The sequence below is a fragment of the Protopterus annectens genome, chromosome 1.part1, assembly GCF_019279795.1.
Source record: "Protopterus annectens isolate FY-2018-M chromosome 1.part1, PAN1.0, whole genome shotgun sequence".
Taxonomy (NCBI): domain Eukaryota; kingdom Metazoa; phylum Chordata; order Ceratodontiformes; family Protopteridae; genus Protopterus; species Protopterus annectens.
The window spans coordinates 367,113,401-367,185,489 of NC_056726.1; positions in this window are offsets into that span (position 1 = coordinate 367,113,401).

Consider the following 72,089-nt stretch of genomic DNA (forward strand, 5'->3'; position numbering starts at 1 on the left):
GACTGTTTAAACTGTAGTGTTATAGTCTGATAGTGGAGCTTTTCTCCTCGGGCCTCTGCTGAAAATGGACATGTAACCAGCCAGACTAGCCCGGTTAACAAATGTAAAATAAATAAAAAATAAATAAATAAAATAACAAAAAACAAAACATGAAAAACAAGAAGACTGCTTCTACTACTGTTTGAAACTTGCATCATTCTGATTCTTTCTAAGGAGCAAGCGTCAGTCATGTATAACATTATACCACTTAGCATTCAGAAATCTGCACAAAATAAAATATGAAATGAAATTAACAGAAAACTCTGTTAACTAACATTTTTAGCTTTGCATTGCTCATGTGCTTTCCTGCAAGGTAGCAGCAAGTGAGGTCATAACATTTCTGAAAGGCTATTATTCTCTGAGGATAAAAAGCATAGGTGAAACTAATGAATGACTCCGTGAGAGCTGTTGTTAAGTACAACTGCAATTTGAGATGGAATTTGACTAAGACCATTGAAACTTCCTGTAAGTACCCCTCCGCAACCCCACAGCCAAAGCTGGGACACGGTCAGAAAGCCAGACTGAAAATGTAAACAAAGACGAGAATCAAAACAAGAAATCTCTGACTGTCCCTTTAAAGTCCTATATTTGTACAAGATAATCAGGTTTTCCTTCTCATGAAAAGGCATTTAAGCACAGCCATAAACCTACTGAACACTCTTTCATCTAAAATTCTTATACAAGGTGCCCACCACTAAAAAGGTTACTTCAGATCAGAGATAAAAACTACTTTGTGAGGAACAGCCAGGAAAACAGAATCACTTTGAACAGACCTATGCTCAAACTTGCCATAGCTGAAAACCCCTAGCCAGAACAGAACCAGCTGTATAGAATTAGTTAAAATTGACATAAAAATCATCAAAACCATTCAGTCATTCAAAAAAATCTTAAAACAGCATTTACAAGATTAACCTATGCTCGGCATACAAGGAATCCTTGGATACAGTCTGAAAGACCTTTTGCACATCCGCAAAACAAACAGCATCAGAACCATTAGATTCAAGGATTTTAATTTTACTTGTGATATAATTAGGACATATTGGTGAGACAGATGCATCTCATTGGATCCCCATAATCTGGAACAGACTCCCCATCCATGTGAAGCAGAGTCCATCTCTTATCCCTATTTAAGTACAACCTTGAACAATTAATTGAAAATTGGAAACTCACCCTGGGTCTGTTCCCAATGTTTCTGGTAGACAGACAGACTGAGTTAGACAGTGACTATATCCAGGCTAGCATATTGCCCTACATAATCTTTAGAGACTTCCTGACTAGCATACCCCCTGCTAATAACTGCCCATAATACCTAGGGGCAGATTTGGGTTGGGTTGCATGGTCAGGCTTATAAAGGAACCTATAGTCATTAGCCTAGTATTTACCTATGAAACTATGAGCCTATGAATCTAAGTGCAACTATTTTCATTACACTGGATAACTGTGGTATACCTGTAATAAATGTGCAATCTGAAAATGTCATACATTTTTTACCTTCTAAATTAAATTATGCTACTGTAAATATCTTTTGTGTTCCCGACTGTTTAACTGCATGTAATTTAAACTGTGCTATTGCTACACTTTTAACTCTAATTACTGTGGACTGATTATACCGTACAACAGTAAATGGTTTGCGGCTGAAATGGGTCAGTAGCCCACCTACCTGGTTATCAGATCATAAGTAAATAATTACATATAACACAAACCATGCTACCATTTTCATGCTCCCATTTAGCCGACAGCAACTCCTTACCTGCTTGTCTACTCATTTGATTGGTTGGTTTGATCTCTTCTCTTATATAAAGGACAGTGCATTCCTGTATTTCTATTCTGTTATATTCTCTCCTAGTCATTTTATTTATTAATTTTTGGCTTTTGCTTTGTTTTTCTAACCCATCTTCCTCTTATTTTATCCTTCCAGCTTCTCTCCATCATCCCGTCCTCCTTGGTTTCTCATACTTAATGGTAACACCCCAACTTAATCTTTTACCAAAAGTACCATCTTTAGATAGGAAGCTTTTATGTGCAGCATGGAGGTATGGATCATCACCACAGTGAGAAGGGAATGTGGGGAGATTGTGACAGCTGGACTAATACACTGCTGGCTGGCAAAGGGATCTAAGGTGTACTCCTTTCATTTCCCTTACTTGTTTAGAACATGTTTATAAGTGGAGGTGCACAGGCCAGCAAAGCAATGGTCCCCACCTATGCAATTATGTCACTTCAAGGCCTGACTCCCCCTCAGAGGTGAGCATCTTGTAGTGGCTACAAAACTCCATTAAGATGAGAGGCTTTCAGTATCTGTGAACATTTAATACTTATCTCATCCACAAAATAGTCAGACAAACAGGCTTAGTCACTTATTTCCCCCATCTCCCCAGTTGGTTAGCTGTTTCTTTCTGCACATGGCTGCTAGTTAGACCTGTGTCATCTTGTTGTAGTCAGGGCTTTGCACCCTCTATGGTATGGAGACAACACTTCTTGCATTTTATTTATTTATTTATTTTTTTGGATAGCACATTAATCCTCATGCAACATTTTGGGCTCGGCACAGGGCAACACAATAGACAGAATATGACATAGCTGACTTATTGAAATGGATTCATGCGTACTGATGAATAGTTAGGAATAGTGTACAATCCAGCTATTGACACTATAAGTAAACATATAACTATAACTAAGAAAATATGTATTATATATATAAAACTAGAAAGACAGCTGCCATCATTTAAACTGTCAGACAAGTTAAATAACTAATTTTACTATATAAAATACAGACAGGTGTATAGGGGATGGCGGATAGAAGAAAACAGGGAGCTTCTGTGTGGAGAGCAGCAAATCAGAAGAGACAGAAGATACAGCAGAAAAAGAGAGATGTCACTACTGAAAAATTGTAATAGACTGCAGGACTAATGGGACATTAGTGGAGGACAGACATCTGAATTCATCAGCTCAGGAGATGCATCACGTCAAAGGGGTACAGGAAGAGAGGAGCTGTGAGAGAGTGGGGAGTGGATCTCATCCACTGGAGGAACCAGGAAAATGTCAAATTTCAGGGCAGACTTTTGCTTGTGGTCAGTAAGATCACTAGTAAATGGAAAGCCATGACAGAGGAAACAGAAGAATCAATTGATATGGTTAAAAGGTTGTATGAGTATGTTGAAGCTGAACTCAGGACGAGGTCAGAATTATTTTTATGATGTTAATTATTAGGTGACAGGCATAGATGCACGCAGCACACAAAAGACATGATATGGAAGTCTAGCCTGTGGAAAATTGACTAAAAAGACACAGAAGTGTTAAGGAGCCAGAGAAGGGAAAGAAGAATGGGAGAAGGATGACAGCATGGAAGGAAGGTTGGGTTGTAGTTCAAGAGGTGTAACAAAGTAGTGCATGGAAGGTCTATGATAGGATATAGGGCATCCCATTAAAAGAAGTGGGATTTTCAGGAGGGTACATAAGTAAGCAATAATAAAGTAATGCTGCAAGAAACCATGTTCAAGGTGAGAGAGGCCACTTGGTTAGCAGGTCAAGGATTTAATAAGTTTGTGAGGATTGTATGTAGAAGGGGGAGCAGCAATTTTGGTAACAGGCTGAGGTGCTAGTAGAAAAGGATGGTATATGATACAAGAATTTAAGATGAGGGAAAAGATATAGAAAGCATGGAATTTAATTGGGCCAGAGAATGGCAGGGTGATTTTAGCTTTTTTTCAGGAGATGGGGGAAGTAGAGGAAAAATGAAGACTAAGCAGACTATAGGAAGGAGAAAATTAAAGCTGCAGCAGAGTTTGTGATGGGCAAGATAGGAAGGAGAGAGAAAGATATATAGAAGTTGGTGTGGGGTGTGAAGATAAGCTTATAACTTAGACAAGGGGATAAGAAGAAGTATGTATTTAACTGGGATGGAAATAGGGAGGATAACAGACCAGATATGCTTCTTGTAATTAGAAAAATAGACTTAGAAAGAGAATTAAAATAGGTGAAAGATGTAATGCATTTATGATAGAATACCTGTACAGCTGTTAACACTGTACCTCACAATGCTTGGTTCTCCAGTTTAGTTCTCAGATAAGATGCATTGTGGGTGGACTCTACATATCCTCTATATGTATGTGTGAGTTCTTTCCAGGTGTCTTGAACTTCTCTTTCATCTCAAAGACATGCTGTATGTAAATGACAGTACTCTGTATTACCTGTAGACGTAAACGAAATGTGTGTGAGTGATAGTGAGTCTGTGTGTGTGTGTGTGTGTGTGTGTGTGTGTGTGTGTGTGTGTGTGTGTGTGTGTGTGTGTGTGTGTGTGTGTGTGTGTGTGCATATACCTACACTCATTTGTGCATCCTGCAGTAGACTCACATACAATCCAGAACCAGTTTTTCTTCCTTGCACTCACTGTGTGCTGGGTAGACTCTGGCATTGCAGCGACCCCCAAATGGGTTAAGCAAGCAACTGCATAATGAATGAAAGAATGGAATGCATTTTTGATCTTGCAAATGTATGTGAAGTGGCTGTTAGAGATGTAAAACAAAAATGGATGACGATGGAAATGGAACTATAAGAAGGAGGGACGTGGATTAGGAACATTATAAATTCTATAGCGAATCAACATTCATAGTTCATAGTATAGTACTAAGCTAACTGCCCTTGCAAGCCATTTGAGGCCTAGCCAATTATCCCTTGTGAGACTCAAACCCTGCATCTTGGGTTTGTAAGGCAAACACCTTAGCCATTAAGCCATCCTCCCAACTTGCTGAAAAAGTAGGAGGAAATTAGAAGGTGTGCAGTGGGATGCTGTGAAAGCAGTATAGAGAAACAGACTTGCACAAAAGCTCATACGAAGTAGATGGAGCAAGAACCTGCCTTACATTGTGAGTTAAGAATCTAGAGAGAGATGACAAGGAGAAAAGATTGGTGTTGGAGGAAAGGGAACAAACAGGTAAAGCACAGGAGTGGAAGGAGTGGAGGAAGGACTGTACAGTGTACAAGTGATAGGATGAATCTAACAAGAAGATAAGGGAGGTTACTGCAATCATTTATGGGAAAGTTTACAGGTGTATGTGATGCCTGTTGAAAATAAAGTCTTTTGATTTGTATGTACTTTTCTGTTAAACCCCTACCACTTTGTGCTGCTGTGTTTTGCCGCTATTTCGTCGGCAGTTATCTCGGTCTTTAGTTTGTCCTCCTTCCTGCTTGCCAACACCCAAGAAATTTGTCTGCATCTTTGGAAGGGCGTATGCTTAAGTGAAAATGCATTTTTTTGGTCAAATAACAGTGTGTGTGTGTGTGTGTGTGTGTGTGTGTGTGTGTGTGTGTGTGTGTGTGTGTGTGTGCGTGTGTGTGTGTAAGCTAAATTAAGACTGGCTGCAGTGCTGTCAGGTTTTAATTATCGTTTGTGTTCAGTGTTTCAGGTATAGTTTTCTAATATGTATGTATTTCCAAATCCCTTGTTATCATCTGCCCTAAAAAACAACATATTGTACTGTACTTGCCTTGGTGCATTAACTCAGTCTTGCAGTATGCATGGGTGAAATTTCAAACAGTATATGCGGTAAAATGTGGTGGCGGAGGCTAAATGCATTACTCTCTTCCCCAAATTTCTGCACGTCATGTCCTGGCAAAAATATAAGGTAAAATCAAATATGTTCTGTAAAATTAGGAACAGTTTAGAGGCATCCTGAATAAACACCACATTTAAGAAATTATGTTTTAGCTGTAACACAAAAAAACAAATTTCCTGTACCCAGATGTGTAGGAACTTCCCTCCTGTGCATTCTTATTGTTTTCTGCTTGGAGAGAGCAAGTGTTTGCTCCGATATTTCATAGTGCACAGTGACACCTACTAGTAAACCATTTCTAACCTATTGCCGATTTATTAACTTTGGAAAAACTAGCATGTTTTGTTTAGTTTTCTTGATTTTTTTTTTTCTTGTTAAGTTTTAGTGGCAAAACACAGCAGCATGAAGTGGTAGGGGTTTAACGGAAAAGTACTGATTTATATTAGGGTTGAACTTATGCTCTTGTTGATTATTTAGTTTTAAATTTTGTTTATACCTTTGCATATATATGAAATCCTAGTGCAACCAGCATGGCAATTAATTAATTAATTACTACTTTTTTTATATTTTATGCTGTTCTTAGAATTATATTGTATGATATGGTTATATGTGATCTATTAATTAAGCTTCTCAGCACATGGTGGGAGGGGAGGGGTTTATGTGTTCAAAAAGGCATTGGTGAGAGTTGCTTTTATCTTTGATGAAATCCCGCAACAGTTTCAGAGATGAAAGCACTTAGATGATATGAATTTGTGCATTATGTTTTGTGAACATCAAGACAGTTGTCAATAAAGTTGCTATTCTGGTTTGGTGCACTCAGCTCTGAAGTTTCAGCTAAGGTTGACAAGTCTGTCAGTGTTTAAATGGCTTATTATCTTCTGTTACTTCTTGTAATATTTTGGTTCTTGCTAACAGTTCATATTTTTGATCCAAGCATTATTCTTATTTGTGAATTTAGATACATGGATTAGAACACAACAGTGACTTAAATTTTCACTTTTGGGTACAATGCTACCAGACATAGTATATGTAATCTAGTGTATTAAACATTGCATGTCATACCAGTTTGACGTATTCTTGACAGGCTCTGATGATTCAATGTTACTTTATTTAATTTCTTTATTTTTTTCTGTTTTTACTGAATATGTACAGCTTCTGGTCAAATATTATTTACATGTATAACATATAACGCTCTGCTGCCTGTGCTAAATCACTGCACTCCCACTGTTTTAGCTATATTTTAGCATTCTGTTATTGTATGTCTAGGATATTTTTAGAATGCGAGTGTTGCTCTTGGCTCTAGTTAAAAGCTTTCAATAGCTTATATTTAATACGTGTTATTGTTAGCTTTCTATGGCCTCAGTTTAAGACATCTTTATTGTTAGCAGCTACAGCAGCAGTTACATTTGGATCAGTGTCCATTTCCTAGATACTGGGACTGTTACCTGAAAAAGCAAATCCATTCCCCCGGATTCACAAATCCTCCATGTAAGACTTAATAAGTCTTACTCGGAGGCTGCAGTTGAACAGTATGACGTCAGCATGCCATGAATATGCATGAGGGCACGCTGACCCAACCGTAATTCGTACACGGACCGTGTAAGAAAGCAGGGGGCGTGTCCGACTGCCAAGCAGTCTAAATGTCCACGCCCCTGCAAGTGATTGAAAAGTAAAAGCAAATACACAAGAGCGAGTCCGCTCAAATGTCCTTGCACCCAACACCACACTCCCTGACATTGTAAACCCCCATCACAGTTATAAAAAGTAAAAAGTTAATTTTATTTTTTTAAATACCTGAAATAGCTGCCCGTATTTGCGAGTGTGTGTGCGGGTGTGCCCATTGCTTAACTAGAGTTAGCAATTCTGACATGGAAGAGCATAAGAAAGAATGTTTATGTAAATCACACCAAATAGCAATAACATAATTGCAGAGCATTCGCAGAAAGAGGAGGCATTCACGGTTCGAGTCCCACCACTCCCCTTCGTATTTATTTTTAAATCAGTATATGAAATAATACCAGACAAATATGTGTAAATAATAGTAAAACGCAGTGAAATGGCCAATGTATCACTGAACAAAATAAATATTTTAAATGATCCTGATATATAATTGCCTGCAGTTAAGCAGCGCTTCACCCAGTGCAATAGAGTTGCCCATAGTTTAATAACGGTTAACCCAGCGCATTAGAGGTGCCCATAGCGAAATAGTGCTTTAACCAGCGCAATGTGTTTGCGCGGACGTGCGCGCCATGCCAACCAGGGCACCGTAGGGCACCGAGGAGCAATGTAGAGCAAAGTTGCTTAAACGCAGCCACACCCCCTAGCCTGTCTGGACAGTATGAAAATAAAATGAATGACAAGGTTCGAACCCAGGACTCTGCATCACAAGCAAAGTACAGAACTACTAAGCCATGACAACTTAGGGGAAGCAGCCACTGTTAACAGACATATACTTACTAATGGTAGTTTAACCATTACTAAGCAGGTCTCCAGTCAGCCGAGAATTTTAAAAAATGGCCAATCACAAAAAAGTGTGGGAAATGCAGCATATTTAAGCCCCATAGGTGTGAATACACACCATAACTCATTGTAGCTCACATCTGCAGTTAGAATGGCTGGTGTTGGAGAGGGAACATGCTTCCAAGCGCAACATTGGGGCATCAAGGAGTCGAAATACATGGTTTGGCTCCTTGTCCACTGTCATGAGTCAAGACTCCTGCAGGGCCAGTTCCAAGGGATGGAGTACAAGGCAGAGGCTTGGAACCAGTTAGCTCATGACCTCACCAGTGCCACAGGCGTTCCTCGGACTGGTGAGCAGGTCCATCACCACCATGCAGACCTGAAGAGACAAAAGCAGGACTGCCTGAACCAATGGATACAGGAGGCCCGTGGGATGCAGAATGCCCCACAACTGAGTATGTAGCCATGGAATTCAGTATGTAAGAATTGATAATTGAGTATGTATAACGGATAGGTATGTCTCAATATCCCTTCATTTACTTTACAGATGCAGGTGACTGTGCTGCGAATCAGCAAGCCTATGCTGATAGGCTGCTAAGGCTGCACCACCAGGCAGGTTAGTGATTATTCTGCATGTATTGTTATATAAAATATGGGAGACAGCATGAAAGAAAGTGTTGTAGTCCAATAATACAGCCATAAAATTACCTGAATAAGTCCTCTGCATGTACTGCCAGATAAAAACGTCAGAGAGGCAGAAAAAGAGTGCAGTAACCCATTAAGAAAGGTAACATATGTCTGGAATACTATCTCTGCAGGCACTGTCATATAAAATAAAAGAGTGAGCCTGAAAAAAGAGTGTTCTAACCTATTAATAAAGGTATAATATGTCTTGAACATGTCTGCCATATGCACCGTTAAAACAAATAAAGGAGTGAGCTTGTGGAAAAGTGTGTAATGCCATTAATAAAGGTCTAAAACCCGGAGTGTGTCTGTGTCACAGAGTTTGAAATATTGTTGTACCCTTGCATTATACAAATAGTACTGTTTGAAAAAGTGCTGGCAACCCAGAGTTGTGCAGTCCCATATAAAGTGGGTGATGGAAGTGCTAGTAGCTGTGAAGCATATATACAGTCCGCAATAGTCAGTTACTAGCTGGCATGCATAAGTAAATCTGGCACATGTGTAGCATGTTAGTTTATCCCCAGAAATGTGAGTGTGTGTCAAGAAATGCAGGGTTCTGTACAAATCGAAGTGAAAATGTCATGTGAAAACATCACAGATATGTAGACAAAGAAATAGAAATGCAATCAAGAAATATGTAGCAGTAACATCTGCATCCTGGACAGTTAGTATATCAGATATAGGTCAGGCATATATTGAACTAGCTAAACCCATTACACAACCTAATATATGGTGGCAAGTGTAATAATACATGTAGGGGAATAGACACCTGCAGTCACTAGGAATGTAGTGTAGACTAAAAGGTAATTATAAGATGTTAACCAAGGTTTTTTTCTACACCCTACTGTACGTGCATAAACCATGCAATTCCACACCTCAGTGGGTATGTGTAATCTTAAATATTTGTTGGGACATATGTCCTATTGTTCTATAAATATTTGCATTCACGTTGATGCATGTGCCCTGTTTAAACATCACAATCATGGTGGCCTGTTGCTACCAAACATCCCTGCATGCTGTTGGAATATCCACTGTGGTTCAATATATGCATGTGTTATGCTTGCTGTTCAACTGTTGGAACCTTGGTGTGTTGGGTTAATGGGAATATTACTGCATGCTGTTACAACTAATCTGGAATGCTGTTGTTTATGTTGTAATTAAACACACTTAATCACAGAACGTATGGGAAGGCCGGTCCCAGCGGACCCACCTGTCCCTCCTCAGCTGGCGAGTGCACCTGGCACCAGGTCCGGTGCTCAGCCCGGGCTCTTCTCCTCTGTTGGTCCTGTGCCACCTTCGGGTGGAAGTGCTGCAGGGGATGGGTCTCATCCCCCCCGTGCAAGCGCGGGCGGAGAAGGGCCACCTGTCACCCTTCGAAGGGTCCGGGTTGTGGTGCATAGGGAGATCCAGCGTTCATTCGCTGATCCCCTATGCCAGCTCGAGGCGAGAGTGGTGTGTCTCACGGGTGAGCCTGCCCATCCTACGCAGCCCCCAGCACAGCCACCCTTGGGGCTGTGATGGTGCAGTGGTGACTGCCCATGGGTGGGGATCTCAGTTCCACTGTTACCATCTGTGGGCTCATGGGCTTGCGATTTCCAAACATCCGACCCCATCAATTGTGTTCACCCACCCCATGTGTAATACACCACCCCTGTATGTGTCTTGTCTGTTTTGTCTGTTTACCTCCCCAGCCTACCTCCCCAGACATACCTACTTCCTCTACCTCACTTCCCACTCTCACCTGAAAAAAAAAAAATGGGCAATCTGTACCCACAAAAAAATTACGCCCCATACATAGCTGCCCATTTCGCACACATGTCCATTGGACATGTAAACTGATAATTATAATTGGCAGTACAACATACTTTGTTGTCCTCACCCCTCTCCCAGGGGTGGAAGTTTTCAAATATCACTCCAAATTTATTGCATATGCACAGCTGTTGCTGGTAAAGAAATGGGCAGCTATGGACCTTCCCTACACCCGTCCTGCACATCCCAAGCTTGTTTACCTACTGTCTGTCCCTCTTTGTGCCCCCTTTTTTACCACTTTCCTATCTCCCCATTTTCTTTTCTTTAAAAGAAATTAGCGCGGGGGTTAGCGGGAGTAAGCACTTTTAAGCAGTAGTAAGCGGGTCTAAGCGAGTGTGCGCATGTGTGCGCTTATCTAAGCATCGCTAAGCGTCACACAAACCCGCTTACAACTGCTTAAAAGTGCCTTAGTCACTCTATGGCAGTGCCCTTGTTCTGCTGAGCAGCAAAAGAAAAAAACTCTACCAGTCTCGAACCCCAGACAGTTGACACAATAGACTGCATGAATTACCACTAAGCCACAGCAGATACACAAATTACTTGGTTCTGAAATAAATATATCATGCATTACAATGAGGGAATGTAAATGGAAATTAGGAATGGTATAACACAAATCCTGTTCTGTGGGTCTTTACCAGCAGTTGTTGTGGAATTGCATGACATGACTGTGAAAGGAGAACCAGCCATCCTAGCAGGGAATAATGTTATAGTAGCACCTTACAAACACCACATAGTATCAGACCAGGATAAATACTGGCCACAGGAATACAGTGCAATAACCACATTTGTATGGCAGTTAATTGTGTAAGTCAGAAATAAAGTACATACTCCCATGTATCCCGTGTTAGCATTTGGAGGGGTGAGTACATGTCTACACTAAGTGTGTACTGGAAGCAGCAACATTCAGGTTTGAGTACAACATGCATATAACTGGCTACAACCCTAGCTTCAGATAAGAGACATATACCAACCTTCTGACTGACACAACGGTGTCCAGAGCAAACAAGCATGGGCCCCATCTTGGACAGCTGAAAGGGCTACACCTACCTAACCTAGCATTGTATAGCAGTGGGCTGCAATCACAGTGAGTAATGCAATCACCACAGGGCAGGCTGCATGCAATTACTGAATGGTGGGCAGCAATTGGTGCAAAGACTGTCACCTACACAAGTGCAGATACCTAGAAAAGCAGGTTGTACCTGCAGTCCACACATGCAATTCTATCATTGCAGGTGCTGGGAGATAGAGAGAGAGAGAGAGACATAGACACAGACACAGACAGAGACACAGACACAACAGAGAAAGAAACTGAGACATAAACCGAAATAGAGGGGGAAAACCAAAAACAAACAACCAAAAATAAATAAATAAATAAATAAAAACCTACAAAACCATAACACACGGAGCAGGGAAATACAAAGGTAAGGTATGTAACTCACATGTATGTGTTGGCATGTAGTAGATGTTCCTGAAGAGTACTCTACACACTGCAAATCATCCATGTGTGGCAGCAGTACGTATCTATCTGTATCCACACATGTGCATAGGGCAAGGGACATACTGCAACTGTTAGTGAAGGGTGGACAGATATCTGTCATTGAAGGTTGATATGTGCATATATCTATGTAGGTCATAGTGTGTGGCCTAGAAAACAGCATGCAGTGCTGATATATGTCATGTGGTGGTTAAATGCTGTGGGACTGATTTGTCAGATCTGCTGTGTTACAGCCAGTGAGGCCTGCTAATGCTACATGGGCTGAGGACACCCACATGCATTCTGCACAACACTGTGCAATATAATCACATAACTGTACATCCCTCAACTGTCGCATAAGTGATATCCCCACCAAGAAAGGTGAACTGTACATGTGCCTATATGTACATCCATGTGTACAGCAATGGATGTGTACATGTATGTGTATAGATATGCATATATATTTTATATATATATATATATATATATATATATATATATATATATATATATATAGCCATATAGAGAGAGAGGGAGAGACAGAGTGACACGGGGTCATATGTACTGCAACAGGTATGTGGTGACCAAGGCATGGACTGTAGACAAGTGTTGATTACTGCAATGCCATTCCTCCTTTCCAAAACACTGTACCCATTAACTACCACATAGGTAGAGATCTACCTAACAGTGAAGGTGTGATAAGGGAACATGGGACACAGGTGGACAGTAGCTTCCGCTTTGATGAAGACAGTGCCACACTACACCTGTAATCAGTCTGTGTATTATGTGTCATGACAACAGGTGTGTCATCTATAGAAATATAGGGCTGTATTCCCCTCTACTCATCACAATGCCCTGTGTGGTATGTACCTCACATGACAACTACACCAGCTGAAAAGGCCACAGACATACCTCCCAAAGGGTAATACTGGTTGCAAACAGATGCCCTATGCAGACTGACTCACAAAACCACATCTACACTGTATTGCATACTGGCCACACAGAGGTGACCTCTGCTGGACATACATAGGTATGTCACACCCATAGCTGGGTGACAACCACCATGGCAACATATCACAATCCCTCCGGGATATACGCTCTAGGGCCCTAAACCTTGTCAGCTCACTAAACAGCATATGCTGGAGGGATAGTTTGTCATCTCAGATATATGCCATACACTGGAATAGACTACCTAGCAATAGCAAACAAGGCTCCTCATTAGCAGTTGTCATAAATACCCCTGATGATTGTGTGGGAGATTGGTAATACACCCCAGGAAATGACTCTGTGGTTCTGGTTGGCAGGAGCAAGTGAAATCAAAGTACATGTGTGTCAAAGGCCAGGGTAGCATATGGCTAGGCTGCCGTAGGTCCTAGGGTCAACAGTATATTACCTACCTATGACAATGTGCACTCACACATGTACTCAATGCAATACCTGCTATGTGAGGTTGAATAAGTGTAACGCTGAATGTGTGGAAGGTCTGTAAAGGTGTGATAGCTTAGTGTGAAGTTGCATCTGACATGATAGTGTCTATCCTAGCTGTGAGGACAGCAAATGATGTGTAATGTACTGTTAGGCAGATATTGTAGTACGGCATATGATGTGACGTAGTTCCTTGTTGGTGAATGTGGTGTCTCATTGTAGGCTAAAGCAATACATGTATGCTTAGTGAGTGATACTGCTGGTGAATCCAACTCCCATATGAACTGAAGTACTACCAGAAGCTGTAGGCCTAAACAGCACAGTATGGTGTGTGTTCACATTGCTTGGAAACACTGTCATGTGTGTTTCCTGTAGTCTGCACAGAGGACAAAACTCAGGCATAAGGGTGTGTAAGTAGTGGCACACAGTACTGTATGGTACACAGGTAATGCTCATCTGTGTTGGCATATAGTGGTGTGTTGTATGTTTGTCTGATGTGTGTGTAATCATGCCTGTACAATGGCTGTAATCATGTGTGTTACAGGGTATACATGTGTATCCAGTAACATATATACTCTGTTACAGTAGTATGCCACCTATAGTAACAACTGTACACATATGTTAGGCAGGGCTATGGCATCAATGACTAGGGTGGTTGACTGGTACTACTGTACCTGTACTTTACATCCATTGCAATGGATGACATCTCTGTTCGTGCATTGGTGTGATGTACACCCTTGTCTTGAGGTTGTGCAATGTGTCACAAATAGTGTGTCGGGTACTGTTGTATAGTGGTGTGATATATAGAGTGTGCCAGGCACTGTTAGTTAGTTGTGGCCTGAGAACCAATAAGTGGTATTGAACATGTGTAACCTCTGACAGACAATAGGATGGTATATATGTCAGTAAAGTGATATCTGTGGTTAAAGGTGTAAAGTGTGCCACAGGACTCGCTCACACATATTGTTCATATCTTTTTCAGCCAGATGGCACACCAACGTAATCCAGCCTACACAGCGGATGAGGAAGAGGTGATACTACAAAGCCTATTGCAGCAGTTACATGATGCTGTTCTCCAGAAGCAGCCAGCACCAGCAGGAGTGGACTGCACTGTGGCAGGAACTTGTTCGTCAGGTAAATGACATAGGCATGCATAACTGGACATATGAGCAGGTACGCCATTACTGCAGTGATTTAATTAGACATGTCCAGCGGCGTGCATCTGATATCCAAAGACAACAGCATGCCACAGGTGGTGGGGTGGCCATCCATCCCCCCTCTCACCAGAGTGGAGGAGCTACTCCTATGCATGGTGGCTCCTGGACAACAACAACATCAGCCTCAGACATGTGTTGTCATGGAGGCCAGAGCCACCCAGCACGACCACCTGGAGCAAGCCGGTAACATGCCCTATCTGTAGACGACAGTTAACTGTATTGTTAGATTATGTCTTCGTGAGATATGTACTGTGTGTTTAGCAGTTCTGCTGCCTAGTGTTGTGCAATACTGATATTTCGAATAATATCTCTACACCTGTGACTGTTGACTGTTGTTATACTGCAGTTTAGCATACCCACTGTAGCAATGCCACAGTTGTGGCCACTGACTAACTCTCTCATATTCTCGTAGGTCCCTCTGGTGTGACAGCAGGGCAGCCGATCCATGCTGGTGAGTGTGTTATAACTGCAATGTTGGTAATGAAATATGCATGTCATAGGTGAGGTGTAGGCCATGTACACGTAACACACCTATGCATAATGCATGTCATGCATGTTTGCTGTAAGACGTTGCACAGCTCAGTAATGTCAGTAGCTGCCTCACTGACATGCAATACACAGAGCATAAGACACAGTTGTGGCAACCCCATACTGCACATTGGATAGGCATAGTTGCAACACCTGTACACAACATAACACGTTTATCATACGCAGTACACAAAGACATGCTACATATGGTGTAACCACACACCCGCTGTAAGGTCACACCTCAGTATCCCACATGTCATCCACACACACATGATGTACCTCAGGGGTAGAGGCCTATCATGGGGCTGTGCAACATTCTTCAACACATAACACAGTTATGTTAGGCAATGCTCCCTATTGGGCACCTCATACACCCATGTACAAAGTGGCTGTGTAATAGTGAACATACCACAGCACTGCAGTTCAGGTACAGCATGCTAGGCGGTGGTCTGTCACACAGTAGTAGCTGTGAGTGACCACAAGATGCAAAATGATGATGATGATGGCACATGGTAGTACACCCCATCCAGTTACAGTGACCACAGTACTACACATAGCGGTCTTTGCTTTGCACCTCATTGTTGTGTGTGTGCAAACATATGCACCTATACACAATATGCATAGCATGTTGTGTGTGTACGTACATATGCCAGTATACACAATATGCACAGCTGTCACCATCTGTACAAAGAGTTACATATATGTCCTGGAATGCTATTGGGTGTATAGGTCACATGACACACATTGGGTATGTGTGGTGTTTAATGTTGCAGTCGTGTAGCATGCCATGTCATGGCTGGCATTGACAATTCTGCAATATGTCCCACACTCACCATAACCACTGTACAATGGCCATGTCGAGCACTGGGATTCCTTCACATCTACATGCACCACTCATCCCATGTCTGTACATTGCATGCATTTGCTACACCTGTGCCCACTATTATTTGCTATGGACACAGACACTGTAAGCAGACATGGCAATCTATGTGTCACACAGATAACACATGCAGCCATGGTATGTATACAATTCAGTGATGGTGTACAGGACATTGCAGAGCAGATAATACTTGCACAGCAATGTTGTGTCCATGTACACCTTGTGTTCCAGGGTGTAGACAATCACTGAACAACTACACACATGCATCACAGCCATGTATAATGTCATTAAGGTGGGCTGATTCTGGAATTACACTCCCTATTTTTGCCCTTCCCAGCTAACCACCTTCTTGCATACAACTTACACTCATTGTGATAGCCTCTCTAGTATTTTTTTCCACCAAACAGTATAATTATATTACCTGCCCACGTTACAACTCTCATGCTGGGCTGATTGACTACGCACTCTCCTCTAGTTGTTTCTGCCCCGCTTCGCTCCCCTCCCTACCCCCTTATCCCACCCACCCCACGTGCTCCTACTCTTATACCCCACAGACCACACCTCCTCCCATATTACACCTATCCCAGCTAACCACCCTTTTATATTAGTCCTCCCCTCTTTACTTCTCAGTCTATCCTTGATACTCTCTAACTTGTTCTCCTACCAACCCACAAAGCCTTAATATACGCCTTCCAACTCTTACCTTCTCTCACTCCTTATACTATTGGTTACCTCCTGTACTTATATACCTTCCTGCACTAAAAATACCTTTTTTTATCCCCACATTATGTCAATCAAAACTAGTACAAATCTATCCAAGACCCCTAAAACGAAATCTATCTTTGATAAGACATTACTCCTACTTACTCTTTCATTACTTCTCTCTCTACCCTATCTCCTCACATCCTATGAACATAAATCTATTTTTGACATTAATTATTCTTTTAAACAAACAGCCTCAGATCTCTCATCCCATAAACTAACTCATTGAAATATCACATCTACCTCTTCTTACCTCCTAGCTAGATATCATCGACTCACCCACATTAAATGTAATTACCTTGTACTTAGAAGAATAAGATTCCCTTCTAGTTTCTTTTCTAATTCTTCCCTACTATTTATCCTCTCAACCCTGAAGGATGGAGACATACATCCCAACCCAGGACCCTTTAATACCTCTCTTGAATCTAGACCAATTCTTTTAAACTCCTCCCTGCCATCACCAATCTCTGACTCTAACTCTTTACTTATAGGACATCTTAATATCAGAAGTATCAACAACAAGGTTACCCACCTTCATTCTCTTATTGACTATCATTCCTTTGATATCTTATGTCTAACAGAAACCTGGTTAAAACCCTGTACTAAAGACAGTGAATTCATTCCTCCAGGCTATAATATCCTTAGACTTGACCGCAATACACGCAAGGGCAGGGGTGTAGCACTACTATTTAAAACTAAACTTCAGGTATCCTTAGTTCCTTATGTTTCACAAGAAGCCACCAAGGCTGAACTCCTTATTTCTAAATTGCAACTAAACCCTAATAAATCAATCTATATCATTTGTATTTATCTACCACCTGGAAATAACTCTACTATAATAGAAAATATCCTTAACTGGGTATCTTCCATGTACCCACAAGAAACTATCATCCTAGGTGACCTGAATCTTGGCTGGTCCTCTGTTAATTCAAATAACCCATCCACCCATATTAATCTCCATGGCTTTACTCAGACAATAAATACTACAACTAGGATTAATAAACCTAACAATAAAGAAAGTATATTGGACTGGATTCTTATTAACAAACCTCAACAAACAAATCAGGCTGGTACTCTACCTGATGACATTAGTGATCATACCTTAACATACATCATAAGGTATAAGAGTAGTACCTCTAATAACACAATCTTTAGAATCTCAAGAAGTCTGAAACATTTTAGCCCTCTCCTATTTAAAACTGAATTAAATGCCTGTAATTGGCACCCTCTAAAATCTCTCCCACTTGAAGATGCTGTTAAATACTTCAATGCCAAATTTCTTTCAGTCCTTGATAATCATGCACCAAAATGAACCATCAGAGTAAAATCTAAACCTGCCCCCTGGCTATCCAAAGAAACTAGACAAAGAATGTTGCTTAGAAACAAATCCTGGATAAAATGGAGAACTACTAAATCTCCCTCAGATCATCAAACCTTTAGATTCCTGAGAAACAGTACTAAAAAAGCTATACTTTCAGATAAAAGAAACTACTATAGTAATCTTCAGAAAATAAATCATAACAATCCACGTAAATTCTGGTCTTACCTAAACAAACTTCTGCACCCTGGACAGACTACAACCCCCTCCCCCCCCCGGGTCAGACAATAATTCAGCCCATGAAACTGCCAACGCCTTTAATTCCTTCTTTATTGACACTATTAACTCTCTGGCTGCTCACCTTACCATTGATTATTCTAGAATCCCTGATCTCTCATCTTCCAATTGTCCTACCTTTAAACTACAACCCATCCCTACCACTTTTATACAAAAATGTATCCAAAAACTTAAACCTTGCACTCCCTCAGCTGACCAGCTACCATCCGAATTTCTTCAAAAAGCAGCAAATGAAATAGCCTATCCTATATCTATCGTTATAAACAGAACCATTAGTGAAGAAACCATCCCTGATATCTGGAAAATCTCTTATGTTATCCCCTTACACAAGGGAGGTAACTCGACTGAGTACTCTAATTATAGGCCCATCGCACTCTTGTCACCACTAGCAAATATTATAGAAAAATGTGTACACTTTCAGCTAATGAACCACCTAACTAAACATAACATACTAACTAATAGCCAACATGGCTTTAGACCATTTCATAGTACTACCACCGCTCTCCTTTCCTTCACTGACTGCATCAATAAAAATCGTAATAACAACACTTTATCATCAGCTCTATTTTTAGACCTCTCCAAAGCTTTTGATATGGTTAATCATCCCCTACTCATAAAAATACTGAAATCTCTGTCTTTAGAACCCAAGTCTATTCAATGGTTTACTTCCTACCTCAATAACAGAAGACAGGCAGTCCTCTGGGATAACAAACTCTCTTCCCTCTTACCAATCTCTCTTGGTGTCCCCCAAGGCTCTATTCTTGGTCCTTCTTTTCACCCTTTTCATAAATGACCTTCAGGTAGCTATACCCCAGACCACATGTATACAATATGCTGATGATTCCACACTTATTTGTTCTGCTAAAACAATCTCTGAACTACAAACAACTACACAAGATGTATTTAACTCTGTAGAGTCTTGGTTCTTAAACGATGCCTGCTTTTGAATGCGAAAGAAACCAAACTCCTCCTATTTAAGCCGACTACTAAGTCCCCCCCTTTAGAATTTTCTATTTCCTCCAGTAATGGTACCCTTATATCACCTGAATCTACCACCAAGCTGCTAGGTGTCACGATAGATAACTGCCTTACCTTTGATAATCACATTAATAATACTATTAAAACTGTAAACAGAAAGCTGGGCTCCTTATACAGAATCAAAATGTTCCTAACTCCTACAGCCAAAGCTACACTTGCCCACTCTCATCTGACCTCCACTCTTCTCTATGCATCACCCATTTATACTAACCTAAAGAAAAGTAATCTATCTAAACTGTCTAACACTTATAATAGTATAGCTAGATTTGTTACCGGAAATCAATTTAGAACTCATCACTGTCTAAACCAAAAACAACTTCACTGGCTTGAACTTGAAAACTCGTTGCTGCTTTCCCAACTCACATTTGTCCATAGGATTTTCTACCATCCCAATAATACTCCAATACTATCTAACCTCTTTACTCCTTATACCAACCTGAATTCTCTTCGCTCCTCAAATAAACTTCTTGTTTCCTTAACTAAAAACAATAACTCTGCTGGTGCTTCCCTTTTTTCCAACACCATTGGTAAGTACTGGAATCATCTTCCTACTGAACTTACCTCCATTCCATCCCTGGCTCTCTTTAAGCAGAAACTCAAATTACACCTTAATAAACATTGGTTATGCTCTTGCTTTAACCCTGATTAAACTTGCTCTATCTCCTTTCTTTCCCACTCCCTTCCCCTGGTAGCCTACCACCTTTCTCAAAACTTTTTTTTACCATGATAATACTTTCACTATAAAGGATGTCCTGCCTTTCTCTACTCTTTTCTAGTATACAATACAATTTTACGTTTTGAATGTCTTTTTTCTTTGTTTGCCTGCCAATTATCTTTTCTTCTCCAAATTGTTTAATTTAACTTTGTATCATATACACATTATGTATTAAACTCGTAGAGTGTAGTATTTTTAAACTTATTTTCCTCATATTATTCTTTTCTGTATTATGTAACTATTTGTCTCTATGTGGAGCTTTTCTCCCCGGGCCTCTGCTGAAAATGGAAATATATCCAGTTAGACTAGCCCGGTTAACAAATGTAAAATAAATAAATAAATAAAATAAATAAAATTAAATAGGGCCGTCAACACTTGCACTGCATGGTCTTGAGCAACACATATTCTGCATGCTGACATGTGTGAGGTGACTGTTTGCCTTGTGATACTGTCACCCACTTTCACCCACTTTTGTGTATGTGTTGGATTGCTGGTGTGTGTGTGTGTGTGTGTGTGTGTGTGTGTGTGTGTGTGTGTGTGTGTGTGTGTGTGTGTGTGTGCTGTGGTGAGCAGTGTATTTGTGTTCATGTGTGCATGTGTGCATGTCTGCATGTGTGCATGTGTTCATGTGTTCATGTCTGCATGTGTGCATGCGTGCATGTGTTCATGTGTACATGTGTGCATGAGTGCATGTGTGCATGTGTGCATGTGTTCGTGTGCGCATGTGTGCATGTGTGCTAACATCATGTACAGATTATGAAGTGTGTTTCCTGTCTTCCTTCCACAAGTGCTGAGTTAGGGGTGTATGAATGCAGCAGGGAACCTGATGTCACTGCCACTAATAGTGGAGATGATGAGACATGTATTGTAGCACAGGAAGGTTTGCCAGGGTCTGTCGTTGGTCCACCAATAGACAGTACACAGCGTTCAACCCCATTTATGCGCACACTCATACTGCCAATACATCCCTCATCACCAATGGCCTTAGCTGAGGGACAGCATACAGACGGCATTGACCAGGAGAGTGTGGTACCCATGGCACGTGCATCCCCTCACAGCAGCCATAGCTGGATTACTGGAATGGTACCACATAGGCGGATGTCCAGGGGTTCTTGGGGGATCACCACTGGTTGTATTGCCCCTGGCAGACGTGACCCCAGAGGTATTACAACCTCCAGTATGTTCTAGGCTGTAATGCAGGCACAGGCACGTATGGAACGGTACACCTGACAGGAACTAAGGGCGCAGAGGGCCCATTACACTGCTATCAATGACAGCATCCTTGACCTTGCTGGTGCCATCTGGAATTACACCGAGGTCATTGATAGCCATTGGAGGGAGACATTAGATGTCCTCCACAATGTGTTAGCCATGAGCCAGGACCGTGCGGGATGGATGGGAAGCCGACACGGATGCATGCCAGCAACAGCATCAGCTGGCAGTCATCGTGGATGGACCATGGATCACAGCCACTCCCGTAGTGGCAGTGCCAGCCCCAGCCTGTCCATTGACCATCCTACTAGACCACATGCACGTGGCACTGGCCAGTCCCAGCAGGGACATGGGTCCAGTCATCATACCTCTGCCTCTGATGATAGCACCCAGTCAGGGTTGGTACCCGATACTGCCCGTAGCACCCCTGCCAGGCACAGGTACCATGTCCATGGCCAGAGACAGTGATCTGTACAGCCTAGCAGGTACAGTCTGTGGCTGTCCCACAACCATCCGTATATGGCAGCCACATGGTGGAGTTGTGTGCATGCAGACACACACACATTAACCAAACAACTAGGGCTCACACATACACACACACATTACATCAACATTGGCCCATGCTGTACTGTTGCCCCTCACACACACACACACACACACACACACACACACACACACACACACACACACACACACACACACACACACACACACACACACACACACACACACACACACACACACACACACACAGACATGCTGATTGGATGGGTCAATGTCAGGCTCTGGCAAACCAACAACACACCCTTTGCATATGATGACACCTGTGCCGCCTCCTGTCATCTGTCACATTGATGCAGGAATAGGCTAACATGGTTCTGATGCACAGGGTAACATTATAGCAGTGCAATAGTAGCAAGTTGCCAACAGGAAAGTGTACTGATATCCTTGTAGGTATATCTGAGCAGGCATTATGCATCACAGCTCTGATAGTCATGGTAGCATTGTTTACACCAGTGTTAGGTCTGAGTATGTATTGTCCACCCATGTGCCACTTGGCTGAAGTGTACAGTGTTGCCAGTATGTGTTAGTGAGTGGACAGTACGTGTGTTATGCGTGCATTACAAATTAGCAGGTGTACATCTGTGAACATGGTGTGTGCACTGTCTGCATGTACGTGCATAGTGGACATGTGGGATGTGCGACATACCCTGTTGTACACATTGTTAACATCTCATGGTATCTTTCGATGGCCAGTATGCATTCTACTACAGATATGTACTAACATGGGTACACATGTGTGTATGACATGGGTTGACACTATGCTGTGGGTGATACTGTTGATATATGTCAATGATCTGCAGTCTGGTAGTATACACCACCTCAACAGCATGACTATAACCATGACAAATGACACACAGTTGTAGGGAACTCAGTAACAGTTGGATCCTTCCGGTACTATACTATAACAGTAACCAGTGGTATTGACCTCCACACGTTCCTGAGACCACACCTGTGTGGCATATAGCCCTCTTAGGTACATGCAAACACACTAGGGATATGTCCATCCACATCTGGAAATGCATGCATTTTCTTACACTGCATTCCCTAGATGGGACGCATATCCTACACAAGGGTATCATACAGACAGATACCTGTTGTCCAATACATGCTGTATAGTCATAAGCCGACTATGGCATAGTCACCCACATTTTCTAGACATACTATCCCGACAGTACCACATAGGTGTTAGCCCTCAACATGTATGTTGGGTACCGATGTGTACAGACAGACACATGCTATGTCATCTGTCCCTTGGTATCCACATATCCATAGGTATTGTGGGGTCCATCGGTGTTTCACATAACACATTAGGGGCCTGCATGCATATCCACAGGGCTGTTGTACACCTATAATGACTGTCCATTACTGCCAGTCGTTGTTGTGTATGAACATGTGTGACATATACCCCAGGCAATTACCCTCACTCACAGTACTCTATAGTACGTGTCATGGGTGTGTGTGGCACAGATGACCTTGGCCATGGATCACTACAGTGGCCGGTCTTGTCGCATACATACATATGTGACCTATGATCTGAGAAGCAGCGGCACAATCTGTCGAAGGAAACAAATGTATTCATGTAGTATGCAGGCTTCACACCTATGTACTGATTGAGGTCACATGTGCACATATTCATTTGCCATGCAGATACCCAATGTGTGCAATGCACATACTGTTTTAATCATATGTCATACCATAGTAAAAGCAAAACCCACACTGCATTGACCGCCTGTGGCGCACACACACACACACACACTCAGCGTTTGCAGGATTCAAACCCCTACCTATATTATGATATTAAAGAGATACGCATTAACACGGTGCGCTATATATTTCCTGGGTGGTTTTTGTTCTCCTGATGTATTTGTAGGATGCTGACATCATCAGACATTCCAAAGAGGGATGTACCTCTTTTATTGTATTTTCCCAGTCTCCAAAAAGGGAACTCCTCTCAAAGGAAATCGCACAGTCAGCATCTGCAGGATTCAAACCCCTATTTAACTTTGTTATTATACTACAGAGATACACCTTAACGCAGCATGCTATATGCTTTACGGGGAGGGTTTTGTTCTCCTTCAATATTTGTAGGATGCTGACATCATCAGACATTCCAAAGAGGGATGTACCTCTTTTAATGTGTTTTCCCAGTCTCCAAAAAGGCTACTCCTCTCAAAGGAAATCATACACACACACTGTCAGTGCTTGCAGGATTCAAACCCCTACCTAACTATGTTTTGATACTACAGAGATACGCATTAACACAGCGAGCTATATGCTTTACCGACTGGTTGCTATTCTCCTTGAATATTTGTAGGATGCTGATATCATCAGACATTCCAAAGAGGGATGTACCTCTTTTAATGTGTTTTCCCAGTCTCCAAAAAGGCTACTCCTCTCAAAGGAAATCACACCCCCCCCACACACCCACTAACAGCGCTTGCAGGATTCAAACCCCTACCTAACTAGGTTATGATATTAGAGAGATACGCATTAACACAGCACGCTATATGCTTTACTGGGTTGTTTTTGTTCACCTGATATATTTGTAGGATGCTGACATCATCGGACTGGACATGGAAATGTGTGTGCACTTTCTTTTATGCAATCCCAGGAATGATCCATGTGAGTCGGCAGGAATCAACAGCTTGAACAGGACCCTGTGAGTCGCACCTTGTGTGATCTATCTGTGGACACATTGACATCCCTTCATATGTCAATACATATCTATGCACAGATTGTTGGTTTTGTGGATACAGCATGTGTCTGTGATGTTGATGAAGAGCTATGCAAAGTCTATGTGGGACATGTGTAGCTCTGTTCAGTGATGTATGTCCTGGGTGGCTGCCTTGCAAATGGTGTAGCATGTTTGGGAACCATGATCTGCACATGAATATACCACAGTTGGTAGGGCTGTGTGTTTTTCAGCTTCCAATAGCTCTGTTTATGACTTCAGCCATGATGCACTCCATGGCCTTGCAGATCAGACTTTATAGGCTTACTGGACTATACTTCCCATGGTGTGTTGTGCACTCACACTTGTGGGGAGTGCCATATGTTGCTGTAACACATTTGACGGTTCCAAACCCTGTGGAGTGGGTGAGGCTCAACAGACTGTTCAGGTGCAGGGTGCATGCATGACACATATTGGGAAACATTGTAATGCAATTGCTGCCATGCATTTGGCTTTGGGGGGAGCTGGTCAGCCATTCTACACGTGATATTTCCTGGTATGATGTCAGGGACTATCATCAGTGGGAGGTGGGTATGTATATATGGGCCTGTCTGACTGAATGTCGGCATTGTCAGTAAGGTACAGTTGGCCCTGACTCAGGACATATATGAGTATACTTTACTATTTATGACATAGCTGAAGGACATGTCATGATTCTCAGTCTGGACTCCTTCTCAGCTACTCTTTACAAAACACCAACAAACCTGAGCTCTAATCCCGGTTATACTCTTTTACACACTTAACACCCTACTGATCCTTTGTGATCAGGCTACAGAGTATGTCATCATAATATACTGGCAAGTCCAGGGGTCGGTTTTGTGTGTACTCTCCAGTCCAGCTAGCGAATATTGTGGTTATGACACAATGTCACATCTGCCTCATGTACACAGACAACCCTCTCCTCCTTCCAACACACTCAGATATATGTGAGAGATGCAACAATATTATCATACAGGAGGCTGAGCTCTCTCGACTCATGACTGGCATGGTCTATCAGGTGGTGAAGGTGACCACACACACCACATATCAGTCTCACATACACCGATAACGACAGCAATCAAACCACATTATCACACATACACATACTCGGAGGCTCTACATACACTCTGCCTAAGCAGCAGAGACCTCCAAAGCAGACACACAAACAACTGCTACCCCATTACAATACTCACATATCACATAGTTCACAATGTCAGTGTGCCACACAGTCATTGCCCTTCGGGCTAAACAACACACCTGATACACTTGTAATAGGTGACACTTAATGTCAGACACACTGACGTCCCACTCACCAGGCCAAACAAGGGAATAGTCACTTTGAGCTGTCTCTCAGGTGCCAGGATCCGCCACATAACACATGCACTCAGGTCACTCCAAAGCAAGTCCAGGACTGGCTCCATCATTGTCCATGCTGGTGCGTACAACCTCAGACGTTCCTCCCTGGATGACATGACATGATACATAGAGGAACTCTCTGATCATGTAGCCCAGGCCAGTATGACCCTGTCCTTGTCTAGCATCTTACACTCACCAAGTATGATGTCTCATTATACCAACAAACTGATCATGTTTAACAGTTGGCTAACATATTGGTGTTATTCAAAGGGGATACAGTGTCTGTCAGCCTGGGGTGACATGCTCGACATGCCATGTAGCTTCCCTATGGACAGCTTGCACCTGTCACCCTTGGACTTTTGAATACTGGCTAAGGCACTTGCTGCCACCATACTGCCTTATTTAAGCGGGGCTCAAAAGACAGACCCACCTCCATAGACATTACAGAGTACATGACACCGGGGGTAATGCTGCTCAACACCAGATGTATTACCCTCACATTGACCACACTCAGGAATTTCCTCAGTATGGAGAATAGCAATATCTGTGCACTAACAGACACATGGTTCAGGCTCCCACATGCACACCAGCACTACCAGGTTATATTTTGTACCATGCTTTCTGACCACATAACTCGGAATGGCCAACTAAAATAGGGGGAGTATCCATATACATCACAGATACACATACCGCCGGGTTGGTAGCACTGCACAAAGCATCACAGACCATACATATGCACCTAATATTGTGCAAATCTGCCTTTTGGTTTGTTGCCTGCTACAGACCACACTCACAAACTCAGCAACCACACTCGTCTTTCCGGGAAACGCTGGACAATATGACGGTCTTCCCAAACACCATTATATTGGGTGACATCAAATACACACACATTGACTGGGGATAGTACTCAGGCCCCAACACCCCCGCCCAACAGTTGCTACAATTTGTAAACTCATATGCTATGGCACAACCGGTCACCACACCCACAAGAGGGGACAACATATTGGACATGATCATCACCAACATGGGGACTCTATGTTCCACACCTGTGATATACCCCTCATTGGTAAGGACAGAACATACTTTATCTCACTGGACATCCATATCCTGTCCCCAAACCCATCCTGGGTAATCTTGGTGAACTTCCCAAAAGCAAATGTCACACTTCTCCATACCACGGTGGTATCCTTCAGAGACCCTGGGTCAGTGATAAGTATGTCTCAGACTGCTGAATCCTTTACATACACATTCTATGGACACCTAGTGGACTGCATGGATCATGCTATCCAAAATAACACCTGGACTCACTCCTCCAATGGCAGGGGACCTGTCTGGTGGACCCCAGCCATTAATACGCTATACAACAAAAGGAGGAAGCTACTACATGATAGAGCACAATCCCAGACAGGGAAGGCATCTGTGATCTGTACTAGCAGACAGCTACACTCACTCGTGTATTTATGTCAGGCCCGCTTCTAATGGACAATTGCACCAGACACATCGGACACTCACAAGGCCTTCTTCAGTTAATTCAGGTACCTGGCTGGACACTCACTGATATGCTGTGTGTTACTGCATACTGACTGAACATACCCTGAACCCACACACATTGCCAACATCCTGACAAACAGGTTCAATGCAGATGTCTCCCCCCATCCCCCCTAAGGAGGTACTGTCCATCCCAACAGAGTGTAATCTCCCTGACATCACGAATAAACAGGTGAGTGCTGCCCTCCCCACAGCGGACAACACAGCATCAATGGGACCAGACAGTGTCCCGGCCTGTGTCGTACATGGCCTTCATGACAGACGTAACCCTCACGTTACGTCACTGTTCGATATCATGGTTACTGCAGGATTTGTACCCACGGAATGACATACAACGATAGTGGTCTCGCTCCACTGAATACTGCCATAACAGACCACAGACAATATCAGCCTATAAGGCTAACTAGCCTGTTCTGCAAAGCTATGGAGCGTATTGTAATGAGACTCATGCACATAGACATGGGAAACCTACAGACACTGGGTCCTACACATTACAGCATTGTTGTGGGCATATCTTGCCTATTGGACCTGTTTGTATTCTTTAAACAGTTACCAGGTCCATCAGTGTTGGGACGGTTGTCCTCACAGCCTGCCTGGACCTTGCACAACCCTTCAACACAATACCCCACACAGCCATTATGCATAGGCTCACCGGCATCAATATCGACACATATCTCACATGATGGATTGCTACGTGGATCAGGGATAGCACCCACGTGCTCAGTGTTGCAGGTGCCATGTCTGACTATACACCAGTTACACATGGCACCCCACAAGGCTCAGTCCTGGAACCTCTCTTGTTCAGTATATATTTGTGTGATGTACAGGCTATCACAGGAGGGATATGGCTGCCCATGTTCGCAGATGACTGCAAACTGGGTGCCATAATCAACTCTCCAGCTGGCACATGCATACTCATACAGGGTCTCACAGAGATAGGATGACTGGTGCCTGAGCCATGGCCTACGGCTACATGCCATTAGTTGCATAGTCATCCCCTTTGTGAATGACAACATGCCCACACATTACCACATAGGTAGTAATCCATTACATGCAGTAGTAGTTGTTACGGGTTTGGGGACACGACCTGCTCGTACTCTCGCCTTTGACAATCACATTGCCAAAGTGGTTAGACAGTACTTCTACATAGCCCACCATATCCCACATGGTTTCACATGTTGATCACGTGTGGTCATTGTGCCCCTATACTCATCACGACCACGCTTGGTTACTATGCCACATTTGGGTTGTACCTTACCCGACACCTGCAGCAACTGTAATGGCCACAAATGTTACTCATCAAGCAGATGTAGGGACTCACACGGATGCCCTGCACAGTTCAGATACAGTAACTCCAGCTCTACTCATTCACTTACCACCTACACGGATGTGTTGTGTACCTGTAGTTTAAGGCAATATCTGGCCCAGAATTAATGGACATGCTCCACCTCAGGATATCCAACTCCCTTGGAGCTACACACTCCAGGGACATATACCTCAGCACAGATGTTAATAGGACATGCTGGGGGGACAGATTATTATCCGAAAGGCTCCACTCACTGCAGAGTGTAGTCCCAGTTTTGCATAAGCAGAGCCACCCACTGACCACCTACAGGTGACATCTTGACAAGTGGATGGGTGATCGTATGTGTACCCATGGGATATCTTCTGGGTCGCTGCTAGACAGAGGCACAATACACTAAACGTAAATGGGCTATCTTGTGTGACCTACTATTCATGGGCACAGTGTTCTGATTTGACTGGGTCGCAGCAGCCAAACACACTCTGGCTATGCTTGTACATGCGATAGGGCAGATAGCCTAGTATCAACCTCTGAACCTATGAAAATGTTCATGATGCACAATGTTTATTGCTGATACTGTTTGCAGGTTTTTATCATCTTTGCTTTCCCACTTTCTATGAACCGCTTAGGTATCTGAAGAACATATTTGATTATGACAGGGTTCCACTATATTATATACGTGTCTGTTGTCATATAAGTGTGTGCACAGGGCAGATTGCTGGATAGTGAGAAGTTCCTGGGTTAACACATGCAACTGCCCGATATGTGTGGCCCACTGCTATACTCCAACATGGCCTAAGTGTGTGAGCATGCCCAGTTCAGACTGTCAGTGTTCTGTTGCCTGACATTTGTCTCATGTATTCAAGTGTGTGAGCATGCCCAGTGTGACCTTTCAGTATGTTGCTGTCTGAGGTCCACTACATTTGTTGATGTATGTGTACATGTCCAATATTAACATCTCTACTGTGTGTGTTGAAAGTCAGGTTCTATTCTTACTGCAGGACTCACCTTTGTGTCATAACTCGACAGGGATTATGCTGTGCCTGCAGGGTTTCCATGGAATACTTTGCATAGACTTATCAACATTTCTTCATACAGGTTAATCACTGCAATACTGTCATGGTTTAGTGGTTCGGTACTATGACTATAGTGCACAGTATCCTGGGTTCAAGGACCATCGCCACTTATATTTTCATACTGAGCAGACCAGACTGCTTAAGGGCCAGTAGAGCAACTATGAGCATGTTGGCTTTTGTTCAGCTATGCCCTACTTAGACCCAGCTTGTCCAACATTGCTCAATATTAACCATCATTGCTGGACGTTGGCCAATATTACTCAACATTGACCACATTTGTACTAGTTGGTGTGTGCGACTTTGTTTACATATACTACATGGTGGTAAATGCTGTTTAGCACTGCTTTATATTGCTTAGCACATGGCAGTCATGCTTCAGGTGTTGATGCAGGGCTGCCTATGTCGGATGCACATACTACACTCCCTATACATGTTTGAAAGCAGGTAGTGTCAATGTAGGCATCCCTTTTACTATATGTGCAGGTCAGAGAAAGATATAATTTCCAGAGTTCCTACTGAGCCAGTGTATGTGCTATGCGTTGCTTCTTTGCCAAGGCCAAAGCATACTGGGCACGCCTCCTTCTGCCTACTGGGGCAGGCTCAGGTTGTTCCTCCTCCGAATCACGCTCTGCCTGTGATGGCCCTGGCAATGGTGGGGGGCTGCTTGGCCCGGGCCTCTGCTAGTCCTGCTGCAGCTGTTTTTGCAGGATCATATTATGTAGCATAGCACATACCATGACAATTTGGGTACATGTAGTTGATGTGTCCAGGCACCGGAACCGTGTCTTGAGCAGCCCAAGCACACGGTCGATTACATTTCATGTTTGTGCGTGTGCCTCATTATGGAGTTCCTGTTCAGGTGTGTGTGTGTTTCTGATGGGTGTCATCAGCCATGGCTCCAGTGCATAGCCAGCATCCCCTACTAGGTGTCCATGTGGGATGTCCCCATTGGCAAATGTCTGGTACAGCTGCATCAGATGCCAGATATGGGAATCATGGTAGCTTCCAGGGCAGCCAGCACACACATTCAGTATTATGCCCTGGGCATCACACACGACCTGGCAGTTGATGGAAGGGAAGCCCTTGCGGTTGAAGTAGACCCTACCCCGCTCACCGGCTGGTGCTTTGATGCATATGTGCGTGCAGTCTATTGCACCCACTACCTCAGGGTATTCTGCTATTTGCTGGAAGAGACGCATATTGCTGGCCAATACCTCACGGGAATTGTGGAAGTATACATGATCACCGACATTTGCTGACATGGCATCCAGGAACTGGTGCAGTACCCTGGATGCTGATGCCTGTGATATTCCCATCATATCACCAGTTGGTCTCTGGAAGGTACCTGTTGCTAATATTCTTAGGCCAACACATACCTTAGTTTTCACTGGGATGGGTTCCCCTCAGTTGGTTCTGTGTGTGAGGCGTGGCCTGCACAGCTCAACAATTTGCTGCAAGAGGTCTCTGTCCACTCTATAGCGCTCCACTATCTCCAGCTCATGTAGCCTCTGGTAGGTTACCTTGGGCCTGTACACTCTTCTCCATCTCCTCACTGTGGGTTGTCCAGCAAAATTTGCATCATCACCACCCTCAGCATGTTGCATATGTCGCCTTATAACAGCAATGGCAACCACTAACATTTTTTGTCTCAGTACAGCTTTTTCAGTTTTCACTGCTATTAGCTTACTGCAGTGTTGCAGTGTCTCTTGAGAGAAACATAATGGACTGTTGTTTGCAGTGTTTTAAGTGCTGGGCTGGGCTGGGCTAGTGTTCTGCCTGGGTAATTGCCTGATTCTGATTGTTTTCACCTGCTAACTCTGCTAGTACTCCCTGGTAACTTCCCTACTATTTGGTGTGCTTCCTTTTTCCTTTTTGTTTCCTGAGGGGGGGAGCGCCGCGCACACAAGCACAAACACGTGCACAGCAGCTGACACGCATGCACACATGCTTACACAGACTAGAACTTGCTTATTCTTGTTAAAACACGTGCACACTGGCGCAAACGCGCTTACAACTGTTTACACAGCTTTACATATGCTTACTCAAGCTTTCACGTGCACACACATGCTAACACGCGCGCACACTGTCTTACTCAGGTTTACTGGCGCGCACACGCGCGCATGCATGCTCAGCAAGAAATTTTGGTGTTATCCACGGCATACACCTTCCATTTCTTGACTTTACCTGGCCTACCTGTTGACACACCTCTTTCAATAATATGTAATTGTCGGCTGACACATGACACTTTGCTCCAATGAGCTTCACTCCTTTCATACATACCCCCCTCGTGATGTCACCTATCTTCTACTCTGTTACTCCCCTTATCCTACTCCTACACTCCACTGACTGTGCTCATTTCCTATGTAAACTTGTGATTCACTATCCTAACTCTCATTTGCATAGGATTGCCTACTAATGCTTGGTTACATCTCTTAGACTGAGCTTTCCCCCTTAGCAACCTCTACTCGGTGGCCATGTTGTCTTCAGCCTGTCTTTCACTTGCATTGTAAATTAATTTTAGCTATAAAATCCACATTTGTGGATCTTAATTATTAATTTTCTGGTTTTTAGGGCACTGCGCGTTTGCGTGGCACTGTGCTACGGTTAAATCCCGGAGATCAGGATGAAAAAAAAAAAGTTATTTTATTTCTATTTTGCATCACTTCCCATTGCCAATGGCCGTATTTTTGGCCATTGGCATGCTTCCTCCTGTAAATGCATGCTTTTTTTGCAGCTGTCACGGCTTCGTTTTGCTATTTGCAGAACCGTACTCAGTTATCAACTGAGTACATTTCTGCAAATAACACTACTCCTACTCGGACAAGTTTGGGTTTCTTGGATCGCAAATTTACCTCATTTGCATAGCTTTCATCTGCAATTGAGGTAATTTGCATATCCAAGCCCTGTCCGTGTAGGACTAGTTTAAGGAGCTCTGTTACACGCCCCTACCGGCTCTTCCTGGATCGCTTGGCGACATGTTGGCTGCATGGAGTCTTACTCTACTCTTAGACTCCGTGCAAGCCTTCGTGAATCTGGCCCATTGTTTTAAAACTGGTACCATTTTCTAAACAGCACAGTGATTAGGTGCCCCAATAGTTTCCTTCTTTTCCATATGCAGTCAAGTTAAAGTGTGAGTTTTCAAGGTAAAGGATATTTATGTAGAAAGCTGCTAGAAGAAAAGTTTTACTCAAAGCCTGGTTTTGTTAACAAAATATACTAAGAACCACCCTCTCAGAAGTGTGGAGAAATACAAATATTAGCCAAGCCTGCAGCTCTAAAAGGCAGCTGTTAGCTACTATATTTCTGACAATCCCTAAGGAAGCCAGGTCCACTAAAACAACAGGGCAGACAGTAATAAATCATGATGCAAACCAAATGTAAATAAAACCTGCATTATTTTTGTCTCCGCCCACAAGGAAGGGAAGTGTTTGCCCCATTCACAATAACTTGAAGCACAGCAATGGGATTTAAAACAGGACAGTCTTCCAACAAAAACAGGCTTCCAGTATTGTCATGGCTATGTCCCACAGAAAAAAATAAATAAACAGCCAGACCCCTACATTTACTTTTCTTTCAATAAGCCTTTATGTCAAAAGGAAACTTCTTTGTAGTATATGCCACACAGCCTTGCTCTGTTCAAATCAAAATTTAACAAATACTTTGGTCTGCACAAAGAAAACTTAAGCAAATATCACCTGTATTTGATTGGAGTGTTCCTGACTGTCTCTGACCACTCTCCACTGTGGAATCCCTTGCTGTGTTCAGCCTTGTTATTCTCAGTTTTGTTCCCCACCCTCCTATTATTCAATTTGTAGGGATTTAGCCAGAGTCCGATTTCCATATAACAACTCAGGCCAGAGTGGAGGAATCATCTCAACTAAATGCCTACCTTTTCTAAATGAATCTAAACCATTCAACCTTTCTGTGAAAACCATAAGTTTATTTTATAGCCAGCCTAAGTTTACTGTTTAACACACCTATTCCACCATACACTATACATTTAATATTAAAAGTAGCAAGCAGACTGTGATGCCCTGCCACTGGCCCAGTAATCAAGGAGTCTCAATCCTCACCACTGGCAACAGTGGGAGATGTACACACTGGGAGGATGACAAGTACACACACACAGTAAAGTGCAATTTCCCTTATGAGGACACAGAGACAACAGTCAGTCTGGGGCTGGTTTCTCCCTCTTTCTTCAGATACCCAATAAGACTCCCCAGTGGCACAGCTGTAGAGTTGAGATCTCAGCTGAGTGGCCAAGCCAAGACCTCTAGCACCCTCTCTGTCCAACCATTGCTTTGTGTTTCTGCCCAAGTAGCTGACACACACACACTCTTTGAGATTTGATTTATATACAAGCACACACACCTTGGAAAGGCTGGCACAGGTTTACTAGCTATGGCCCCTTTTGCCCGGACTATAAGGTAGTTTTACTGCCACCAGCCACTACTTATCAGCTACATTAAGGACATTAGCGAAGGGTGTCCAATTTTATTGTGTAATGGTATTATTAATCTAAATGGTAGTTTGACCAAGAGCAAGGCCATTAGGAGTGACCTGCACAGTGTCAACAAATAGATATGCAAGTACTCTAAGAGCTTAAATATATCTAGACAGAACAGCCACAATTGAAAGGTTTAAATATATTTAATAATATATTTGTATTTGTGTTTCTTCCTACTTTATTAATTTATATTGCTTTTGCTTCCTGTTCTTAAAAGTACTTAATTGCATTTATTCTGCTGCATTTATTACTGCTTGTTAGTAGCCTGATTAAATTGTAACTGTTATTCTAAGCCTTTGGTTTAAGCACTTGGGCTTCAGACCAGTTGTTTTACATTAAGAAGGTTTGTGGTCTGCACTGTTGTGGCAGAACAGGTAGCTTACATCCTTCTATGTTGGGAGTTGCTGATTGAATGCTTAGTGTCTGTTATTCTAAAAGTGTATTAGTTCTGGTTTAAACACTTGGGCTTAGGTCCAGTTATTTTACATTAAAAAGGTGTGGTCTGTGCTCTTGTGGGAGGAGGGGTAGATTCTGCCCATCTGAGCTGGGAGTTTCTGGTTAAAGGCTAATTGTGCCTGCTTATTTGAACTGTTTCTTTTTGAAATTGGTACGCCTTGTTTGCTGTAGCATAGACTAGATTCAGACCTGCTGAATCTTGCTTTGTTTGTATAACTTGAGCAGTAATCCAGGCCATATTTTTTTGGAGAAGTTCCTCTGTACCCTAGTAGCAGGTGTGCGCAGTTAGAACTTGTCTGATCGAAGACTGCTAGAACGGGGCTCAGTTTTTAGCTTTTTATTGGTTAATTGGTTAATTTGTTTAAATCGGTTTGCTCATTTGCTACTACTGTATTAAAAAAAACAAAAACCACTTTATGCATCGCCACTTAGCTAGAGTTAAACTATTCCCAGCACCATAAAGTCTGCTCTTCAAATTTTCCCTTAGAACTAGCCAGTTATTTTAGTTTTAGCACTCAAATCTGTTTTTTGAGCTCAGCACTTGTTCAGAACTCATTGCAAGCACTCAATAAGCTACAAATTACTACAGCACTCAACTTTCCTCACTTGTCTAGAGGAAAACAGTTTTTAGTACGTAATAAATAAGCACCTATCCAGCCAAGTCTATGGGTCAGCTGCCGGTGTTTTCTCCTGTCTACCTGATGAATCGGAGCATCTTGGGGCAATGCAGCAATTGCCTCATGTACACAGACAACCCTCTCCTCCTACCACCCAACACTACAACCTGTGAGAGATGCACTTATATAGCCAAACTGGAAGCAAAGCTCTCTTCACCCAAGACTGGACTAGACAGTCAAGGGGAGAGGGTAAACACTTGCACCACACCACACTCATCACATAGTCCCTCAAAACCTAAACCACCAAAACACACATATAGAAACACAAAACACTCACCTACATGCATGGAGGCTCTCAATAAAAATCTGCTCAAGCAACAGAGACTTCCAAAGCAGAAATGCAAGCAACCTCCACCCCCCAACACAACCCAAATGACACATAGCCCACAAACTCAGTGTGCCACTCAACCATAGCCCATAAGGCATAACACGTACCCAACACTCTAGTCATAGGTGACTCTATAGTCAGGCACACTGATGTTCCACTCACCAGGCTAAACAAGGAGAAAATTACTGTCAGCTGCCTGTCAGGTGCCAGGATCTGCCACATAATGCACGCACTCAGGTCACTCCACAACAAGTACAAATATGACTCTGTCATTCTCCATGTTGGTGTGAATGACCTGAGATGCACCTCCCTGGACCACATGAAAAGAGACATGGAGAAGATCTCCGATCTTGTAGCCCAGGCAGGCATGACCCTAGCCCTGAGTAGCATCCTGCTATCACCCAGAATGATACCACAGTACAAGGACAAAATTATTGACTTCAACAATTGGCTAAGCTTTTGGTGTCATTCTAAAGGGATCCAGTATCTGTCTGCCTGGGATGACATGATCGACAGACCACGATGCTTTGCCAGAGATGGCCTGCACCTGTCACTCTTGGGATTCTGGATACTGGCTAAGGCTCTAGCCACCTCTATAGTGCCTTTTTTATGCAAGGCTCAAATGGCAAATTCTCCACCATAACAGGTACAAGCAAGCAAAATCTAAGGCTAATGCTACTCAATGCTAGAAGTTTAAACCTCAAAATGCACTCACTCGAGGCACTCCTTAATATGGAGAACAGCGACATCTGTGCAGCGACAGAGATCTGGTTCAAGGCTCCAGAGAGCACCCCTGCATTACCAGGTTATAATTCATACCACACCTTTCGGCCACCTAACCTGGACCGAAACACTAAAGGTAGAGGCATGTCCATATTCATTAAGTATATCCACACCTCCAGGCTAGATGCTCAGCATAATGCATCCAATATTATCCAAGTGCAACTAACTCTGGGCAAGACTACAATCCAAATTGTAGTTTGCTACAGATCTCCCACCATGCCCCAGAATTCCCATGCCTCATTTCTTGATACACTGGAAAATATTAGGGTACAACCTAACACCCTAATAATGGGTGATTTCAACTACCCCAGCATTAACTTGGAAAACTGCTCATGTACCAACTCTTTTGCGCAACGTTTTCTGGAATTCATAAATTCCATTGACTTGGATCAACTTATCCACACCCCCACTAGGGGTAGCAATATCATAGACCTGGTCATTACCAACATGGGCGACCGGTATTCCACACCAAAGGTCAATTTCTTGTTGGTCAGATCCGACCACAAGCTAATCACCCTAGACATCCACATCCCTTCCCCATCTGCCATTAGGGAAACCACTGTAAAACATTTCTCCAAAGCCAACTTCCCACTTCTTAAAACAGAAGTGGTAAACTTCATGACACCCATGCAGATGGACAACAGAGGTACGACTGCTGAATTCTACACAAATGTACTTTATAGGCACTTACAGGAGTGCATGGATCATGCTATCCCTAACAGAACCAAGATGCTATCCTCCAAAAAAAAAGGAAGCCAATCTGGTGGTCCTCTGCCATAAACAAGTTCTACAACAGAAGAAAGAAACTGCTGCAAAAAAGAGTAAAATCCCATGATTTAGGACCTCCCTGGTCAGCCTGAGTAAGAAGCTGAGATCCCTCATAAAATCCTCCAAAGCTAGTTATGAAAACAAAATTGCCGCTGTTTCTAAAGACAACCACAAAGCATTCTATAGCTATGTCAAGAATCTCAATGGCAACACTCAGATCTACTCTAAGTTACAGCACAATGGCACTAAATATACAGAACCAACTGATATTGCCAACATCCCTGCAGATAGGTTCAGTGCTAACTTTACCCCCCCCCCTCACCCCCTAAAGGGCCCATCTCTATACCGGAAGAATGCAAAGTTCCTGTAATCATGGCTGCACGGGTAAAAACCCCACTCTCCAAAGCCAAGAACACAGCGTCCATGAGACCTGACAACATCCCAGGCTGCATTCTACACGAACTACAGAACGAACAGGCACCCCACCTAAGTACCATGTTCAATCATAGCCTCACTTCAGGCTTTGTGCTGACTGAATGGTGCACAGTGACAGTTATCCCACTCCACAAAGGGGGATCCATCACGGACCCTGGAAACTACTACCCCATTAGCCTGACGAGCCTGGTCTGCAAGGCCATGAACTGTATCATCATGGAACTTATAAACAAAGACATTGGTAATCTCCAAACTCTGGACCCCACCCAGTTCGGGTTTTCAAAAGGCAGATCATGTCTCCTAAACCTGATAGACTTCTTTGAAGCAGTCACCAAAGCTGTAGATGAGGGTAAGGTGGTTCACACAGCCTATCTAGATTTTGCCAAGGCTTTCAACACCATCCCCCACTCTGGAATTATAGATAAACTCACTAAACTAGGTATAAATCCATCCCTATGTCACAAGATAGGTTGCCAGCTGGCTCACTGACAGAACCCACACTGTGAAAGTAGCAGACTCCAAATCTGATTTCAGACCAGTGACAAGTGGCGTACCACAGGGTTCAGTCCTGCTCCTCTCCTGTTTGGTATCTACTTCTCTGAAGTACAGGCTAACACAGAAGGTCTTTGGCTAACAAAGTTCACAGATGACTGCAAACTAGGAGCCATAATCAAAACTCCTAACAATGTGGACATCCTACAGAAGGGCCTCACTGAGACAGATACCTGGTGCCAAAACCATGACCTCAAGCTCAATGCCAAAAAGTGAATTGTCATTCCCTTTGGTAAAAACTCTGTAACCATGAACTACCACATAGGCGGTAGTCTACTTAATACTGAAAGTGTGATAAGAGACCTTGGGACACAGGTGGACAGTAGTCTCTCCTTTGATAATCACATCGCCACAATAGTCAGGAAATCCTTCTACGTGGCACACCTCATCATAAAATGTTTCTCATCCAGGAAAAAACAGGTCATTGTTTTCCCCCCATACTCATCACTCAATAGACCCATTATAGAGTACAACACATCTTTTGGTATGTACCTCACAAGACATCTACAACAACTGGAAAGGCCACAGAAATACCTCACAAAGAGGATTACTGGGCTCAAAAAGATGTTCTACGCAGACTATCTCAAAAAACTCCAGCTTTACTCCATCGCATATCGCCTACTCAGAGGTGATCTCTGCTTAACATACAAAGCTATGTCAAACCCAGAGCTGTTGGACATGCTCCACTTAAAGAAATCCCAATCCCTCTGAGCTACATGCTCTAGGGACCTAAATCTTGTCACCACAATAAACAGAACATGCTGGAGGGATAGATTCCTGTCCCAGAGACTTCCCATACTCTGGAACAAACTACCTAACTATATCAAACAAAGATCCTCATTAGCACTCTTCAAGAAAAATCTTGATGACTGGATGGGAAACAGTAAATTCACCCCGGTGATCACTTCTGTGGCTCTGCTCAACAGAGGCACAGGTAAATCATTTTTTTTTTGGGTGGGGAAAGGCAGGGTACCAATAGCCTAGTACCTACCTATGAACCTATGAACCTATGAATAATAAATAATAAACGAACAAGACAATACTCAATAAATAATCACAGTTACTTCAGAGTTCAAAATCACAGGAAATATTTAAAAGAGTATTTGCAGGACAGTCCCAAATAAATAAAGAAAACATCTAAGCTATAATTCACTATATTCCTACCTGTATCTAAGAGAAATTACTATACCCTAGTTAACTTAGTTACAGAGCCAGGCAAGACACTGAGTGGGTCTTCCAGCTGATGCTGTCAGGCCAAAGACAAAATACAAAATGCTCAGTCTCCCTCTCAGAGACTATTTAAATTAATATTTCAAATATTGCTGCTGGGAAATTTGCAGCATGACATCACTTCTTGTCATCTGACTATCCCAGGCTAAACCCCCATTGCCAGAAACTGCCATCATTTAATATCTCCCTGTGAAAATACATAGCCTTCAGATGTTTGCAGCTGCTGGGAGACAAAACAATAAAACACTTACAATACAATGCAGAAGGCTCCCTAGTTCTAGACATTATGTCTCCTTGCTGCATCAAAACTGCCTTTTATGGGACAGTTATAAAATAATTTAACTTCAACTATTTTCCTGAAGTTTTGCAAGTTAACCCTCTATGTTCTAGTTTCCACTGTTAAGATATATACATACATTTACACAGTTACAATAGTTTATGCACATTTCTGTTCTAATCCAGCAGGGTACACTGTGGTCACACCTCTAAGCTCACTACCATACAAACCCTTTTCACACACACGTCTGTACCAGCAATTTGATATACACATAACATACAGTTCTAATACATTTGTAACACAAGCATATGAATAGTGTTGACATTCACAACTGACATATAATTCATTATAAAATTCCAGATAGCTGGGCTGGCAGTGTCTCCTTCTGTTACACTTCTATATAAATCATATTAATATTCACAAAAGGCATATAATTATTTACAAAATTCCAGCTAGCTGGGTTGGCAATATTTCCCTTTGTCACACATACTAATAAATATTTTCTTCTACCAGCTATCCTAACTTTGGTGGCAAACAGTGTCCAACTTTTGCATACTTCCAACTGTCTGCAACTTCCTGTGGCACCAAAGATATAGTATTCTGTTATATTATATATAATATTCTGCTCAAGTACTAACGAGGGACCTTGGCTACCTTATTTTCTATGTCTTGTTGGTTTCATTAACATATCACTCTGCCATTACTGACAGCTAAGTTAAGACTTATTTACAATTTCCCTTCCAGAACACTACACTTGGTGGCAGCAGGGGTACTATTTTACTTTCAAGATTTTTTCTTCCTTTTTACTTTTCTTCTGCCATAGGACCTTACCTGATAGTTCCACTACTGGCATGCAATCAACAAATTTTTGTTCTGTAGGAATGGTACACAGGAGTTCCCAGTCTAGGTTAGAGACTTCTGGTCCATTTATTCCTATTCCGAGTGCCATAGTGATACATCTGTTCACTGACAGTGACAGTCAAGTGTAGAGAAAGGGCCAGCATGTTGGTCCTGCAGGGTGACCCACCTTCTTCTCAGGCAGAATACTCCCCATGGAGTTTGCTGAGCTCCATGACTGCTGTCTTCCCAGGCGACTCTGGGTCATAAGTGTGAGTGCACCATGGCAGCATGGACTCCCTGGGCCTGTAGTCTGGAGGAAAACCATCTAGTGCTGCACTAGGTATCACCAAAGTAGAGGAAATGTGCTAACTCTTGCCCCCTGGGATGGGCAAGCAGGCAGAAACCATTTATTAATAGCCTTCCCAACTAATCACAGGCACCTGAGATGCAAATCAAACTTGGATCGATTGTGGCACAATCAGAGCTCTATCCCCTCTATGTCATGAAGTTAGTGGCTTTTATTTTCCTATTTTCCTCTCATTGTCAGGAAGGGAATGCTTTAACTTTGTTACTTTTCTCTTTCTCTTTGTAAGAAAAAGACAAAAAGAATACCTTATCCATAAAGTATGTTCTCCCTCTTGAGAGAAGCAGTACAATATTTAACTCTGACTTTGGTAGCAGTAAGGGTACACTCCCATGTTTCTCTTTCTATTAGTGGCAGCAATAGACTACCTTAACCTTTATTTTTAAAGGTTGCTACCTGTGTTGGCAGCAAGGATAAATCTTTAGTTTCCAATGTTTTATTTTCTCTTGGTGACTGCAAAAGAATGCATTTATTTACTTTATTTTATTGCTTTATTAAACAGGTAGATGGCCTGATTCATAGACCATTTTCAGGTACAGCACAGGCCAGTAAGACAAAAACATTACTTTGAATTTTCACGCTTAATATACATTTTCAGCAGAAAATGTTGAGCATACAATAAAATGTTTAGACAGTGCAAACCAAACTTATTGCATAAGTTACAGGAGATTAATAAATAAGAGCAGCATGAAATGTTCATGTTTACTGAAACACTTGATTAAACAAACTTTTTTCTGGTATTCTGTATGCTAGCAACAGCCCTCTTCAGCAACAGTTTAAATATTTGTATGTATGTTGCTCTTGGTTTAGGTTTTCTTGTATAAAAGTAAGTTCATTTAATCTGACTCCATGGTGCAGAGGGATGGAGCTCTGACTGTGATCACATGACCAGATTTCACAGGCTCATAGGTTCATAGAAGATTACTAGGCTAATGGCCATAGAGCCCTTACAAGCCTAGACATATTTATCCCTAGTTGCCCCAATTATCGGTCATTAGGTGAGTGAAGTTCACAGAGGTAAGGGTCTATAGTAGTTAATAACGACTTCCTCTATCCAGGAAGGCCATGGGCGCTGCCCCAGGAGTGAATTTGCAGTCACCCATCCATTGATCTAGGTTGCATTTGAACAGGGTCAGGGAGGGGCTCTGTTGTATATGAATTGGAAGCTTGTTCCGGAGAAGTGGCAGTCTCTGGGAGATGTATCTATCTCTCAAGCATGACCTGTTCATGTCAGAGGGAAGGTTAAGATCCCTGGATCAAGTGACCCTTGTGTAGTTTCATTTACAAATATGTAGCATTTCTATCAGGACCTGATAAGAGACTGCCCCATAAGCCAGTCACAGGTCATCTCTTAGCAACTTGTAGGAGACAGAATAAAGTGACAAGGCTGTCAAACCTTCTGAGTAAGACTAGTTTTTTGTACCCTGTAATTTCTGTGATGTCTCCATTTGTTGCAGGTGTCTGGTGAGGTACATGCAAAAGGGAGCATTGTACTCAATTATTGGTCTAATGAGAATCAAGTACAATGGAATTACAACATCCTTAGATCTAGATGCAATGCCTTTACTTGTAAGATGTGCAACATAGAAGGATTTCCTTATTACTGTGGATATGTGATCGTCAAAGGTCAGTTTGCTATCAACCTGAGTACCCAGATCATGTACCACTGAGCCTACACCTAGGGAGGTGTTGTCTATAATGTAATTTGCAGGGATGTCAGCTTTCCTAAAGGGAACAGTAATGCATTTCTTTGAATTTAGTTTTAATCTGTGGCTTTGGCGTCAGTCATTTGTCTGTGTTAACCCTGTCTGCAGTATATCAACATCGTTGGGGGAACTCAATGATTGCTCCCAATTTGCAATCATCAGTTTGCCTGGGCTTCTGAGAAATTAATCAATTAACAGTCCAGGCACTGGTGGAAACAGGCACAGAGAAAGAGGAATGAAAAGGCATGGCCCTTCCACCTCTCCTGGAGGGATGGGTGCAGGTGCTCAATTAGAAAATGAGGCAGTGCAAGTTCTCCAGTACTATTGCTAGGTCATCCGGTGCCCTGAGCAGTTCTCAAAAAAAAAAAAAAAACTTGTTCCAGTTACTAGCACACACTGAGCTTCACCAGTAACTGCCAATGCAGTACTGACATTTTAGTTACGAGGCTGCAGTACTCCCATGACTTCATAAAACAATGCCGGTACTGTACTCACTCACCATGAGCACCTGATGATTGCATCCCTAACAACGTGTGGCCTGGACAGCTGCCCTCTGCACCCTGCTCTCATCACAGCTCTGGGGAATTCCACCACCCATATTTGAGAACAGAGGGCAGGGCAATTTGCTGGCAATAGTCCATGCAGAAGTCCAAGGCATGTCTCCTAAACTCATGAACTGAGTATGTACAGGGGTTAGAGGACATAAAGGAAAAAACAGAACCACCCCTACTAGCTGCTCAAATGAAGGCCCCTTCTTGTTGACCCAGATGATAAGGAATGAATAGGCCAATTGGCCAGGAGGGCTTGATGACTAGCAGACAGCAGGGACAAAAATCAGTAAAAAATACATTTGTATTCATATGTAGATATTGTAGTGTTTTTTTCTTTAATTGTTTGAAGTCAGTAATCTATCTTATCTTTTCTTTTCTAATAAGGAATTGCAAGAGTCTAGAACAAGCTTAGAGAAAGCCCTCTCACCTATGCTTTTAATGAAAAGAGGTCTTGCATTTGGTTTTATCTGTGTTTATGTGGAGTCAGTAAACTAAATCTCTTTGTCTGAGCTTAGAGGCCAGGGAATGACAGAAAGAGCATTGTAAGAGCATGAATGCTACACAGTTCAACAAAACTATTGCTCAGTCAGGAACGAACAAACATTTTGCTCTTTGCATCATTCATAGATTAGTACTAGGTTAACTGCTGTTGTGAGCCATTTTAAGCCTAGCGATTTACCCACTATGAGATTCAAACCCCGAACCTTGCATTTGTAAGGTAAACACCTATACCATTATGACATCACTGTGTGGAGCAATAAGTTTCTGTAGGGCTGGCTGAAGTTATGAATCAACAAATTCTGGTGTGTGTGTATGTACGCGTGTGCGTGTGTGTGTGCATGTATGCGCGTGTGCGCGCGCGTATGTGTGTGTGTTGTGCATGTCCTGAACTGAGCTAACATTGCTAGATAGTAGTATTCAATCCTGAGTATTTGGATTGCTGTGGACCATCTCATTTCCTGGGTGAATAGGATGGAATGCTTATATGCCACTCTCAGTTGTTTTCGAATCTGATTTTTTTATGTAAATCTCCAAACATAATATCCTTGTTCTGCCCATCTTGGTGTTATTTGCACACAAAATATAAGTGTTAAAAGCAGCCATGGGAATAGAAGGGTAGGCTTCTTAAGATCTTTACAGTTCAACAGCCTAGTAAATATCTATGAATCTATATGGTCAGTATGTGTGGTAAATATATGGTGTTTAAATAAGACACCTATGTAATCTGCTGATTTATTTTTGGAAAAGATGTCCCATAAGGGTCTGTGATTGTCAGTACTAGGCTGTTTCTGAGATTGTGATCAATGCCAAATAACATTTTAGTTATTTTGCTACAGTTAATGACTTGATCCATCCAAAATAACCAGTTCCAAATGTTGGAGTAGTTGCTCTGTAAGATTTGTAGAACTTTGTTATGGACACGCATGGTCTGAGGACAATAAAGTCATCTACATATAATATGCAACTTGTCATCAGAAGGTCTAATTCTAAGTTGGTAATTAAGATAGAGAATAGTTGTGGACCCAAGATGGCTACTTCTGGGACCAAAGGATGATAATGTTCTACTCTCATAGTTACTGTTTTGCAATATTGTCTCCTCTTGGTCTAGCAAGAAAACTACTGTAACTCTATTGTGTGCTCTTCTTGTTGTCAGCAAGAAAATACATTTACTCCACCACTTCAAGGTCACTACCGCTGGTGTCATCAAGAGTATCTCATCTCATTTCTCTGTCTTTTATGTTTTTCTCTTGATGGCAGCAAAAGATTAACTCTGTTCTAGCAGCTAACCATGTCTCTTGGCATCATCAATAGTATGCAGTTGTTTTAGCAAATATCTCCAACTGTCTCATCTCATACATACTACCCAGCCATTAGACCAAAACTCATAGCCACACTCTGCAGTAAGTTATTTAACACAATATGTATAGTGTAAACATATCATTTAGCACAGTGTTAGTACCAGCACTGAAGACTTATGTTTTCAGCTTCATAAATCACATTTCCATGCCTTCATTATAGTTTGTTTGTCCAGCTGTTTCTGGTAGACACCATCTGATCCCCCCACTCTCCTAAGTCCTTTAACCATTGTAGTTATAAATAAAACAACACACAGAATTGTCTTTCTTCCTCAATAAAGGGCACTGCTCTGTTCAGCAACAGTCACGTGGGCAAATAATGCAACTATAGAACTATCACGAAATACCTAAGTACATCAAAAACTGCTTCACCAAGATAACTTTCATTCCTAGAACTTTTAAGAGCAGAGCTCAAATATCTTAATCTTGGGGCTTCCATAGTTCTCATATATCACCAGACAACATTATCAAAAGACTCAGACTGGCTCATCTTAGTAACTATAACATAAACAATAAATTAACTCGATTTGAAGTCTGGATTCAGGTTGGAAAACAAGACATTATAGTAGTAACAAAACCTTTTTATTTTATTTTATTTTAGATATGATTTTTTGCCCTTTCATATTTATACAAAATAAATATGTCAGACAATAGACCAGGTACTCAGACTGGAGGTGTTGTCTTACTTTTCCTTGCCAAACAATTAAAAATCTCGATTACAAACAACAGTTCTTCCAACACAACTGATGAGGACTCCCCAGATCAACATAAATCTTCAAATAGGGAATTTTACCAATATTCACATAGGTGTCACATGCTTGTCACTGCCTGCTTATAGCTGCCACTACAAACTTTGAAGATAATGTATCATACCAGCATAACTATGTCTGACTTAAATTATAAATGTTTCTGGTTTCTTGAGCTACCCTCCAGTACATTTTATCGTAGTATGTAAGATACTTTCCAAAAACACCTGGTCACAATAGACTGGACATTACTTTATACTAAGATAAAGCCAGAGCTAGGGTTATCATTTGTAAAGGAAAAAAAATGCTTTTATTACAAAACAAACTTTTTCCTGCTGAATAAAGGACAAGCTATTCCTCACTAATCAAAGAAGATTATCAGTACAAAAATGCCCCTTCACACTTCAACTAAAAGGTTAACTTAAGCTAAGGGCTAAACCTTGGACTTTCAGGAAAAAAGTAATCAAACAATATAAAAATCCAGCAAATGTATCTTTGCTTATGAAAAAATGATAGATTAGCTATCAATGCAGTCAAAGCCTGTTTTCTTAGAAACAGACAAGCAGCATTTGCTTCCTCATCAAGGCTATTTTGGAAAGCCATAAAATGACTTATATAACATATAACCAAACCAACTCCTGCATCTAATCTAACTGCCCAATCACTAACATTGAAAAGTTTATAATTTTAACTAGTCTACTTCTCAACCACGGCACGTTAATTGTCCTGCACTTCTGTCACCCTAATAGAATGATGACCAATCTACAATCTCACAATCAAGCTTTATTTCAACATGTCACTTTAAGGAAATTTAAACAAAACTTGTATAGAAACTGCTGAAAATTGATAAGAATTCTGAACTGAAGTTAGCTGCAATCAACCCAGCATTCCTTAAGATGGCAGCTTCTCAAATCTGTAAGCTACTGGAAATGATACTCAGTTTCTCACTTACTACAGGGTAATCAATAATAAAATAGCTCATCTGCATGCCTTATTGATGTTTATTCCTTTGACATCCTCTGTCTGTCCGAAACATGGCTTAATCCATCAATACAAGACAGTGCAGTTCTACCCCCTGGCTATAATATCATAAGACATGACCGTAACACTAAAAAAGGAGGAGGTGTAGCCATACTTTATAAGAATGGATTACAAGTTACCTTGTTAGACTCCAAACCTCCACTTTGCAACAAAGCAGAAATTCTTCTAACTAAGATTCAGCTTAACAAAAGCAAAGCCATATATCTATCATGTGTCTATCTTCCCCCAGGCAATAACATCAACACATTAGAGGCTATCCTCAGCTGGCTCTCAAGTAACTACCCCCAAGAAACCATTATACTTGGAGATTTTAACATTAACTGGAACTCCTGTATATCTGAGCAGCCTTCTACTCATATCAACTTATATGGTTTTACCCAAACTGTAACATCCCCAACCCCCACCAATAAAACTAACAGCAAAACTAGTACTCTTGACTGGATACTCACTAATACCCCCCAACTAAACTATAAAACAGGCACCATCCCTGAGGTCATAAGTGACCATTTGCTTACCTATTTATTCAGAACAAAAACTGACATCCTAAACTCAACCATCTGTAGAACTATTCGCACTACCAAAAATTTTAACCCTGCTCACTTTCAAGCTGAACTAGGCATCTGTGACTGGTCACCCCTGAAATACCTCCCAATAGATAATGGCGTGAAATATTTTAACTCTAAATTTCTAACAATTTTAGACAGCCATGCCCCATTACGCAAAGTTAGAATTAGAACCAAATCAGCACCATGGCTCACCAAAACTACCAAACAAAAAATCCTCCAAAGAAATAAACTATGGGCCAAATGGCGCTCATCAAAAAGCCCCTCAGACTACCTGCAATTCAGACAGCTAAGAAATGAAACAAAAAAAGCCATATTAGCCGATAAAAGAAACTACTACTACCAACTACAACAAGCCAACCAAAAAAATCCCCAAAAATTCTGGCGAGGCATCGATAACCTCCCTCTCCCTCTGGCTCTGATCACAACAATCCCATCCAAATAGCTGACTCATTTAATACTTTTTTCATTGAAACTATACAATCCCTAGCCAACCAGCAATCACCTAGCACCCCATGCTCTGCCGCAACCTCTACCAATAATTCTCATCAATTTCACTTTCAGCCAGTGCCCACTTCACTCATCTGTAACCTCATACAGAAACTTAAACCCACTACACTCTCTGCTGATCAATTACCTGCAAAATACCTGCAAAAAGCTGCTAATGTCATAGCCTACCCCATATCCATCCTCATTAACAGAACTATTTCTGAAGGAACTATTCCCCTAATCTGGAAAGTCTCTCACATTATTCCCCTGCATAAGGGTGGTAACTCCAAGGAATTGTCCAATTATAGGCCCATAGCTATTCTATCTCCTTTGGCAAAAATAATGGAGAAATGTATACACTGTTAACCTATCTACTTGATCACAATTTATTAGCACCCTGTCAACATGGCTTTAGACCATTTCATAGCACCACCTCTGCTCTCTTATCCTTCACTAACCATATTAACAGTAATCGTAATAATGATACTCTATCCTCAGCTCTTTTTATTGACTGGTTCAAAGCATTTGACATGGTGAATTACCACCTGCTTATAGACACACTCAAAAACCTGTCATTGGACAACCATACTATACAGTGGTTCCAATCATACCTACATAACAGGCAACAGGCTGTACTATGGGAAAATACTTTATCTTCCCACCTCCCAGTCGCTCTAGGGGTCCCCCAAGGATCTATATTAGGCCCATTACTCTTCTCCATCTTTACTAATGACCTTCATTCTGTAATTCCACAAGCTGACTGTATCCAATATGCTGACGACTCCACACTCATATGCGCTGCTACTTCTCAATCAGAACTTCAGTCACTAACCCAAATGACCTTTAGTACAGTTGAAAACTGGCTCCTACAAACATGTCTTATCCTTAACCCCAAAAAAACAAAAATGCTACTATTTACCCCCAACCGCAGAACCTCCCCACTTAACTTTACTATTACTTCAAATAACGGAACTATAATATCTCCTGAACCAACCACCAAACTACTTGGGGTACTAATAGATAATAACTTGTCTTTTGAACCTCACATTAATAACACCATAAAAACAGTAAACAAGAAACTAGGTTCCCTCTATAGAATAAAACCCTTTCTAACACCTCCAGCCAGGGTTACTATTGCTCGCACCCACCTCATCTCTACCTTGCTTTATGCCTCCCCTATCTATACCAAAATATGTAGAAGTAATCTGAGTAAACTTTCATCCTCCTACAACAATATTGCCAGATTTGCAGCTGGGTCCTCCTATAGAACTCATCACTGTATCAACCTGAATCAGCTAGGATGGTTAGAGCTGCCACATTTAATTCTTTTTAATCAATTAATAGTAGCCCATAAGATCCTGTATTTACCTCAAAATACACCCATACTTACATCCCTAGTCATCCCCTATAACAATCTCAAGACCTTACGCTCATCAAATAACCTACTTGTACAAATATCAAAATCCAACAACTCAGCTGGTGACACCTTGTTCTCCAATACAGTAGGTAAAGCCTGGAATATCCTCCCAAGCCAGCTAACCTCAATATCCTCTTTCAGCTTATTTAAAAGCAAGCTTAAACCCTACCTTAAAACACACTGGCTATGCCTCTGTGTTAACCCAGACTAAGCACCTTACTATTAACTAGACTCCCACAATTCCTAGCCTCCTATGATCATGATCTTGTGTTGTCTCACTAATTTTAGTGAGCTTAACCTTCCTTAGGATTTTTATCTCATGTAAATATGTATATACTGTGGAATGATGAAACACCTTCATATAGTACCACAACCTAGGTGATAAAGAACACCATAAATCCATCCTTGTATGCAGATCTTCTATACTCTATCTATTGATCTCTAGTGTTTTCTTTTTTAGGTTTTTGTGTGACCTTAGTATCTATTAATATAAACTACTAGCTGTATCTAGTTTAGTCTTAGATTTCATTTTCTTTCCCTAATAGAATGCATAATATATAATCCTAGGTTTGTAATATGTTATAAAGATTTGTAATACACCATTTCTAATGCAAATGTATTAGTCTTGCTCATCTATTCTTAGATAAATGTTTTCTTTCCCTACTGAAATATAAAATATATAATCTTAGGCTTGTACTATATTTTTAAAACTTCTTATGTACCAAATTCTACTGTTAATGTCTTTGTCTTGACCCTTTATGTTGTTGTAATTTGTGGAGCTTTTCTCCCCGGGCCTCCACTGAAAATGGACATATATCCAGCTGGACTAGCCCGGTCAACAAATGTAAAATAAAAATAAATAAAATAAAAATCACAGGTCATATCATACATACCTATAATATTCTTCAACCTAAGACCAAAAACTCTGGTTAAGATAACAGCCCAGTTTCAAACATATGCTCATGACTAAAATCTTTGAGAAGAATTTTACATTATCAGATTATAGAAATTGTAAAAATGAGGGACTTATTTGTGGTAATAGGTTCATAGGTTGTTGCTAGGCTAATGACCAACAGGGCCCTTAGAAGTCTAACCGTGCAACGCAAACCATATGGGTCTTGAGCATCATTAGCATCTATATGGGGGGGGGGCATAGTAGTAGGTAGGCAACTAAAGGATTTGTAGGAGGGTGTGTTAGGGGGTGTTACTTAGGATAATACTATTCTTGTTGACAACTTCTGTCTATAAGTGACATGGGGTCTAGACTGGGGGTAAACTTACTATTTATTTTATTTATTTATTTATTCATTTTATTTTACATTTGTTGACTGGACTAGTTGTCAAGGTTTCCTTTGAATAGGGTTAGGGATGAACTCTGTTTTACATAGATGGAGAGGTAATGTGCATCAGTACCTTGACAGCCATATATCATGTAATCAGGATAATATAATATATAACAACATGAACACAGTAGTTTAGTTACAGATGGGATATTTATACTTATGACTAGGGCATCTGAATTTGTAAACCACTGGCTCCTTCTTGGTAAACATAAAATGCTTATCTTTGGCATGAATGTCATTGCATTGTTGGGCAGCTACTTCACTAAAAGGATCTTTCACCCTGTCTGATATAGTTCTTTCAATTGTGGAGTCCTCCAGGACTCCATTTTGGGCCCTGTTCTATTCTTGATCTATCTAACCAACATAACTACAGAATTTCCCTCCCTCCACTTAACCAGGTGTATTGACAACATCCTCTTTCTTAACTCAGCTAGTTCAATCAGCATTCTATCAAGTAATTTGCAAGATACAGCTCAACATAACCTAGCTATTAATGCCAAAAAAATAATCTATAGTGGTATTAGGTACACGTAAGACACTAACTGCACCATACTGATTAAGGGCTCGCAAAACAATGAAATTACCCAAGTCTCAGAGCACAAATATCTTGGTCTACTTATGGACCCTACCTTGTTCTTTTAAGCTCACACTGAGGAAGCAGCTAGTAAGTCTTGGTTCAACTGAAGTTGAGCTTCTGAATCTCTATCAGCCTAATTTGGATGCTAGATTTAAAGGAGAACCGCACCGACAGACTCAAAATACATGTTTATTTCATCATGATTTGGCGTTTCTTACATTTTAACATCTTTACAGGACTATTTACAGGTTTTTAAATATTTTTGTACGTAATTTCTGAGTCTGACCACATGGGGTCTGACATCTTGAAGTCATTCTGATTGTTTAGTCTGCCTCTAGGTATCCCACAATGCAGTGCTTGCCTGTAAAAATTTACATCACACAGGCCTCTTTCTTCCTAAAGCTCCTGTTGCTGCATTGATTTTACATGCATATACTGCTGTCTTTCAGTCAGTTCATTTTAAGCAACATTTCATGCCATTCAATGACTACTTAAAACACAAACAGTGCAAATGCCACAGAACAGACTTTCAAAATGGTTTTTACTGCTGCTTCTTTTTAGAATGGCTAAACTGCAGTCTTTTGTGAAGCCTGAATTATACTACTTTGACTCATCTCCCATCACCCTTTACACCTAACTTCCCTAACTGTCAAAGTGCTAAGGGTAATTTGAGTTGTTACCTGCTATAATTGACAGCTCACAGCAGGAGACTTGACTCATGTACTGTTTCCTTGTCTAGCCTTTACTTTCTGTATGGGTAGTGGAAGGAACAGGGAGCTATGACATCACGGCATGAGTGGGTTTTTAGGACGGTCATGGTGATGTCAGTTTGGGGAGGGAATTCACCAGAAAACTACCTGTATTCAGTGGCCTTGATGACATCAGTAAATTAGAGACTACAGCAAGCTTTTCTAGGGTGGGATAAACATTTTTTTGAAAGTGAAACCACCACAGTAGAGTAAAGTACTGTTCTAGTGGAGAGAAACAGTGAATTTAAAATATTTTAAATGCTATATTGTTGTTTAGTCATAGCAGGGACTGTAAATAGAGATAAAAAGGACAGAGAAGTTGAACATTTAATAACAGAATACCTTTGTTGTCCTTTAAAACAGCTCTTGTCAAAAATGTTCTGCTGCTTTAACTTTAGTATGCTCTACCTATAACCTTTCTCCACTTCTCCAGAAATAATAAAAAAGTAAACAAAATCTTTTATGCTAAGGATAACTCATCTTTCTTATTTAATAGCATTGTGAAATCACAGTTTACTTGCAATTTATGACTAGTGACTAGTGAAACCAATACTTTTGAGAATGAATCCAGTACTTTTCTGGTTGACTTTGTGACAAAGGAGGTACTGCCAGCACAGCTAGCTGGAATGTTGTAAATAATTACATGTCATTTGTGAATGTCAACATGATTCATATATGATACTTGAGTTACAAATATATTAGAACTGTATGTCAGGTGTATATCAAACTGCTGGTACAGAAGTGTGCGTTGAAAAGGTTTTTGCAAATTGCTTAAAATGTAACCACAGCATGCCCTACTGGAATAAAACAGAAATGTACATACACTATTGTAACTGTTTACATGTATATATTTTAACAGGAGAAATTTGGAATACAGAAGTTTAACTTGCAAAACTTCAGAAAATAGCTGAAATTAAATTACTTCATGGCTGGGACATAAAAAGATGTTATCTTTCAGTTTCAGTGCAGCAACAGACACAATGTTTGTGCTGAGACGTTTTCTGTATTTTATTGGAAGTGTTTTATTGTTTTATGACTTCCAGGATCTTCAACAATCTGAGGAAAAGCCCTTGTATATGTATTTTCACAGGTGGATGCTAAATACTGCTAGCTTTCAGCAGTGGGGGGTTTATCTGGGATAGAGTCAGATAACAAAAACTTATGTAATTCTGCAAGCTATCCCAGCAGTAATATCTGAGATATTAATTTAAGAGGACTCTGAGAGAGAGTGAGTATTCTGTCTTTGACCTGACAATATCAGCTACAAGATCCATTCACCACACATTTGCCATGCTTCTCTGATTAAGTTTCCAGGTTATAGTAATTCTCTTAGATACAGTTAGGAATATAGCAAAGCTTAAATTAGATATTTTTCTTTATTTGAGAATGTCCTGCAATGTTGTTTTAAATATTTCCTGTGATTTTGAACTCTGATATTACTTTAAATATATACTATTTTCTTGTACTTTTATTATTTATTCAATATATTTAAACTGTTCATTGTGGCTGCTCTGTTTAGAGACATATTTATGTTCAGAGAGTACTTACATATTTATTTGGTGACAATGTGTAGGCCCCTCCTAATAGCCTTGCTCTTGGTCAAACTACCATTTGTATTGATATTAACATTACACAGTAAGTGAACATCCTTTGTTAAGAGTCTTAAAGTAGCTGATAAAGAGGTGGCTGGTGGCAGTAACCTTATAGTCTGGGCAGAAGAAGGCATAGCTAGTAAACTTGTGCCAGCCTTTCCCAGGTGTGTGGTGTGTGTGTATAAATCAAAACTTAAATAGTGTTTTTGTCATCTCAACTCTATAGCTGTGCCTGTGGGGAGTCTTATTCGGAATCTGAAGAGAGGGATAAACCAGCCCCAGACTGACTGTGGTCCCTGTGTGCTGTTAAGGGAAATTGCACTTGATGCAGAGAGTTGCATCTGGAAATACTATGTGTGTACCTGTCATCCTCTAAATGTATGTCCCCCACTGGTGCCAGTGGTGAGAACTGAGACTCCTTGATTACTTGGCCAGTGGTGGGTCATCACATTTATTGGTTGGCAGTGGTGGGATAGCCACATATTGGGATTCAGTGGTGTGGAATGTGACACTCCTGTACTGGTCCAGTAATCAAGGAGCCGCAGCCCTCACTACTGGCAACAGTGGGGGAACATACACACTGGGAGGGTGAAAAGAACACACACACAGTAAAGTGCAATTTCCATTAAGAACACACAGAGATCACAATCAGTCAAGGGCTAGTTTCTCCAGATCCCCAATAAGACATCCCACTAGCACAGCTATAGGGTTGAGATCTCAACTGAGTGGCCAAGCCAAAACCTCCAGCACCCTCTCTGTCCAACCAGTGCTTTGTGTCCCTGCCCACGTAGCTGACACATACACTTTGAGATGTGATTTATATACAAACACACACATACACACACACACACACACACACACACACACACACACACACACACACACGCACGAGCGCACTCGCGCATGCGCACACACACACACACACACACACACACACACACACACACACACACACACACACACACACACACACACACACCTACCTGGGAAAGGCTGGCACAGGTTTACTAGCTATGCCCCCTTCTGCCCAGACTATAAGGTAGTTCCAGCTGCCACCAGCCAACTCTTTATCAGCTACTCTAAGGCCCTTAACAAAAGGTGTCCAATCCTACTGTGTAATGTTACTAATAATCCAAATGGTAGTCTGAGCAAGAGCAAGGCTATTTAGGAGTGGCCTGTATAGAGTCACCATATAGATATGCAAGTACTCTAAGAGCTTAGATATGTCTCACAAATATCAACCACAAAGATAGGTGTAAATATATTTAATAATAAGTAATAAAAGAAAAAGACAATACTCAATAAATCAACACAGTAACTTTAGAGTTCAAAATCACAAGAAATATTTAAAACAACATTGCAGGAGAGTCTCAAATAAATAAAGAAAACATCTAAGCTATACTTTATTCCTATCTAAATCTAAAAGAGGTACTAAGCCCAAAAAACATACTTATAAAACAACATGCAGGCAGAAGTGCGGAAGGTGATGATGAGTGGATGTTTCCAGGTCAAAGACAAAATACAAAATGTACAGTCTCTCTCGGAGAGAGTTCTTAAATTAATATCAAATATTACTGCTGGTTTAGCTTGGATGACATCACTTTTAGTCACCTGACTTTCAGTTCCCAAGCTAAACCCCCATTGTCAGAAAATAACAGAATTTAACATCTCTGTGTGAAAAATACATATCTCTCAGATGTTTAAAGACCCTGGAAGTCATAAAACAATAAAACACTTCTGCATCTCAAACCTAGTAATTACTTCTCTTCCAAGACAATACAAAAATGTCTAGCTTTAGACATTGTGTCTGCTACTGAACTGAAACCGAGATATAACTTTCATAGCACAATCGTAAAACAATTTAATTTCAATTTATTTTCTTGAAGTTTTGCAAGTTAACCCTCTATGTTCTAGTTTCTACTGATAAAACATATACATTTACACTATTACAATAGTTTATATACATTTCTATTCTAAGCCAGCAGGGCATGCTGTGGTTACATTTTAGCTCAGTACTTTACACTTCTGCACACACTTCTGTATAAATCATATCAATATTCATAAATTAACTAGAATTATTTACAAACTTCCAGATAGCTGGGTTTGCAGTATTTCCCTTTTGTCACACCCCCCCCCGAAAACTCAAGCTGGGTTTTCAAGTGACCTTTGAGAAATGTTGCTTGAGAGGGTTGGGCCTATCTGGGAATACACTACCCCATACCCTAACTTGAGATTCCAGCCACCTTGGTATTGCTGACCCCAGTACATAGCTGCACTGTACCATCATATGCCTGCAACCCTAGGCTCCACCATAGTAATTTGGGATTTGGATGGCAGGCTCCACATAGCCATAGATACCCATCAGACTCCTCCTGCCTTGTATTGCATATACTCAGCACAAGGGCTTCCCTATCATGGTAAGGTTTCATCATGTTAACATAGTACAATTTATGCTTCTACCTCCTGCCTAGCAGTTCTACCATGTAGTTAACATCACTGAACTTCCTTACCACCTTGTAGGATCCCTTCCAAGCTGCCTGCAGCTTGCTGTGTCTGACAGGAATGAGCATCATTACCTTCTGCCCTAAAGGATACTGTCTAGCTCAAGCATTCCTGTCATACCAGACCTTTTTCTGCTGTTGGGCTTTTGCCAGGGTCTCCTAGACTAAGCCCATAAGTTCACTGAGCCTTGTCCTGAGATTTAGATCCTATGCCACAACAGAGTCCTTGTGAGATTTACACTCACCCTCCCACTCATCACAAATCAAATCTAGAGGCTCCCTCACCCTATGCCAATACAGCAACTTGAAGGGTGAACATCCTGTGAATTCCTGGGACACCTCTCTCTAAGCAAACAATAGATAGGGAAAATGTTTGTCCACTCCCTCTTAAACTAGTCTGCAAAGGCCCTTCAGTGTAGAGTTTAACCTCTCAACAAGACCATTAGTCTGGGGATTGGTACGGGGTGGTCTTTAGGTGCTTTACCCTACAGTAACAGTACTTCACAGACAGGCCAGTGGGTCTGATGTGAAATTGGCACCTCTGTCAGTCAGTATTGCTTTTTGGAAAACCTACCCTGCTGAAAATCTCTAACAAAGCATTTGTCACCTTTTCTGCCTCAGTGAAGGACAATGCCATTGCCTCAGGATATCTGTTAGTATAATCTAATACCACTAGGATATAATTCTTCCCTGTGGAACTTGGGTACTCAGAGGCCCAACAGTATCTGAAATGGCTCCTCAATCACAGGCAAAGGCATCAAAAGGGCTTTCACCTTGTCTCCTGCTTGCCTTCCTTTTGGAACTGCTCAGTCGTGCTGTAGTACCCGGTTACATCTCTGGAAATCCCAGACCAATACAAGTTATGCATGATATGTCTCTTTGTACGCTTTATGCCGATATGACCTGCAAAGGGAATATCATGGGCTATGGCTAGAAGTGCCAGATGGTAGGCTTTGGGCACTACCAACTGCTGTATTCTCTCACCCTCTAACCCTCCCTCAGGAGTCCACTCTCTATACAGTAACCTGTTGTCCCAGTATGCAGAGTCCCCTTTCCCTTGAGAATCAGGTGGCTCACTAGCTACCACTCTCAGGCTTTGTAAAATAGGGTCTAAGAGCTGAGCTTGTCTCAACTCTCTCTTGGTAAACCTTCCCAGCTCCCTTTCCACAGGAAGTCTGGTATTCTTTGACAGCGGTGCCTCACTGTCAGCCTAGGTACTACTACTCACTTCTGCACTTGCAGTCACTCATTCCAAGGGAACATCAGGACCTACAAGCAACTGTGGATCACCTTCAGTCTCACTGCTACTGGGTAGCTCCCTCCCTAAAGTAACCACTTCACCACTCCTGGCTGCAAGTGTGCAGTCTGTCTGGGTCTCCCCCAGGCTACCACACCCACACGCTTGTCTCCAAGCCTGACTGCATGTAACTGCATGCACACAGGGTACTGCATTATCAAAATCAATCCCTATCAGGACATCTGCAGGGATATTCTCAAACACACCTACTTGCTGGCTTCCTTTTCCACCCTCCCAGTCAAGGTGAACCCTAGTCAAAGGTATTTGGAATGAGGTCCCTCCTAAAGCTCTGACTGGAGTTGACTGCACAAGCAAGTAGTGCTCCTCTTTAACCATTGCAAGGTTCACAATGGTAAGGTCAGAGGCTGTGTCTCTTTTAGCAATAGCCTCATTCTCATATAGACACAATGCCTGTGCTGAGAAGTCTTCTGTATTGCATTGGAGGTGTTTTATTGTTTAATGACTTCCAGGATCTGCAAAGATCTGAGAAAAAGTCTGTGTGTATGTATTTTCACAGGTAGATGCTAAATACTACTAGCTTTCTACAGTGGGGGGTTTACCTGGGATAGAGTCAGATGACAAGAAATGATGTCATTCTGCCAGCTATCCCAGCAGTAATATTTGGGATATTAATTTAAGAAGTCTCTGAGGGAGAGAGACTGAGAATTTTGTATTCTGTCTTTAACTTAACAACATCATCTACAAGATCCATTCACCACACATTTGCCTTGCTGCTCTGAGTAAGTTTCCAGGTTATATTAATTCTCTTAGATGCAGTCAGGTATATAGCAAATCATAATTTAGATAATTTGACAATGTTCTGCAATGTTGTTTTAAATATTTCCTGTGATTTTGAACTCTCATATCACCGAAAATATATACAGAGCATTTTCTTGTACTTTTATTATTTATTATTAAATGTATTTAAACCTTTCATTGTGGCTGATCTGTGTAGAGACATATTTAAGTTCAGAGTACTTGCATATTTATTTGGTGAAGCTTTGTAGGCCACTCCTAATAGCCTTGCTCTTGGTCAAACTACCATTTGTATTGATAGTAACAGTACACAATAAGATTGGACACCCTTTGTTAAGGGCCTTAAAGTAGCTGATAAAGAGATGGCTTATGGCAGTAATAACTACTACCTTATAGTCTGGGCAGAAGATGGCATAGCTAGTAAACCTGTGCCAGCCTTTCCCAGGTGTGTGTGTGTGTGTGTGTGTGTGTGTGTGTGTGTGTGTGTGTGTGTGTGTGTGTGTGTGTGTGTGTAAATCAAACCTTAAAGAGTGTGTGTGTCAGCTACTTGGGCAGAGACATGAAGCACTGGTTTGTGAGAGGGTGCTAGAGGTCTTGGCTTGCCCACTCAGCTGAGATCTCAACCCTATAGCTGTGCAGTGGGGAGTCCTACTGGGGATCCAGAGAGAGGGAGAAATCAGCCCTGGACTGACTGTGGTCTCTGTGCTGCTAAGGGAAATTGCACTTGATTCAGAGAGCTGCATCTGGAAATACTGTGTATGTTCCTGTCATCCTCCCAATGTACGTCCCCACTGGTGCCAGTGGTGAGGACTGAGGCTCCTTGATTACTGAGCCTGTGGTGGGTCATCACAATCTTTTTCAATGTAGTTATGATACTAAATTGTTAAATGAAACTGAGGGTTTATTTAGAGGAGGAACAAGAACAAATATTGGACTGCTGCCTTTTTTTGATAATGACAACGAACCATATGACACATAATCTGTCTTTTTTTATGCAGCCAGAAGTGGTTTGGATTTTACGTTAATTTATAACAAAGGAATTCATTAATTTCAGGGCATAATTATTAAAGAGGGGAATGTAATTAATTTCAGGATATAATTAGAAATGAGTGAAACATACTTTTGGTATCTCCTGAAGTTGGATGCATGATTGGTGAACTTCTATGGTTCCGCTTTAAGAAATCAAAAGAACTTAAAGAACATTTCGAGTTATAAAAGTGATTATATAGAATTTGTGAATGCAGTGAATAAACAAATATTACCCTCCTTAATTTGACAATGTTCTGCAATGCAAATATATAATTCCAACATGCTGTTAGAAAGAGTATATGTTTAGAATATTAGCTGAATGTAAATAACATAATGTAATGCATGTAGCATAATGTGTATTCTGTACAGCATTTTATGTTGAAAAGTATCCCAGAAATTTTAAAATAAGAAAAGGTAGGTGAGTATTGCATGTATATAGGAGGTGTATATTGACAAATTATTTGTATAAGCAAAACATTTAGGTGGATGGAACATTATTATAAAATTCAGGTTTTTGAAGTTGTTAGGCTGAATGAAAAAAGAGGAGATATTCTGAGTAAAGTAAATGTTGCATAATATTTTTGTATCACACAATTGCATGCAGACTGTGAACTTGAAATTAATGAACCTGTATCTTTGAAGTCCATTCTGCATAACCAGGCTTTAAGGGGATGATTACAATGCAATTAAATAAGCAATGATTTACTTGATGCATATATTTAAATCTGGAGAACTGTGTGCACTTTTAAACACTTGAAAATGTAAAAGTGAAAACATGTGCATTCTTTGCATTATCATTATACTACAATAAAGCTAGATGTTTATCAATATCTCATGGTGGCCTTGGGTATGTTGATATGGGCTGAGTTTAAGTCAGTTAACATCATTCAAGATAAAATGCCATCCATACAGTTTTCTGTGACATAAGAATAAACCCCAACTCCTAAGGGAAGATGGGGTATAACTATCATCTGGATATCAGCGTCACTTTATACTTCATACCTGATCATCATCTGCATATCAGTAGTTGCATCAACTTCATACCTGAACATCATACACACATCAGTGGTACTGCAAACATCTTCTAGCTAAAGCATCAAGAAGCAGCATATACATGGTGAATAAAAGAAGACTCATTATGGAGCCCTGACTAGTCCCACATCAAAAACGATAGTCAAAGACAGAATTAACCCAAAGACTAAATTTTGATTATACCCCAGTAGTAGAAGTAGTAGTAGGAGGCGAATCACCAAAGGATTGTACCAGATATCCCATCATAGATCTTCAGGCATTTCAAGAGGGTCAAATGGTCATCTTTGTCAACTGCAGTAGATACATCACAAAGGGTCAGGATCAGATATTTCCTTTCATCTTTGGTCACAAGAAGATCACTAACCACTTGATTTGAGCACAGTACCAGTGCTGTGATATCTTCTGAATCAGAATGAAACAGACCACAGAGTCCATGGGATTGTAATATCATTTTGAACAGCATCCATACCATTTTCTTGATAACCTTACGTATTAAAGGGAGATTTAAGATAGGGTAGCAACTGTCCAGAGCATTTGAATCCAGGGTAGAATTCTTGAAGAGTGACATAATTAAAGCCTCCCTTAAAGAAGATTGAAGAACACCAGTCATCAGAGGGAATTAAGTGATTAAAGAAAATGGAGGAGCCTAGGACACCAGAGCATTACAGAAATAGCTTTGTTCACCCAGAATCCAGTCCAAAGGTAGTGAGGCACATGCTTGGAAGCTTCAATGTGAACGTTTTAAAGTTAAGGCATTGAACTCTTCCTAAATCCAGTCTGTTAAATCCCCATTAAAGCTCACTGTGTCCCATTAGGAGCGTCTTCCACCTAGTCCACTTTGAGAAGAATGTTGTGGTTAACTGAAAGTCATGAGTTGCATAAAGTAATCCTATAGGTTGGACAGCACAGTATGCTGACTGGAACAGCAGAGCCAGTCAGTTCATCACAGCAGACATCTCTCTTGACATGAAACAAGTCTGATAATGGGAAATCCCTGAATGATTCCAGGAAAAATCAAGGTTAAATGTGAATTTGTCCTCAAGAAGATGGAAAGGTATTTGGTAGCCCTCCATCCTACCTCTCCTTACTCACACAGCAGAGCTTAAAGTCATAAGATGTCTCCCTCAAGGTGACAGGGATGGACCATACACAAGCAGGCAAGAAATAATCTAGAGCCATAGTGACAGAATTGTTATACTCCTGCATTCAGGGTCATCCACACTGCATTTCAAAATAAGCAGGCCAAGGACAAGGGATTACATGGCATAAAATAAAAATATTCATATTTCTGTACTTGAGTTTTCATCATTGAAATGATTAAGGCGAGGTGCTTTGAGACTAAAGTGATCAAGGTGGTGATCTGACCAGGAGACCTGTAATGCCAGAGACATGAGGATTCTTAGTTTGACTCTGAAAATGAAAATAAGTATTGATAATTAGGGTTCCTATTAGATGACCAAAGACACATTCTTTCGACTGCGTCTTGGTCGAGCTTGAAAAGACAAAAAAGGCAAAATGACGAAGTGGCATATAAGCAAATTCTTTCCCTGAGAAAGAAATCGCTTGGCTGCGTCTGTTACTTTGCCATTTTCGTCACTGTAGTGGGTTCTCGGAGTTGGTATATTTAAGTAGGGGGGGTTTGGGGGCACAGCCCCCCACGTTGGGGTGTGTGGAGGGCTTGCCCCCCACTTTATGTTATGTTTTAAGTTTTTTTTTTTGTGTAACAGCAATTTTTTTCGCTTGGAAAAAAATTGCTGTTCTAAGCGTTCCAATTTTTAAGCTTTTGCTTACATGGGGGTCGATAAATCATCGTTCGCTTTTCTAAGCATTCAGTGTTTTAATATAGACCCGATAATTATGGACACTATCAAACATATTATCATAGATGCACCTATTAAATCAGCACTCTGCCTTCTCCAATAATCGGCTTACATGTTTAATGAGTGTTTCTGCTTCCAACATTAAAGCCATTAAAATAAACACCCTTAACCAGCAGTAAGCATTCACACAAGCATGTTATGCACTGCACCTGTGGATGGTAATAATCCCAGTTTAGGAGACAGGAGAGCTATATTTAGTAAGTCATATCCTAACTGGTTTGCAGCATTACAATGACACTCTGAATGACAAGCAGTTCACCCTAACTGGCAAGCTCTTGATTAACAAGGGTGATAGAGAGGAGGAGATGTATAAGGCAAAACGGCATAAGCTAGTATTATCTAGGATGCTAGTAACCTTAGTGTAAGTATGTAAATCTCCTGATAAGGCAGAAAAAACAATTGACCTGTTGCTATTGCTGGTTAAATAAATCATGGTTAAATAAGGCAAAACAATGTTTATGAGATCCGACAGATCTTTCCTTCATTAAAGCAATTCCTAAAACTTATGAATGCCAACAAGCTGATAAAGCACCTCAGTCATGTGATCATACTCAAAATAGGGTTCAGCCAGAGTTACAAACTCTTGACTACATGACCAGTTTTTCCTAGATATCGGACTATTATTTTTATTGTCAGGCACATTTCTGTCTCATTGGAACAGCAGCTGTCTCTTTACTAAAGGCCAACACTTTCTAGGCAGAAGTAAAAAAAATTGTTCCAAGCAAAAACTGAAGCTGCAGCTTGGAGGCATACAAAAAGCAGAATTTTAGACTTGTCTAATAAATGAATTTTAAAAAAGAGGCAAAATGTGCCATTTGTAACCTTTCTGTAGCACAGTGTTTTTACATGCTTGACTGACCAAACAACTTAAAGCCAAGGTCCAGAATTTCTTTAGAATCTTCTTTCCCTGCATATATGTTCTAGACCTCACATGAAAAGCTTTTGGAATGAGCCTCTGACATTACAAGCTGAGTTTCGACTTCATTCAGACAGTGTCAAACCCCAACACAGTTACTTCTAAAAATATAATTTAACTGAACATGTTACTCTTGTGAGGGTTATATATTTTGTTTGAATTTAAACTTAAATTGTAGGGCCAGTTACTTTTCCCACAGGCAGAGAGAACATAACAAACCATCTGTTCCACTCCCACTATGGGCATTTAACTGCTTATTTTGAGTATACTTACTGAATCCTCTGGAGTTTGTTATTAAAAAGGCATTTCAAAGCAAATATGGACTAATGCAAATGCTGTGTCCTGGGATCCTGTGCCAGAGCCAGGCATTCAGACATGAGACCACACTCAAATTATATACATCTTAAGCCAAAATCTGTTATTTTTAGCTTTTGGAATCCATTTCTTATTGAATGAATATGCCTTAATTTCTTTATCTGGCTCAAATAATGAATGCATTAATTTCTTCATCTGGCTCAAATAACGAAGGCCAGTCTGTTAAAAAATTCTTAATGAGTTAATATTCACTTATTTTTGTAAATAAAGTCGTGTGTGTATGTATGTATGTATGCACACATGCACACACACACACACACACACACACACACACACACACACACACACACACACACATGTGTGTGTGTGTGTGTGTGTGTGTGTGTGTGTGTGTATATATATATATATATATATATATATATATATATATATATATATACACATATGCTTATATAACTTTATAAAGCTTCATAGCATTACAGTTTCAGAATTGAGTTAAAAACTTATGTCAAAATGTTAACACCTTTTGAAAAACAGTCCTGCTCAAGACAGCAGTGATTAATCAGAAGTTTCATCACCTCCAATAACACATCAATGTGGATTAAAGCAAACAGCAGACAAGATCCAGGCTTGAGCATATTTGCTTTATTATACCGATTTTTTGCTACTATTTCAGCCTCATTAGCTGTGCCTTATAAGTTCAGGAACTGCATAACTTGCTACAGGTGATATACAATTAGCTATTGTTAAAAAGATCATGTGCTGATTGGCGTCTTTCTGCTATATATAGTCAGACATTTTAAATTTGTACATTAAATCATCATGTTCTACTCATGCACACATGCTAGCATGTTCACACACACACACACACATACACACACACACACACACACACACACACACACACACACACACACACCTTTACCAAGATGCAAACACGCTAACATTTTCATGGTTTATATTTGTAGCTGCCAGATGATTATAATAAATGTACACCAACCATTTGTACATATTTTATTTGAGCTATATTTCTTATTCCTATATTTGTAACCTCTTAGGTACTGAATAATTTGCACACTGTTTTTGTATATGTATAAATTATAATAATATACTATTAGCATAAAGCCACTCAACACAAACCATAAAATAAAGGTAAAAAGAACCATTTTAACCATCAGTAACACTTACTTACAATGTGTAATTTATCATCACACCCCCCCTTGACTGTAAAGTAACATGAATAAATCAGTGACTTAAAGTAGTTATAATACAGACAAAATGTTTTGTTACCTCTTTCCTTCCACTTATTTGTTCTCCATCAGGAGACTTTGGCATATACTCACAGATGTCTAATATTACTTAGTCATTATTGGTGTATATATGTATAATAGAATGTAACTAGGCATCCAGTTCTCTGTAAATAATAGCTCTGTCCTACAACTTGTGAAAACTGAATGAAAAATTTGAGATATCGAATGATAAACCCTGTAATTTCAACACTTGTCTTGGACATAGTATCTGTGTACATAAATTAAATCAACCTTTTCCCTCACCCTCTCCAGGAAAGGACTGACATGCTAGTATTTAACTTAATGTACAGTAAGTATTGTATTGCTTTGTAACCCTGTATATGTATTATATTCTTAAATATCTAGATGTAACACCTTGCATGTCTGACTATGTATTGATGCGTATTTCTCTCTGTCTAAATGTGGAGCTTTTCTCCTCAGGCATCCCCTGAAATAGGACTGTTGTCCAGTCAGACTTTCCCAGTAAACAAGTGCAAAAGTAAAATAAAAATAAATAAATAAAAATTGGGTGTAGTCTTAACTCACCTGTAGATAGTGGCCATGCATTCATACAGTGTACATGAATCTGGCAAAGGCCTTTCATACTGTACCTCCATGCTGGAATTGTAAATAAGCTTAGAGGTCTAAATGTAGACCTTTATGTTGTGAGAAGTACAGAGGGAACCCATGTAGTTTAAGTCACAAGTGCCTCCTCAGAAAGCAAAAATATGACTAGTTGCATCCCTCAGGGGCCATTACTGAGGTCCTTTCTGTTTGGCATCTACTTCTTGGATCTCCAAACCATAAACCCTGACATATGGCAAAAAAACAAAACCAAAATGCTGATGGCTGCAGGCTGGGTGCTATCTTTTGCTCAGCATTTGATTCACCAAAGGCAAGACCAAACAACTCAATGGTGTATTAGAAATGGGTTTAAATTAAATGCAAAATGGTTTAGTATTGTTACCTTTGTTAAATGAATCTCACATGCAGTAGTCTCAAATGCAGTTTAAATTGCAACTCAGTCCAGGCAGATATTGTTATCAGAGATCTCTGCACCTTTTTTTCTTTAATTTCAACTCACGCCTGCTTTGATTTGTCCCACTTTTTCCAACTTTTCATACATCTTCCTACTTACTCATTTCCACTCTGTCCTGCTCTCTCCCTCTCTCTGTTTCACTTTCTCTTTCCACTGAGAGCAATTTAATGTTTGTTACCCTTTTCCTTTTAAGAATGCTTCTACAATGTCATTAAGCATTTTTCTGCTGGATAAGAAACTAGATTGTTTCTTATGTTTAATGTATTACTTTTATTAAATTTAATACAAGTGACACAGGGTGGAAAACCATGACTGAGCCTAAAGCAGAACAAAAGCTGTGTGCAGCAATCTTTCAGAACAATTTGCCTACCACAGATGAACTTATTTACTGATGTCGAGAGAGAAGACATAACTCTCTCTACTTCCTAAGATGAAAAAAAATTCATATATGTTACAGGGAGCAAACCATAATACAATTACTTCAGCACCACCTAAGTGACTAGTCGTACTCAAACAAAATCCATATATATTTAATTTTTTGTGGCAAAACAACTTCCAGACATTTCCACTTAAGAAAGCTTGACTCAAATTCCTTTTGAAAACACTTTTTGTGTTTCTCTGCAACAAATCTGTTTTACAAGTAATGTAAACATATCTTTTTAGGACAAGCATAGTATTATTAACATTTGCTATTATATTCTGTGAGTCTGTCTCTACATTTCCTGAAATTGAATTAATTTCTGATTGTATATGTAAGATACAAACTAGGAACCATCTGAATAAACTGATTGCGTTACATATTCAAGGAAGTAAAAACTGTATAGAACCATCACAAGTTTCAAAGGGTATAGTTTTACACTTTCTGCTTTTGATGTGATGAGTCACTAATTTTAAGTATTCACAAAGTACCTCATCTGCAGGAGGTTGTTTTTTTTTTTTTTTATTTTATTTCTATTTATACATTTGTTAACTGGGTAGGTGCTCTGGTCTGAAGACCATTTTCAGGCATGACTCAGGTCACAAGGGTTATATATAAAGTATAGTAAATTACAGGGGCTGCACAAGCCAGTGCATTTCTTTGTGCAGGTCCCAAGACTGGATAAATGGGGAGGGTTGCTTCAGGAAGGGCATCCGGCATAAAACTTTGCCAAATCTTTTCATGCAGTCACCAGTTAATATTTCCATACCGGATCAGTCGAGGCCCGGGTTAACAACGACCGCCACCAGTACTGTTAGCCAACAGGGTGCTGGCGGAAATTGGGCTACTGTTGGCCGAAGGAGGAGAAGAGGCGGAAGGCATGGCCGAAGGCAGGAAGAGAGGAGAAAGGCTATGACTGTGGTAGTGAGGGTCGGAACTTTGAATGTTGGCAGTATGACTGGTATAGGGAGAGAGCTAGCTGATATGATGGACAGAAGGAAGGTTGGTATATTGTATGTGCAAGAGACCAAATGGAAGGGGAGTAAGGTGTATCGGAGGTGGATTCAAATTGTTTTATCATGGTGTGGATGGGGGGAGAAATGGCGTAGGAGTTATTCTGAAGGAATAATATGCAAAGAGTGTTTTGGAGGTGAAAAGGGTGTCAGATAGAGTGATGTTTATGAAGCTGGAAATTGATGGTGTAATGATTAATGTTGTTAGTGCATATGCTCCACAAGTTATGTGTGCAATGGATGAAAAAGAAACATTTTGGAGTGAATTGGATGAAGTGGTGATGACTGTACCCAAGGGTGAGAGAGTGGTGATTGGAGCAGATTTAAATGGGCATGTTGGTGAAGGGAACAGTGGGGATGAGGAAGTGATGGGTAGGTATGGTGTTAAACAAAGGAATGCAGAAGGTCAGATGGTAGTGGATTTTGCGAAAAGGATGGATATGGCTGTATTTTAACAAGAGGGAGGAGCATAGGCTGACATACAAGAGTGGAGGAAGATGCATACAGGTGGATTATATCTTATGTAGGAGGGCCAGTTTGAAGGAGACTGGGGACTGTAAAGTGGTGGCCGGAGAAAGTGTAGTTAGGCAGCATAGGATGGTGGCTTGTAGGATGACGTTGGCGATCAAAAAGAGGAGAAGGAGTGTGAGGGCAGCACCAAGGATCAAATGGTGGAAATTGAAAAAGGGTAATTGTGAGGTGGAGTTCAGGGATGAGTTAAGACAGGCAGTGGGTGGCAGTGAAGAGTTACTAAATAGCTGGGTAACTACAGTAGAGCTAGTAAGGGAGACAGCTAGGAAAGGTGCTTGGTATCACATCAGGACAGAGGAAGGATGACAAGGAGACATGGTGGTGGAATGAGGAAGTACAGAAGAGTATACAGGCAAAGAGGGTGGCAAAGAAGAAGTGGGATTGTCAGAGAGATGAAGAAAGTAGACAGGAGTATAAGGAGATGAGGTGCATGGCAAACAGAGAGGTGGCAAAGGCTAAGGATAAGGCATATGAAGAGTTGTATGAAAGGTTGGACACTAAGGAGGGAGAAAAGGACCTGTACCAATTGGCTAGACAGAGGGACTGAGCTAGGAAAGATGTGCAGCAGGTAAAGGTGATAAAGGATAATGAGGGAAACATACTCACAAGCGAGGAGAGTGTGTTGAGACGATGGAAAGAGTACTTTGAGGGGTTGATGAATGAAGAGAATGAGAGGGAGAGAAGGTTGGATGATGTGGGGATAGTGAATCATGAAGTACAATGGATTAGCAAGGAGGAAGTAAGGATAGCTATGAAGAGAATGAAGAATGGAAAGGATGTTGGCCCAGATGACATACCTGTGGAAGCATGGAGGTGTTTAGGTGAAATGGCAGTGGAGTTTTTAACCAGATTGTTTAATGAAATCTTGGAAAGTGAGAGGATGCCTGAGGGATGGAGAAAAAGTGTTTTGGTACCGATTTTTAAGAATAAGGGTGATGTGCAGAGCTGTAGTAACTACAGAGGGATTAAATTGATCAGTCACAGCATGAAGTTATGGGAAAGAGTAGTGGAAGCTAGGTTAAGAAGGGATGTGATGTATGGTTTCATGTCGGGAAAGAGCACTACAGATGCGATGTTTGCTCTGAGAGTGTTGATGGAGAAGTACAGAGTATGTCAGAAGGAGTTGCATTGTGTTTGTGTAGACTTGGAGAAAGCATATGACAGGATGCCTAAAGAGGAGTTGTGGTATTGTATGAGGATGTCAGGAGTGTCAGAGAGGTATGTAAGAGTGGTACAGGATATGTACAAGGGTAGTGAGACAGCGGTGAGGTCTGCGGTGGGAGTGACGGATGCGTTTAAGATGGAGGTGGGGTTACATCAAGGATCAGCTCTGAGCCCTTTCTTATTTGCAATGGTGATGGACAGGTAGACAGATGAGATCAAACAGGAGTCCCCATGGTCTATGATGTTTGCAGATGACATTGTGATCTGTAGTGAGAGTAGGGAACAGGTGGAGGAGACACTGGAGAGATGGAGATGTGCTCTAGAGAGAAGAGGAATGAAGGTCAGCAGGGCTAAGACAGAATATATGTGTGTGAATGATAGGGAGGATAGAGGAATGGTGAGGATGCAAGGAGTAGAGGTGGCGAAGGTGGATGAGTTTAAATACTTGGGGTCAATAGTTCAGAGTAACGGTGAGTGTGGAAGAGAGGTGAAGAAGAGAATACAGGCAGGATGGAGTGGGTGGAGAAGAGTGTCAGGAGTGATTTGTGACAGACGAGTACCTGTAAGAGTGAAAGGGAAGGTCTACAAGAGGGTAGTGAGACCAGCTATGTTATATGGGTTGGAGACAGTGGCAATAACAAAAAGGCAGGAGTTTGAGCTGGATGTGGCAGAGTTAAAGATGTTAAGATTTGCACTGGGTGTGATGAGGGTGGACAGGATTAGGAATAAGTATATTAGAGGGTCAGCCCAGGTTGGAAGGTTTGGAGACAAAGCCAGAGAGGCAAGATTACGTTGGTTTGGACATGTGCTGAGAAGGGATGCAGAGTATATTGGGAAAAAGATGCTAAGGATGAAGCTACCAGGTAACAGGAAAAGAGGAAGGCCTAAGATAAGGTTTATGGATGCAGTGAGAGAGGACATGCAGGTGGTTGGTGTGACAGAGCAAGATGCAGAGGACAGGAAGAAATGGAAACAGGTGATCTGCTGTGGTGACCCCTAACGGGAACAGCCGAAAGAAGATGATGAGTAAATTACAGTAGGTGAAAATGTGATTACATCAAGAACAAGGAATTAAATAGGCAGGAGAATAGTTACAGCAGGCTTAAGAATATCAAAAACAGCAATGTCACAGCTTATACAGTATTTACAATACACTTAAATAAAGGTGTGTATTAAAAATGTGATTACAGTGAAAGTGAACTATAAATCTTGAGTAAAAGAGTTTGAGAATAAGCATAAGAAGAAAGACTGACATCAACAGAATGGTTTGGATGGGCAGGTATATCTTGCAGAGGATACCGCTGCTGTGGAAGAGACCCCCCCCCCCGCAATCCACATTAAGCAAAGTTCATCCCTGTCCATATTCAAGTGCAACTTGGATCTGTGGATGGGAAACAGAAAGTTTACCCCAGAACCATCCTCTGTACTACTAATGGACAGATGCAGCTCCTAAATGCTTCATTCCATGCATTGGTCCCTTCAAATTATCTATGGTATGATCCCAATTATTCTCATTAGGAGTAATATATAATTATCGACCTTGGGAGGGGAAAGGCCAATCTCTAATCAAATGGTATAGTTTAATTCGAGCACAAAAAGGGAAATTGGCTAGCCTAACATGGTCTGAAGGGGTAGTAAATTAATACCTATGAACCTATAACAGTAAGAGAATAAATAGCAGCAGGGGTGGTGAGTAATATCTGGTGAAAGCTAAAGATGAAGTAGAAGAGGTTTGTGGAAGGCAAAGAAAAAAGATTAGCAATACACAAATATGTTACCAAGATACTGTAAACTCTCAGTTAACCAGAACTCAAGTCGAAGAAATACAGTACAATTTTCATGTGTTGCACTTTCTGCCCCCCCCCCCCCCAAGAAACATACCTTACAGTTTTAAAAAGGAAGACAGGAATAAATTCCCTCTCTCCCCAACCTAAGAGCAACTCAAACCAAACAAATAGTATAGGGTACAGTAATAGTCAGGCCTATTTTTAATAGTAAACTCTCAAGCAACCAGAAACTACAATTATCTGGCATCTACCAATCCCCATGGGTGCCGATTAACCGAGATTTTAATGTATGAAGATAGTTTAGAAGAAGAACAAAGGCATTGGAGAAAGGGTGAAGGGAGAGAGTACATCCATAGTTAAATTTTATTATGGCACAGGACCCTAAAAAGAGATATTCTTTAGTAATTTCAGAATATAAACCCACTAGTTTAGGAGTACTTCAACAGAAAAAAATGTTAATTACTAGTCTACATTCCACTAAAGTTTCCTTCAAAAGAAGGGATGCCTACCTTCCATGAGCCCAACTATTGGTAGTATTTTTTGTGCTCATACCTACCCACCAAATATGCCAGTCCATCACCATTCTTTACATATACTAGCTGTCCATGCTGTACTGGTTCTTTCTCACATTCCCTCCCCTGGGCTGAAGACTAAACTATCTGGGGAATGAAATCTTAGAGGCCATCAATATGGCATTTTCATGTGGAAGGTAGCTAAATGGTTGTGATTCTGTTCTAGTGTTACACAGTGTTAGGTCAGCCAAAGTGATCTTCTATGTTTTCCTCCATTTTTTTACTATTTTGTAAAACTGATACCATGTAACCATGCCCCCATGATCTGATTCCCCCCTAACTTGTGCGCTGCACTATGTTACAGGCCACTCTCCACCATTGGGAGCTGTTAATGTGTTGACATTTCCTTATCCCTATATCTCTTCTTTCCCCTTAGCATGCTCTGTGCTATATGACCATAATATGGAAAGTCTTAATTCTTATTGTCAAAAGAATGTTTAACATCAGTGGAGGTTTGAGAGTAATAGTCGAGATGAGCTGTTTGTTTTTACAGTACTGCCATTTTCAATTGAATTACATGTTATTATATTGTTAAACAAGTCGCATTTGGCTGTGTTCATGGTTCGCTGATATAACGAATGATAGTCAGTAGACAGTTTATTTTTAATTGGGAATAGACCAGTATGACTGCATGTGCAGATTTCCTTCCTTTGGAAAACAGACAATGCAATATTTGTCTGGTAAGATGTTACTTGTCAGACATGAAAAGAACAAAACCGGTGCAGAGTGTAATAGG